Source organism: Apteryx rowi, unplaced genomic scaffold, assembly GCF_003343035.1.
Source record: "Apteryx rowi isolate R43461 unplaced genomic scaffold, aptRow1 scaffold_388, whole genome shotgun sequence".
Lineage (NCBI taxonomy): Eukaryota > Metazoa > Chordata > Aves > Apterygiformes > Apterygidae > Apteryx > Apteryx rowi.
This window is the reverse complement of record NW_020450396.1, coordinates 730,643-802,731: the sequence shown is the minus strand read 5'-3', so window position 1 is coordinate 802,731 and position 72,089 is coordinate 730,643. Positions and strand designations below refer to the sequence as shown.

Below are 72,089 nucleotides of genomic sequence, written 5' to 3'. Positions count from 1 at the left end.
TCAGCATTTATGGACACTAGAATGTGAGCAGAAATGTTGAGGTGACCTAATTTTTATAACGTAACCATCCAGAAAGATAAGTAGAAAAGTGGGAGGAAAAGAATCTACACAGTTGTTTTCACATAGATATAACCCCTTGCAGAGAGAGGAACAAGATTAAATACCTGTTAGACTATGGAACTGGTTGCAAGAGTATTAGGGATATGAAGGTTTATTGAGCTTTAGGGATAAGATATAATTAAAAGACTCTGCTTTAAAAGGATTAAAAAATAAAATAAACTGGCTGAAAAAGCAGGTTTAATAACCATCTATAAAGCCCAGCCATGGAGAGGTAAATAAAAAGTCATAATCTCCCTATAGGCTGTGGTAAACAAAAAGTCATGATCTCCCCACAGGCTACCCTCACAATATGACATTCGAGATCAGTACTGAAATACTGACACAGAATCTCATATGTCTTTACTGAAAAGACTAAACAAGGCAAACGATAATCCCAGAAATGGGAAATCTCATTTAACTTTAGTCATCTAAAAGTCAGGTGCTTGATTTTTTTCTTCCCAGGCTCTCTGCATAAAGGCCATTTCATCTCACCTATTTTAGGACCTGTGTCTTACAAGAATTATTGTTCAGATGAGTCTTATTTCTGCACTGACTATAAAGGAAGTCTAAAGTGACCAGCGCTGTCTAAGACCACATCTAATTTTTAGATGGTTGAATTAGGGTAAGTGAATCTAACTATGTAAGATCAATCAGAATTCACTGAAAGTAAAGCAATATCTAGAATGAATTTTCATCGTGGATGTAGCCACTGAAGGCTAAAATTACAGTATTTAGCAGTTTCCATTCAGACATGCAAGCATGCATAGTTATACCTTTGTAGGGATACGTATTACACTATGATAGAAAAACGTCTGCAGTGGTGCAGAAGCTGAACATCCTGGGCTAGAGTAGTAAATGGCCATAACACTTGAGCTTTGGAAAATATGTTTGTCTGTGTGTGTCTGTATGCTTATATAGGTAAATTTTCTCAGATGGGCACCCTTCTCTGTCATGTATTGTGCAATGTCACAGATTCAGGAAAGTATGTAAGCATGTTGCTGAGTCCTTGTCACCTCAGGATACTTCTCTTGACAGAGAAGCCGGGACACTGCAGGGGAAGAGGAGGGCACCCTGTGTGGGGTTCAGCATTGAAGCCCTGGGAAATTATGAGATTATCTTCACTGTTTGTATTACAGTACCATCTGGGAGTGCTAGGCTTGGAGCTCGAACCGTCTGTGGCAAGTACAGTGCAAACAGCCAGAAGGTACCTGCCCTGGATTTGTTATAATTTAAATTAAAATACAAAGGACAGCAGATGAATATAAACAGAAAAGAGGAAAACAAGGGAACAGTGAGATAATACAGCATCAGTAGCCAAACCACTGTCCAGTTTTCGGTCTCAGCAAAAGAGAGGCTTACCAAGCAATGTGAAGAAGAGAAACCTGGTAATTTGGTTGATATTTATAGGTAACTCTCTGCAACATGAGAGGGATTCTGAAATAAAGTGTGAAAGGATTTGATTATCCAAGCAATGAGATACACATTGATGAGTGGAGATCGTGGGCTTCTAGCAAGCCAGAATGAGATCTCTTGAGAGATGATAGATAACATGAATATAGGCTGTGATGGTCTTTGAAAGTAATAATAAATATCCCATGAAAACCATTCAACTGAAGAGAAACACAGTTAACACTTAACTACTTTAGCCAGCTAACCCAACCAAATATAAATCAGACTTGTACCAAATATTTCTTGCCACATGATTGTAATTAGTTCTTGTCTTTCAATCAGGAAAAGAAGTAATCCTGAGGTAATTCCAGAAGAGGTATTATCTTTTCATAATTGTTAATATGCAACCATAGCAGATTTTAAAAAAAACGAAACCTTTAAAACAATTCTGTTTGTTCATGACTAATACAATCACCAGATACCACTCTCTGAAACCCCTCTTTTGCAGAAATAGCTATAGAATTGAAAGATAATTTGCTGCACCCACTCCAATTAAAAAACAGGAGTGAGAACATTAAAATTATTCCATACTTCCTGAATATCTATTCTGGCCTTCGCTTTTTTTAGAGAGTCTGACAGGCTGAGAATCCATTTAATGACCCTGAATTCGAAGGATTCAGTTGCTCCGTCACTGCTAGATTGTGTGCCATTTAATCAGTTATATCCTGAAGAACATCCTGCAACACAAGTGACACAAGGTAATTTAAAGCTGTCAGATAAGGGGACCTGAGGCATTAAAAGTCTGGGGCTGAATTTTCAAAACATGCCTCTCCTATGTGCTTGGGCAATTTTGATACACACAGTTATGCACATACAAAAAAGAGAATGCACTACAGACCCTTTAGAAAACTATAACTTGAAGTACTGCTCCTGGAGGTGAGTTTCTCGTCATAGCTCAGTAAATAAAGCAGGAAATTAACATAAAATAGTAATATCAGATGGTTTATAAACAATTACCTGCTGTGTTGTCGACAGCTTTAGTACAGTCAAGATAGGCTTTTCTTCTTTAATCAAATCATAAACAAAAATGGTTTCCATTGTCTTTCTCCCTTGTATTTTCCTCTCTTTCTTTAACCTTCATTAATGGGCCCAGAAGAGAAATAGCCAGGGTACCAGATTAGACTTCTTTAAAATTTTAAGACAGAGTGAAATTGGTTTATATGTTTGTTCAAAATCCTCATTGGTTGTTAAAACTGAAAACAAACATAAATAAAGAAGCAGTGGCTTTAATAGCAATGTCCATTTTGCAGATTGTCATTCTCTTAATCTGATCTTCCCCAGCAATTTTAAGGGTACTATGTGCTGCTTAAAATCTGTAAAGTATGATGAAATGTTTTTTAATTAACAGGAGTTTGATTAATAAAACTGAAATGTCAAGTTCTTTAAGACTAATGCGTGACTTACCTTTCACTGGCATTATCAACAGCAGTTCAAATAGTGAAAGTGCTGGAATTTGCTTTAGCTACTATTTGTCCTTATTTTAAATTGAAAAGTAAATTAAATTAATATTGTGCTGGGTAGTGTAGTTATCTTTCTCAGCTGAGCAAGGAAGGAAGGTGGAATAAGGAATTTAACACAGGTAATGAAAACATGCTTAGCTCTGGTGTGAATATAGTGTGTAACTTCCCCTAGTTTTGCCCTCTCTGAATTTCTGGGAAGAAGCAGTAGGGGTCTGTATGCTTGCTGTTGGGCAGGGAGCAGAATGAAATGCACCATTTCAAGACCTGCTTGGGGTATGTTCACACAACAGCAAAACAGCAGGCAATTGAATTAGGCATCTTAAGGAGTTACTGCCTGTCAACAGAGATGCAGCAATGGACATCTTCCAGCCTACCCACACAGTCACGTAAAAATGAGTTAAGTTTCAGCACAGTACGAGTACTTAAATTTCCTCAAAGTCACGAGAAAGGGGGGAAGAACTGTATCTCTGAAAGTGGCGAGATGCACTCGCAATTTACGCCCGTGATCTCAGTCTTGAGGATTCTCGCCGTTGTGGTTTACAAGTATCAAATGACGCAGCGCTATTTAACAACAGATGGTGGGGAAACTGCTATGTATAAATGTTATATTCTAGACTGGATTAAATGGCAGCATCTCAAGAAAAGGACACTGCACTTAGCAGCATGTTCAGTCTCTGCCTCCTTAGGAGCTTCACAGAGACTGTGGAGTCCTGGAGAGCCACAGAGGGACCCTCCTCAGCGCCCCGTCATCACTGGGTCCCTCTTCAGCGCCCCAATGTCACTGGGCTTCCACAGCAATGGGGGGCCCGGGGCTATGCTGTGATGAGACTTTCTTCTGTGGCTACTGTGGAGATAAAAAGAGGACACTCGTGATGGCTTGCAACATCAACTGATTATTTACTTGTTCTTTTACCTCATAGTTAAAAGTCTGGCATTAAATTTCCAGAAATAAAAGAAAATTATGTAATATGGGCTAAATAAGGGAAGAATACACGAGACTAAAATCTCATGTGTTTTACTTCACAAAAAATATTGACCTACACAGGCAGAGAATGCTGGCATAACCAATTCGACAATACAGTCATATAGCTCATTGTCTTCAGCTGCCATTCATTATCAGCTAATGATCTGGCACCGCTGTCTTCACACACAGTTGTGAGTGTTCATCTAGTTATGGATAAACACACTGGCAAAACTATGCAATTATGCAGATTCTTTGTCATATGTGTTATAAAAAATTTCTGGGTGGGGTATTGTTAGGACTGCATAAAGAATGGTTTCTATGGCAGCATTTTCTCCCTGCTGGTAGATACTCGGACAAGATTTGACTTCGAAGTAATCTCAGGTATGAGAATTACTGGAGCTATTTCATTCTCCGTATTGGATACGGCAGAGGCAGCTGAACAGGGAAGTATTCAACAGGTGAAAGCAAAGGAATCTGAACAGCCAATGTGGCTTTAATCTGTCATTTCTGTATTGTCACTAGGTCTGCAACTTCAGCCATTTCAGGCCACAGCTCTGCATCTTGTTCTTTTGCTTGGCTGAAAAGCAGGCCTTTCACTACTGCTGTTTTAACATACATTGTACTGACAGTGTTGCAGCATTACACAATGCTGTCCTGTGTTTTAGCATATGGGAACTTCCAGTATGCCCTTTTAATTATATCACTGTGTGCAAGGTGTACCTAGGTGCCTCTGAAGCAGACTGTGGAGTGGCATTTATCTACGAGCAGCTTCCCTAGTATTGGCTGAAGCCTGAGATTTCTTAAATCTCCACGAGCTTCTGACAAACTAATTATATTGCATATGTGTCTAAAAGCAGTGGAGCATTACAGTAAGACTTGGCACTTTCTTAGACCCTGGAGAAGATCACTGAAGTTGGGCTCACTTTCTGCAGCTCACAAGCTGTAGGAAACATGGATGAGTTAGAAGCACAATAGGAGCACACAGAGTGTGCGTGTGGCCAGCCTTAGGCACTGTGTGTGTGTGTGTGCCCAGCCTTACACTGTGTGTGTGTGTGTGCCCACCCTCAGAGACACATTCACAGCTGCTTCTGGTAGTACGCCAGCAAGATTTGCATGGAGCACAGGTGTTTAGGTTGCCTTTCTGCTTTGGAAATGATTTTCTTCATGCTCTTGTGCTTGGTCATTCTTCTAGTTCAGACTTATGCCTCGTGTCAGTTTGGTGAGTACTGTGGAACAGACAGGATAAAATATGATTTGCCATTGTATTTCTCTGAAGGCAAATGTTGCAGTCCAGAAAAAAAAGACATAGGAAATGCTGGAAGTGTTGCAACTTTGTTAGCTCAAAACCAGATAATCTTGACTGTCAGGAGACAAGTACTTCAATGCCTTCTTATGTGCTCTGATTTAACTATTTTCAGTATTTTCTAAAGTCATAGAGGAATAAATAATAGCAATCACTACACACAATAATGAATTGTACAGTAAAGCCAGCAGAGAAATGGGTGGGTGTACAACATGGATAGTTCTATTTTGAACAATATAACAGCACAGAGAAGCATTCAGTTTATTGATACCATCTCTTCATTAGTTCTGATCTCATTCATCTTCTTTCTCAGCTTCATAGGCAGTGAAACAGCTAAAGACACACTGTGGGAAGTGTTCTTAGCTACTCTGAGACCGAATCTCATGCAACAGAAAAGCTGTTGTCAGTCATATAATATATTTTATGAAGTAGGAGCATTTTTAATCTCAGTCTTTGGATCATGCTGATTTTTGTGTAATTGTGCAATAGGAAATACTGTCCTAAAAATCTGATAAGAGCATTTCACCAGCAACACCAGCAGGTCTTTCCCAAGTCTTTCCCTCCCTCTAACCGCCTCTCAGTGGAGTCACTCCAGAGATACAAGGGAGATAGGGAAAACACTATGTGCAGCACAGCTGAATTCACATTTTGTTTTTCACACACATTTTTACTGTTAAAATCTACATTACAGTTTGTGATTTGTGCACGAGAGTGGAGCAAGTTCTTCACAGAACTCTCCCAAAGAGCACACCAATTTTGCAGTGTGCATATGAAAATGTGCTTGCACTTACACAAAGTTAGTTGAGTTAGACCCCAGAGAGCAGGGAAGTATTAAGAAAGTGTAAAATTTAGGATATTACGGTAAAAAAAAGTGCTCTAGAGAAAACTCCGAAGAAGAACTGCACCGGTCACAATGTAGTATTACTGTCTTGGCATTGTCCTGAGGGATAAAAAGCATCTCATGGAAGAGATGGAAAAAGCTCTGCTTGAAAGTGCCAGGACCACAAAGGATTAAATTAAAAAGCATGGAAACATTCAAAAGTTTAATGAAATGACTGAGTCAGTAACAGTCCATTTCTTTGGTCCTTCTGGCACGTTTCATTCAGTTCCTTTTTAAAATTAGATTATTTGTATTCTTTCCAGATTCAGTAATTCTCTAGCTATTTTATTATTGAATTACATTATGTTTCCTAACTGCCCCTTTTTTCTCTAGAATGTGGCATTTACCCGTCTTTTTTTTTCCCCAATAGATCTTTTTACATTGAAATTTTGTTCTTGGTATTCATTTGTGGTGTTTTGCTTAATTTTTCTAACATTCAATGACTGTGTATATGTAGTATTTCTAGAGCTACTAGAAATGAGTCTTAGACTCAGTAAATTAGCACAGATAATGAATAATTGTAAAAGGTAAGATAGAACTGTATTTGCCATAGACCACAGAATGGTCCTTTCAGACTAAAGGTTTGTCAGGACATAATGCCTTTTTGGGAACGGATTTTGCAAATGCTGAAGCCAATGTCACCTCACAAGATACAGACCTGAATTCATAACATATGCCTATATTGAAGTGGCAGGGTGAAGGCATCTTCAGCTTCTCTGACTTTTTGGCTACATGGAGCAGAATACTTGCTTTTGGTAGAGGTCCTAGAAAAGAGAGGTTACTTGTATTCAAATCACAGTTTATAAGGTTAGGAGGCACTAGAGAAAACATGTCTAGTATTGATCTCTACAGTACTGGAGGGAACACTATTATCTTAAGGTAATACATTTTCAAAAGTAGAGTACTCTTTTTGTATTGTCTGTTGGTCTGTACCCAAAAAGAAAAACTCTTTTGGAATTCCTTTGAACAAAAGTATGTGAAGACTGAATGAAAACAGACTAACCCCCCCCCCTTTTTTTTAATTATGAAAAGAAATTTGATGACTCCCTTTTCAGCAGTCTCACAGCCAAGCTGACTAGGGCTTGAATGGCCTGTCAAGACTTCTTCTTAAGCAGTAATGCATATGAAATTGATTTTTATCCAGGCTATCCTAGTAACTGAAAATTGCCTACCTAAAGCACAATCACCATTTTTGTTTCTGCAATGCTTGCAATTATTCCTAGAGAAGAATTGCAGGTACAATATGTGTGTACAGCACACATTGAACTCAGTCAACCCAAACGGTCCAACAGTCCTTTATGAAATATCAACAAAACCTGTAATTTGTTAAAAGTCCATTCTCTTCTCTTAACTGAAATATCCTGTGGCTAGAAGGTAGCCACACAAACAAATTTACCCTTACAAACCAAAAAATTCTGAGAGTCTCCTTCTAACACTTTACTGTGACAGCACATTAGAAACCCCTACTCCCTCTGTATTAACAGGATTATTCTACTTTATGGTGGAACAATAACTTGCAGAAGCAGGTTTGCACATTATTTAAACACATTTGGGGTCACTCTGATCACTCTCCTTTTATCTAATATAAAAGGGAATTTCATGTGGTGGACCAGCTGTGGAATAAGCACCGTCCCTCACTCATTGCTCAGTTGACAGTTCATCATCCCTGAGGAGCAGGGTTGTCAAGGGACATCCCAGCTGTGAAGATACATTTGGTCTCTGTGGATGCTGGAAATCTGAAGTAATAAATGACTTGAAAATTAGGATTAATTTTTTTTTCTCTGTTCAATGGATAGTCAGGGAAGTTAATGTGACGGTGCGAGTTTTTACCAACATGCTTTACTCCCTCCTAACCCAGAACAGGTTTTGAATTATTAAACCTTGGGAGTCAAAAATGTAAATGTCTCTAAACATCTAATGTCCTAATCTGACAAGGCTGACCCCTTACCCTTGTCAGCTGAAAAGATCAGCAGAAAAGATTTGAAAGCGTTTTAGTTTTTCCCTGAGCTGTAAGTACCTGATCACCATTCTAAGGTGGGATTCAACTCCAGACTGAGACATCTAAGTCTAGGTGTCTACACATGAGCTATGGACAGGATTCAGCTGCCTTAGCTCCATCATCTAGTGACATTTGCAATGCCCGACGATATTCCACCGTTCCCTAGATGCCTCTTCTAGAAAGGTGTGAGACACATGGGGGTGTAGGATCCAAGGCAGACCGATGCTTGGATGGAGCCGATGCTTGGAGTCCGCAGCACCATGGGGCACATTGGATAGTGCTGCACGCCTGCRGTCAGCTGGATCAAAGCCCAGGGCTCCCCTGACTGTGAGGGGGAAGCCAAGACAGACAGCGCACATTTAGACACCCATACTTAGGTGCTTCACTCTTGAAATGAATACCTTTCTGAACGCCTGCACTGATGACTATGAGGGTTTGTGCTCAGTTTGACTATCTTGTTAAAGTTGTCTTCTGTTACCCAGCTGCACGTAATGTGTTGGCAATCCACGGGAGCGAGCATCTTTACACTGCCTTCTACCTCACTGCTCTTAGAAAAACTTTTTTTCAGAGTTGATAATGAGAATGCCCTCCAGGATATTGGAAAGTGGAGTGTGGAAATGCTCTGTGGGTGCTGAAGGTTAGCATCTGTTTTCCAGCTTTTCTTGCCCTCATATTGAATCTGTAGTTGGATCTTTTGTGCCTAAACTGAGCAATGGAACTGTGCAAACTCACTACTGTGCAGGTGACTCTGCCGCCTGATAATGTACTATAGCATGAGAAATTGCTGTATGGTGCYACTGGGAAAAATCTGAGGATATGATTCAAAGCTGCTGATGAAATTTTGTTGGTATAAATTTCTATTAGTAGATAGATATTGATATATTTATATCAATACTATGTCATATGACATACCCATGCCCAGTATGTTACATCATTATTTACATCAGAATTCACCACCATGCAAAATTATAGCTACTGAAAGTCCGTCCCTGAATGAGCGTAAAATTAGTGGTATCCTGGCAATTAATTGGCTACCACAGCATGGCCCCAGGTAAGAGAACATTGTAGGGCTGGATGGGAAACTATACAAAAAAAAACAAAAACCAAAACATTTTCTTACTTTTTACTACAGTTTAAGACCACAAACAATACAATATTAACCATATATAAAGAATACAGTATATAGTGTAAAGCAAACTAAGAGGACAGAAAGAATTATTTTGTTAATGACCACTTCAAAATCCACTTGGCAATACACCTTTCCTGACTGCCTCCTAGCTGGACTGCCAGCTTTGAAGTGCAGGCCAAGTCCCTGCCAATACCAAGGCAAAGTATGCTCCTCCATACAGACATCCTCTGCTGGGGAGATTAGGCCCCAGAGGAAAATTTTCCTAACAGTTCTAAAAATACTGTATCTCTTTTTGTTCTTCTCTACCAGAACAGATTACTAATACCTGCCCCATGTAAAGATTCCAATGGCATTGCTGTTGGGAACTCAGCTGCCCTGAGACTTAAAAACCAACCAATAAAAACAATAAAAAAGCACATAGGAACAGAAAAGAGGGTATTATTCCAGCACACTTCAGATACCTAAGCATGCAACTGTCACGCAGTTACAGGGAGATGGACAAGATGACCTAGACTATATGTCTTTTCTTCTCTATCAAAATTTTTATGGTTCTATAATTAGATCAAAGTCATGCTTTCTTCAGCCTGCAAGTGGTGCCAAGTGTTATCAGTAAGGAAAAGCAGGACAATTAAACCAGTCAGGCAGGTGATGTCACTGTCAGTGATATTATTTTCTGAGTGCAGATAACGGCTGTTCAACTAATCCAGTTCATGGACTGCTTTGCTATAGCGTAATGATATTTGCACCTCTGGAAGACAGCCACACTCTATTGAAATGATGCTTGATAATGTTTCTGTACCAGTTCTGCTTCAATTGACTTGACTGCAGTGTTATCAAAATGTTCAGTGTGTAGAACCTAAGCTATATTTGGTGTCTCCTTGACAGAAAAAAAAAATCAGTCCCTAAACATAGTCACCTTAACACATTAGTTCCAGATGACACTTGTTCTTGAATGCAAGAAGGAGCTGTTCCGCTTTGGGGACTTGCTGCTTTCTTTTCCTTGCTGTTTTAAAGCTACAGGTTACTAATGGACTGTCCTTTGCTTCTGCACAGATTGACCCCTGTGTTTGATCCCATCTTCTTGGTGACAGGTCGGATGCAATCAGAGAGTGGGCTGTGCCGTGGAATTTGTATTAACATAATTCAGAAGGCTACAGTTTCCGTTTCTAACATAAAACCCCCAAACAAGAAGCCTATAGGGAAACCTGACAACACTGCTGTCTCCTGAAGAAGAGCTATATAATGCAGTATGCTGACAAATGGACAACTGATGTGTAGCAAAAGCCTTACTGCTTTAGTGGGGGCCAAATTTGGTATAGTACCTGATAAGGAAAGTTGCAGACAGCAGGGGATCCTACTCTGCTCTGATAACATGTACTCACAGTCTGTCTACATTACCAAGTAATTCAGCACAATAGGATTGGATCCGTAAATTGAAGCAGTTGGCATTGAGGCACCTACATCGACACTGTTGTTCTGAGATTTTTGTTTTGGACAAGATTTAGGCTGCTCATCTGGACTGAATGTCCCCACCACACATCTAGTTCAAAGGTGTCTACAGAATAAGTCATTAGTTCAGACCCTTATGTTTCCATCAGTGGTTGGGGTGCCTTTGGTGTGTACCTGGGGCAGATCTGCTTTAGTTTCCCTTCTGAGAAAGCTGGTTGTATGCACCAAAGCTGCTCTGTGAACCAAAGCAACATGCAGTGAGTGGCTGGATTTGCTTGAAAAACTCTACTGCTCTGATCCAAAATACTAATGCAGGCACAGCCACACTCTTTGAGGAACCCTTGCTTGATGCCTGATTTTTATTTCTAGTATTAATAAAGGCAAAATTAAAAAAACCTCATCACCTCAAATTCACTTGTTTTAAGTTTCTTATTTCTGCACTAGACTTCATTTCCTTTGCCTTAAGGTTCTCCAGCATCTTGTACCAGGTGCCCTGCCTGCATCTGATTGGCTACAGACACAATTGTACCAAAGCAAGGATTATACTGTACTTAAATGAAAAGTTTCAGCATCTAACAAGAGAATATCAGAAGCTTTTAGGGTCCTAGTGTCTAACCAGCTCCAAGAGCCCAGGATAACTCAAGAGACTAGAATACGTAAGACAGTTCAATGAAAGCAAGTTAAAAGCAAACACTGGGGTCCACTGTTCTGCATGATGATAATAACTGAGAATTCCCATCTGGTTATTTTGCTAGAGCTTGCAAACAAAGGGAAAAATAAGCTGAAGAATCCACTTCAGACTGTGGCACAATCAGATGACATGCAGCCGTTTCCCCTTCCTCTAGTAACTTGAAAACCTTCCCCATAATCTGCATGCCAAGACTCACTGTAAATGGAATTCGTCCTACTGCAGAGAACTAGTCAAGCTCCTAATTTTTGCCCAAAAGAGTGCAGAGAATCATAAGTAGGTCCTCTATGCAGGGGTGAATTTCACCCCAAATTAGATGCCAGTGTCTCATTATTATATTTCAGGGAAATACAATTAATTATCAAATGCAGGATCTGAGGAAAAATCAGGTGGCTTCAGAAAATGTCTCGATGAAGAGTTAACTTAAAAAAAAGAAAGATTTTGTGTTTGATATATGATAAATTTGTGGGCAGGAGCACAGTCTCTGAATAAAGTAATATATGAAATGAACTGGGTTTGTTCCTGTTTTTGAATATCTTGTTTGCTTTGTCACTTTAGTTTTCCATTATTTTATTGTATCCTGCCCCCTTTTTTGTTTATTGGAAATATAAGCATGACATTAATTTCATTATCCTATTCTGCATGCAAGCATGTATTACATTTGCAAATGAAGAAATGGAAAGGAGAAGCAAATTCAGTAAGAGAGAGAGTTTATTATGCATGCATAACCAAGCAAGTGCTTGTTTTAGAACAGTACGTCTTGAACAGTTGTGATAAGGATTGCCAGGATTTAAGTATGGGTTTTATGAATAGAATTTTTTAAAAACTAACTACTATGGAAATTACTTCAGTTCATTGAACTCTGCATGTTTTATCCTGAGTAGGACCACAAATTGTGATATTCATTGTTAGACTGAGTTAGAATCTGAAACAAAGAAACAAGGGATGAATGTAGGTATTATTAAAATATATAACTTGTCATAAACTCTCATTATTATAAGTAGCCTCCTCTTTTATGATATCTTAAATAAAAATGAAGAGAACTGTGAAAAGATGTTTTTCAGTGCTAGCAGTAAAAGAAAAAATCTTTAGAAGAAGAATTTTGTACATTCGTACTAATCTAAAATACTTGTTCCCATAAAATCTGCACTTTGCTGTAAATTCCAAGATATTAATACCATGCATGTAGTGATGGAACTGTAGGTTTCCCTGAAGTGATTCACGAAAATGCAACTCATTAGCAGAGCCAAGCTGATAGCAGAGTTAGTTGTAACACTATTTTTCCTTATAGCATGATATTATGCTGCAACATTATTTAGATTTAGTGATGCCAGCCTCTGTTTCTTGTGATGTAAGTCATACCTATGTATCTGAGCTCTGTTTGTAGTTCATAATGCATATGGCCTATGCTAAGTAACACAGCTTCAGATAAATAATACTAATGTAGAAATTAACCAACTATGGCATTAAAATTTTCAATACAGAAACTCAGATGTATAGTGAGATATTTGACTTGAAATATCGGCAGCTATTTCATAGTTATGCTATATATACCTACATAAACTAAACAGGCAGACAGATGCATCTATATCCCTACACAGTATATGCTTTCTCCTGGGCAATTAGTAGAAAATTTCTTTCCTTTATCTTCCATGGTTGTATTTTCTCCTTCCTCTTCTTCTGTGTTTTTCATATTAGCTTCTTTATTTTCCAGCTGTCTTTATCTTCTTTGTCATATTTTTCTGTTTTTTTTAATACCTTCCCTCAGTAAAATTATTGAAGATGGAGCCATGTGGTTCACTGGGGTAAGGCTGGATCATAGGGCGCTGTTTCTGCTAGAACCACAAACTTGCAGGCAAATCTTACTCTTGTTATCTCACTGCTTGGTGTCACTTTTTGCATACTGCTAAAAGTGTACAGTGCTACTGACCCCCTCTGCCCTTCTGCCAGTGATTAGAAAAGGAAAGTGGATAAATGCAGTGTCGCGTTCCTGGCTAGATCAGAACATTCACCTTGTATGGGGAAGACATGAAAAAGGTGCCAATGATTTTGTGAGAAAGTGCTTAACTATTTAAGTTCAGGAAGACTTCCAAATCCCTGAATGAGTAGGTGTAAAGCTCAAGTTTTTTTTCTTGGTATTTCCTAATAGTGTTCCATTCAATGTGTTGGATTTATGCTGAGTTCCTAACAGGGAGCTGAGATGCCTGATTCAGCTCTACAGATCTCCGCATGTGGTAGGATGCAGACAAGTTAGGTGGTGCAAAGCTGAGTATGGTGAGAGCAAAGTCCAAGCCATGCATTCAGTGCAGGAGTCAGTCAGGCTTCAGAGGGATGGTTTTTGGATTATTAAATATAAGCTTATACATTCATATGACAAACATTTAGAGATGAGGACAGAGATGGCCATATAAATCAAATATGGCCATAGTTGCTTTTTTTTTCCCCTCCATAAAATACATACTGTAATTCTGGCAAAACTTGTCACAATCAGTTTCCTAGAACAGAATAGGTTATTTTGAATATACAAAATATCTTGCACTGAATTCATAATCAGCATTTACTGCACATAGTTTGTTGAATATGGCTGACTGTCCAGCGTTTAGGAGCTGTATTCCTCTCAAATGGGGAAAAATAAAATTTGCAGGACTGCAATTGCTACTAAAATGAAGTTTTACACTCACCTCCTCATCCTCTTCATGATGGAAATTGTTTTTAAATTGCTTTAGATGTGCATTCCAGAATGGCTGAGTCTTAGTTCTAATGAATTGAGTCAGAGTTTCTGCTTTAGTAATTTTATACAGCATATTACCTGTATTATGGTAGGAGCAGTATATATCTAAATATGGGCAATCAGAACTGACAAAAACATTATTCCCTGGACACCTCTATGGTGCACTTGTATTATTCACTGCATGTGTGTGTGGATGTTTGTGAAGAATACTTGCACTACTGAGAGCACACATCCCATCAAACAACGATTGATATTAGTGTGAGCCAACTCAGAAGAATTCAGCTTCACACTAACACATCAGATCTCATAACGGCCAATTTTCTGTTGGGTTTTCCTGACAGTATATTGACAGTATAAGGGAATGCTGCCCATAGATGAAAGTTAAGTGCAGTAGTCCAAAACCAGGATAAGTTGCTTTAGAACAAAATGTAAGCAGTGAAGTGCCAATGGTGTGTGTACAAAATAGTGAGATTTAGAGACTGAGGGAGTGGAAAGTTTGCACAGAAGGGAAGTAATTAACAGGGGAATGCCTTATAAAACAGCTTCCCTAAATACATTAAGATACTTACTATGCAAAGCTTTTTTTTCTGATCATCTTCATTAACTCTTTGTTACACTTTTCATTCATGTTGTAAATACCAACTGAGTCTAAGTTATACTATAAAAATTATATTCATATTGATTACATACAACTGACATAAACCTGATGTTATACAAACCACTGAATTTGGTCCCAGTCCCCTCTCTACACTGTAGCCACTCAGTGAAGTCTCAATGTACCAGAGGATGGGTAAACTGCTGATAATAATTACTGTGAGTTTGATTCTGCTTTCATTTACAGGTACGTGACCAAAAATTATTCCACTGAAACCAGTAGCATGTCAGAGAGATTGTAAGCATTTTTTTTTTGTTTGTTGCATTTTATTCAAGAACAGGTTGTTAACTGTGTAGTTCTTAAATACTGGAAGGAAATATCATCCTCTCATCGTTAACTCATTGAGTCATCTATTTTAATTAGATCAAGTTAGAGAGTTCATACACATATTCATATTCATTAAGGAAATGCACTGTCAAATCTGTTATCTAATAAGACTGTACACAGATTTAAACATAGGTGCTTACTGAAGATTTTATGTGCTGGGAAATTATCTAAAATTAAAGATATGAAGTATTCCTGTTGACTTCTGTAGCATTAAAGGCATTAAACATTCACTGCAGAATCACAGTTTAAAAATAAAGAGTCCACACTGAATGAGTTTCAATCAGGAGCTCAGATGTATAGTGGGATATTCAGTTGGCATTTAAGAACATTTGCCCTTTAAGAAAAGCGACTCAATAAGTCAGGAAATTTAATGATTGCACTCTTTGGAGTTGAGACCTCCACATTTATATTTATGACAGGTGATGGTGAGGCCAGAAATGTTGTCTCAGGTTGAGAGCATCTAGCTTAAATTATTTTTCTGAAATTGAGAACCTCTAATGTTGTACCATGTTCAATAAGTTCATGGAATTAATTGACACCCCAGGAGGCCTCACGAAACAGCATCAAACTGTAATCAGCCACTTGAATTGTTGTTTTACGAAGCCTCAGGTCTCTACAGCAGCCCTAGAAGTGCTCATTACTGCCAGGGTAATGTATTCCCAAACAAGTACTTGTGATAGAATTAGCTCTGTGTTATATAGTTCATTCATCTGAGGGCAGATGAGGATAGATCATCTTTTGTTTGTTCAACAGAGTATTTGTTTAAGATCTTTTGTGCCTCAGACACTGACATATTTTTTAAATTATATGTTGTATTCTACAAGGCTATTCTTAATACCAACAATTGTGTATGGTGAATTAAAGAACACAATGGAAGACTGCTATCAGTTTGGTACCGTATTAGTCTGTTACTCAAAAATATTCCAGCAGAATAAATCTAGCTCCTGATTGTAAAAAGGGTTTTCTTTTCCTTTTCCACATCATTTTTTTTTACATCTGCCTCTTCAAGAATATACCCATCCTCCCTTTAAAAAATTTAAAAAATCTGAGGAAATCCCCCTGGATCTAAATTTTACCACAGTTTTTGTTTGCTGTGTTTTTCTACTTATTATGCTTGTTATAGCTGAATTATATATTCCCATTAAAATCAGTGACAAAACTTGCATTGACTCCAGTCATGGCAGATTGAGGAAGGCCCTGGCTATCTGCCAGCCCTGGGCTGGAGATGGAGATGTCTGCATCATCTCTGGTTTGCTGTAACCAAGGGAGCTCACAGAGAGGCCCTCATGAGCTCCTCTGCTCACAGAGGGTTCAGTGGAGTGCTTCAGGCAAACCCATTTACATAGCGCTTCTTGCAATATCCATATGTGCTTTTGCAATATGTCATTATTCTGGGGAAAAGAACTGCAAGAGGAGCTGGTCAGTGGCACCGAGGTGTCACAGTAGATACTGAATGGAGGTGCTGCCTCCGCATGCTCTGGCAGGCCAGGGGGTTGCTGCAGTGGAATATTCTGAGTAGAATTTCTCTCCTTGTTGTTAGTAGGCAAAATAAGCAATTGAACACACTGTGAACTCACAGCTAATTAATTAGCAGCACTAATGATTACACTGCCCTGCAAACACAGAAAGTGGTAGACAGGACCAGGGATCTGTCTCTGCCATGGGTGGTAACTTGAAAGAAAAGAGAACAGAAAAAATTAGGAAGGATGAGGGCAAAGTCACAAAGTCATGCAGGGTCAGATGCAAGTCAGGCAAGATACTGTGATTTGAAAGGATTCTGCTGTGTGCCCCTGGAGTTCACATACACCACGTATGGAAACCGTGAAGACAACCCTTTGGCTTATAAGTGACATTTACCTGCAGCAGTGCTCAGCGTCGCAGCTGAGATGCTGCTGCTTATGTGTCTCCACTCCTCCTTTCAGTAGTACCTTCACTCCTCCCTGCTGAGGAAACTTCCTGATTCTGAGAATAAAAACTAGCACTTTATCCCTAAATGTCTCCCCTAGAAGAAGGTTGGAACTGAGAATATGATGTAAGAATGTATAAAATACACCAAGTTTTTAGATCTTCTTGATGTACCGTTAATCAGTTTTAAGTCTGGAGGTGCAAGATAAAGACTGAATTAATGTCTTTGGTCAGTAATTGTAATTTGCAGTCAGCAAGCAAGTATTCATGTTAATTGTTTCAGATCTGTCAGTAACTACTGTCTTTTGCCTGTGAATATACTCCTGAGTCTTGCATTCATTCACAGAAATAATTTTGGAAAGTAGGTGTTTTCCCTTTGGGCGCAGAGGGTACTACCAGGCAATTATTCCTGTGTGATGGCTCTTGAGCATGGGATGTGGGAGAGTTTGATTTTGGAAATTGCCATAATGGTGCCATTAATCTGCAATTTCAGTGCCCAGTTGTATTTAGAAATTAAGTCACATTTAATTGCCTGATGTGCTGCAGGATGGGTTTCAAGGCACAGACATTTTGCTCAAAAAAAGCTAGAAAAAAGTCTTCCTTCCTTCTCTCCTTCTGTGACCGCAAGGTGGGCAAGAGAGGGTTGGATACCTGTGGAGAGGGACACTCAAGGTTCATAAGGGGTTAAACATGATAGATTTAATAAAGGACTTACTTACACTCCAAGCTGCGCAGAGAGCCCCGGGAACCATGAGGAGGGGTCACCGATGGGAGGCTGCTGGAGGCACGGGTCGGACGCCTGGGTCAGATGCCCAGGCGGGACTCAACTGGTTGTTCCTAAGGCCCCTTAAATTACCTAGAACTGTTTCCTTATCTCAGCTGTACTAACCTGGAGTAGCTACTGCCCAGGAAGCAGCTAGAGGTTGTTGACCAAGCGGAGTATGCCTGCCTGGCCCTGGTGGGATTTGGTCCGTGTGTAGTTTCACACACTGGGGCTGCTGCCACGTACTCTGCCAGTCCTGACTCCTTGCCAGGTCTGCTGCAGGTGTTCTCACTACACCTTCCTTCCTTCCTTCCACTCATGCAGTTTTTTTAATCAGAATGACAACAATGTTATACCTTCATCTGGCAGATGAATGAAGATAATTTTGTTTCTCTGGCTCGGATCAGTGGAATTGTGACACATATAAAACTGCAGAACTGATAAACAAGTACACAGTATTTTGCAACCCCCATCCATGCATTTGGGGGGGGGGCAGGGGAGGAAGGGTAAATGTGTGTGTAAACCTTCATTTTCCCATTTGGATTTTATAGAGTAATTTAAAATTTTCTTTTTCACATGGATAACCTCAAATGCCAAGGAAGCCAAAGATTTCCTATATTGATGTTGCAGGCTTCTGTTGAAAAAGTGCAAAAATATCCTGTTTTTTGGCTAAAAGTTTTACATCAAATGCCATACAATGCAGTGATGAGGCAGAATTTTATGGGGAAGTTGTAAGAGAAGATGTACTATATAGATATAATTCAATTAATATATAATTAATGCTTACACTATGGGACATTTTCTGAAGTAGATTGCAAATACACATAAAATAAGAAAATGAACTTGACCAATCTGGATTTACTAGAAGTTTGTTACTATTTTATCATAAATTTACCAGTTATTCTCTGTTGCTATGAGGAATAGAATCCCACTGATATTAGATATCATACTGTATCAATTATGATATTGAATTAGTCTACATGAATTGGCTTTAATATAATGGTATCTGCAAAGAAGGAGTCAAACAATATTAAAATGGAGAGAATGAAAAAGTTTAATGTTATTACCATTAAAGACCATAAAAAGCTATTCGATATGATTAGCCTACATTTTATGAAAAATGAACTTAATAAAGAAGAAGGTTCTAACAGCCAAGGATGAGCTGTGTGATAACTATTCCGGAGCCCATAACAAATGCTGTATTTTCCTACACAGTTACAGCATGATCAATGTTTTGAGCTATAAGTATGAAAGACACTGCATATAAGCTAAATTCCATTGTGTKCAATAGAAGAAGGTGTTGGGTCAAAATGTACAAGGATCTTAAATTATGTCAAGTAGGTTTCATCTGAAAAGAGGTGTCAGACAAAGAAATACAACATCACACAATCTATTAAATGCAGTGCTGGAATATGCAAACATGCATTGTACTCCAAAAATTGCAACTGGTAAAGTGAGAATGGTAAGAGATAAATGGAGGACTAACTCTCCAGATTAATTGATAATACCTCACTCATCAGAAAAGAGGCAAAAGAAATGATCGCTGGAGAGGAGGAGAGAGRAAGTAGTATGGAATAGTGAACAAATTGAAGGAATTGACTTTAAATTGAAGGCAGACAGTAATCTCACAATCAGATTCCCTGAAGGACTTCCATTTGTGCAGAGAAGCAGGAAAAAGTGAATGATTTTTTTTCAAATTATTTATTTTCTGTGTAACAGGAACATTTCTTCTGCCCAACTTAGAAGACACATTTCTATTCTATCTACATTTTAAATTAGTCATAACAAAATAAAATCTCACTGGAGCCTTAGTAGGGACTCCAGATTTACACCAGTCAGCAAAGTCACATATCTGCAGAGTAGCTAGAAACTTTCTGAAATCCTCTGGCATTTTCTAGCTTTTGAATGCTTACCCATGACTCTGTTTGTTAGTCTTCACTTTTAACTGCCTAATATATAATCCTAACAGTAATAAAAACACATTCCTTTCCACTGTTATCCCAGAAATCATTTCATCCTCTAAAATTGTATCCTAACTCTGACAGCTCTGACATCYTTTGTGTTCTTGGGTGCGTTCTTGGGTCTCATCCTTTGATCTCTTTGGGACTGTTGCTCTAGTTACAGAATGACAACAGAAATCGCTTTTTTCACAGGACAATTAGTATCTGGAAATCATTATTTAATTATTTCATTCATAGAAAATACTTTGAAAATAGTATGTCAAATGCCAACCAGCACTAATGTACGTCATAGATTAATATTGTGGCTCAGACATAAAAATCAGGCAGCATCACATGCTATTAAGCAGACTGTATGTAAGCAGACTGTAACTGTATTTTCCTAAGTCTTCAAATCAAATTTAGTCTTCCATTACCACAGTCAACCTTATCATATATTATCATGCTCCACCTTAAAGTAAGAAAAGTTTGTAGATATCCCTATTTCCATGTCAAGATTGTTCTTGAGTCTATTACGCTGATGGTGAGAAACCTTCTTTTGGTATCTAGCCTAAATGTAGTGCAGGCTTTATGTCCTATTTGTGCTTCATGCTTGAGTGTTTTTCCGTGTCTCTTTTGGAAATTCCTGGCTTGATATATTCAAATGTAATTTTTGTCTTTTTTACAGCTACATCTCACTAGTTGGATAAGACATAGGAACAGGTTCTTCATCATCTTCTGCATCAAGTTGATGAGCTTATAGAAGAAATCATTTAAATTAGTTCATACACGCTTAGCCTGACAATTTGTACCATTTTGTATCATCTTCCTTCTATCACTCTAATTCTAAAGTCATTGACTTTTTCCTCTGCTCTTCAGATCCTCCTCCATATTGACAGTGCTTCCCAACTTTATATTATTTGCACCCTGTCACTTCTGGTACCAAATCAGGGGAAATGATAAATGAGATTCATTCCATGAGTGGCCTTGGAAGAACTCCATTAGTTAGCAATTCTTCCCCGTCTTATACTTCTACTCCAACATTATAGATTGCTGTTCCTGCTCTAACTCTTTGACCACGGTATGATTCTTACACTAATCGCATTTTTAAAATGTTAATTAATTATATTATTCAACAATTATTATTTAATGACCAACTGTATCACTATTTAATAACTTCCTGTTGACATATGACAGTCCTTACTGACGTCCAATCACATCAGATACAGTGGATTAATCTTGCTGACAAAATCAGTTCTCAAAATCCAGTATGTAGTTAGTCCAGTATGTTTTGTCTTTGGTAGACTGATCCAGATCCCTGTTTATTCTATTTTCCACTAAACTCCACCTCTTCATTATCTTTTTCTTTCTAAATTTGTTGTAAAGCCATGCATATAATAGATGCCAGGCTAACAAGATCTGTAATTGTCCGGATTATTTTTCATCTTCTTAATTCAGATCTGTTACTGAGAATAACTCAGTTTTGTTTCTAATTCAGTTTGGAAATTTTTATTTCACTATATATCATTATATCTAGATTATCTTTAAACATAACCTCATCCTTATTGAATGCTGTTTCACCTCCTCTTTTCTCTCTTTATAAAAGGTGTATATTTTCTACTTTATTTTAATTTCCTTTCCGGAATTGGTTGAATTCTGGAAATTTTTACTTTATCCCTTCATTTTCTGAAAACAATGGATTAGCTTTCTTTCCTTTTTTTGTTATTTCCATTCTATATAGGCTTTCTCCTTAGTTTTAACATCCTCTTTGAGCTGGCTATTTATTATAGCACTTTTTTTCTGCATTGTATGTCCTTCCAGGCAGTTTTGTTCACTTACAATATAAAGAAATTATGTTTTGCTGATTGCTTCCTTTAAGCTCTTTAAACATATCCCTTATCAATAATATGATCTAAACTTCCAAATTTATGTTATTATATATTTCTTTTAAACTTAAACTGAATATATCAGATTTATTAGGTATGAGGGAAAAGAGCAGCAGCAGCAAATGTGTTTGGTGTGAGTCCTGATACAGTGGCATCTCCTGAGAACACCTACTGGATTGGACATGGCAGAAGAGAGAGGGGAGAGGGTGCTTTATTTGTGAACCACATTGAGGGCAGCAGGAGAGGAGTCTAAGTACTTGTATCACTCATCAGAAATGAAGATGCCTAGGAAACTTTACCCGAGGATGCTTGGCTGGCTAGGCTGTGTAGGTACATCCACAGTTAGGTGACAACTGAGCAGGGTTCTTAATGATTTAAAATTTGTATGTACATTTTGTATAGGTACTTAATTCCCTTTGCAGGTCAACCCTTGATCACATCCTCAGAAGAGTCTGATACATGTTACCCGCTTAAGTTCCACTGACTTCTGAAAATAAGGGGAAAAATATGGACTTACTCTGGGGTGTTTGAAAAATGTACTCCATATTCACAATGAGGATTTCTAGTACTCTTATATTTCACTTATAAAGTTGGAAAAAGTGTTTAGAAAGACTCAAATAAGCACAAGCCCCTTATAAAATTACCAGAAGAAGTCACGTGTCTTAGATTATATAGGATTTGATGAAGATCTGAATACAGTAGCCCTGCTGGTGTTTTCCTTCAAATTCATATTTTCTATAAAGCTGATTCTGCTTTAGCATTGCCTATTCTAATACCAAATAAGTTAGGAATAGGCTTACGACTCCTTAAAGTAACAGCTCTCTGATAGATCTGACCCATTAGTTCCAGCAGGTTTGTACTCCAAAAGGCATGTAGGACCTACTAAAAGCATTTCACTTCTCAGGGCTCAGCATTCTAGTAGCAAATGGAAGTGGATATAATTGGAAGTACTGCAGGAACAGCCTGAGTGTGAAAAATATTAAGATCTATTTGTTTGGAGAAGTTGGGAGCTGCCTTCTATAAGTCAGCAGAGAATGACAGTATTGCTGTTTCTGAAAAAGAATAAAAAGATGCCTTTACAGATAAATGCGGATAATTCTGTAACTCCTCGCAGAAACTGTCGTAGAATTTTCATTGTGGATGGCAGAGTATGTGTGGGGCAAATGAAAATGGTCCGTATCGTTGACTTCTCCTGAAATCAGTTCCAGGATAGGATAGAGATGTGCAGAACGCCCTAGGGATACCCACCAAGGTGAGAATGTGTATTTAGAATGAACCAAGAGGCTGCCAACACGAAGGCACATGTGATATTGTGGTGTACTATCCACGCTTCACACCTGCTAAAAGTAGATATCGAATGCAGCTGACCAAAGTCACCTGCTTTTCATTCTGCCCCCACTGCTAAACTTCCCTAGCAAATTCTTTAGTTGACAGAACAGTCTTCTCCAGAGAATAGAAAAGGGAGCATTTGGGCACTAGGTCACTGACTGAACCATCCTGATGTTCACTTGCATATCCTAATATGGGCCATTTGCATTGTTCTCAAGTTTCATATTGCACACAAGTACTTTGACTACTTCCTGCATTCTGTCACTTGCCTGCTGAGTTTGAGAGATCTTTCTTGATATATTGTGCTATTGCTGCAGAAGGAAAGACAGAAGGGGCATAAAAGTCATCTGCAGTTATCCCAAGAAGTGTTGAACAAGCAAGCTTTAGTCTGGGCACCTGGATTGAAACAGAAGTCCTACAGTTGCTGTCTGCACCCTTCCATGTGCAGGTCCTGACCACCCAGAGATCTGCTGTACCAGCCCAGACATTTCTACAAATTTCCCCCCAAAAGCCCTSCTATTTACAAGAGTGTTCACCTGCAAACTCCAATAAAAATATGGATTACAAACTGCAATCCAATTTGCCTAATTTAAGTACATAACTCACAATTTCTTAAACCTCTTATCCTTACTGTTCTGCTCAAGGGTCTCCCAAGTATGTCTATATCTTTCTCAAAATGTGGGGACCAAAACTGCCTCAGACATGGGCTATATCTACACTTCTAATTGTATCTGCCCCAGCAAGCAGTTCTAGTCTCTCAGGCCCAGGATGTAGAATAGCTGTCAACCACGTTGCATCCCAGGGCAAACTGGCTATCTCCGTGCTGAGCCAAAGTCTCCTCAGGTTGTGGGATATACTCCTCTAGTCCTTAGAAGTAACTGATATGTTTGTTTTTATTTCAGTCTGTCTCAAATAATGTGAGGGCTGTGTTACAACCTGCCTGTGTACTCTATTTATGGCATGATGCGGCATGGCTTTTTATGGCATGTGAACATTGCATGCCTTGGGGAAGGCTATGAGATAGGGATGACTGAGCGCATGCTTGGTAGCTGTTGGGGGACTATCTAGGGCAGGGAGAGCCTGGTGAAATCTCATCCTTGCTGCCTATAGAGAGGTGGTTTCTGAACTGAATATTATCCCAGAACTGTGCTCAGCCTCATCTCCAAGGGAAGTAGCAAGTTTACTCGAAAATAAAAGCCAGGGAATGAGCTATCATACACAGAGTGGGGATGATGGAGGACGAGGTTCCAGGAGCCAAGTGATTTGATGGTGTAGATGTACCCAATAGTATTTTACAGCTGACATTTTACCGATACTGAATCAAGTGGAATCATTACCCTCAGCACCTTACATATAACACTACTATTAACATGTCAGACTGTGATTTGCCTTGACTTTCATTGTTGACTTTCATTTAATTTCTTTTACACTCTAACCTTCTGGACCTTTTCCCATGCCTTACTATTTATTCAGCTATACACAATATAGTATTTGTGAGTGTGATTTCCCCTTCCAAATCATAGCACTTGACACACATCCTTACAGAATTTTTATCTTGCTGATTTCAGACCATATCTTGAAATTATTACAGTCATTTTGAATCCCAATCCTGCCTTCTAAAGTGTTTGTACCTCCTGTACCTTTAATTAATGCAATTCATAGATTTCATACGTAATCATAGTTTATTGCATTTTCTAAGTCACTAATGAAAATATACCTAAAAATTCTCAGATGTAAAATACAATTCTGTAGCTTATTTATGTATATAGATATATTATATATACTTGTCCTACTTCTTCTTTATCCACTAGTCTGAGAAAAAAGAGGCACTTCAGTCATTGCAATAGCATTTAACGCTGGCACTCATATCTAGTCTGGTTCACAGGCTTATATTTAAGATAGGAAACAGCTCTGCTTGTGTCCCCAAAGAGGGAACAGTCCCTCACTTACTGAGCTCTGCATTTATGTAAGAGTTAGCTGTTCTGTTACTAATTTTGCATTACAATTTAGAAATAGGTGATGGAAAATGGGCTAATGATGTTATATTTTTTTCTCTATGTTCTATTACAAGCACTATGCATTTGTTCCACTATATTTGTAGTAATGCATGTGTTTATACAAAACTGCTTCTAAAAGTTTGACTATATCAAGTGACCTACTTTTCACCTTGATCCATTTGAACAGAGCAGATATATTTACTATCAATTCCTGAGGCAAGCAGTGTAGTATTGTTTTGTCTAGCTCAGCATGCTTTAATGGCTATGCAGTCTATTAAATATCTCTTACAGACTCTGGATTTAATAAATGATTTCTAATTGACTAGGTGTCACTGGCAACATTCTAGAAAACTCAGTTACATGGGATTTTTCATTGATTTTGCCTGTATTAGAAAATGAAATGTCAGATACCATTAATTGCATTCTCACAACAAGAAGCAAACTGCAAAAGTAACTGCTAAGTGAAAGTACTTCCAGTCTAATGCGCATAGAAGTATTCATTTTAAATGAATCCAATATATAAACATTTATTACTGTTATGTGCCTCTGCGGGCCAAAGCGATGTGAATGCAATTATGATCTATAATATGGAACCATTTTGCAGGTTTCTAGGAAAAAAATGAATCCAGTATATTCCACACTTATTTATCCTCATACAAAATATCATATGTGTCCAGCAATGCAGAAGGTGGTTAGCCCGCGGGTTTTAGCTCTTACCCACAATGACTGTCCCGTCACTGACATCGTCTTGCACTTGCTGTTACCTATTCATATCTCAAGCACAGCTCTGCTAATTTACATTGGCTTATAACTATACTCATTATTTATGCAGGCTACAAGGGGCATATGACCAGAATAAAGTCTATGAGAATGTGACAGACATATTCATAATCCTTAGTGGCTCCCAGTTCAAAATACTTGTTTTACCTCAGCAAGGTAAGAGAGGCCTGTAAAGCAGTCAGGCTTTTATGATCACCTATGTTTTCTACAGATGTAATTCTATATATTTTCTTTCACATGATCTCATTCATTGTACAAAAATTGACCACTGGTGCCTATAGTCCAAGGGAGATGATATTAGCAGTCTGGATGTGAAAATTCATTTGACTATGCACAATTTACTGTAGAGCTAGAAGTTCTAATGTCTTTGTAGAGAAAGAAAAGTCCATGACCTTTCTAAAGTATGTGATGTAGCATTCAATTTCCCTGCATCTGATCGATAAGCGAGCAGGAAATTATATCTTTTGCCATGGTAGACAAGCATAATTAAGCAATAAGGCAATGGAGGTAGTTGTGATTATCTTAGGATGCACCTGGGAGCTGCCTTGTTGCTATTTTAAAACATCTTTATGCTAAGGGAACTGTATTAATTTCTGCTGAGAAAGATAAAGTTGGCAGTTTGGAATGCTCATGAACAGCAGTTTCAGTTGTGCTTCACAGAGAATAATGCAGTGTGTTCACCCCAAACAATTAGGCTTCTCCTTCAACAGAAGCAAAGATGGAGCAGGCTGTAAACATTTAATTGACAGTTCAGAACCAAAAAAAAACCAATTATGCTTTTGCTGATTGCCAATAAGTGCAAAACTTATATTTTTACCAGTTTAGAATAAAAATATGTTGCCCCCAACACTTGACTTCCAGGGAAGGCATCTCTGCATAATGAATGCTATTGCATCCACATTCTAATTTATGCATTTTAATTATACCAAAGGCCCAGTGAATAATTAATGCTAGTAAAACAATGGGTCTGATGCATAAGCTGAAAAGTATCACTTTTTAATGGGCTTTGTAGATTTAAATAACTAATGAAAGCCATTTAACTATTTAATTGTGAGACTATTTCCCCCTAATACAACCAAGCATTAGCTACCACTATTGAGCAGCCTCTCAAGTGGAGAAATGAGTTAGTTCAGGCTACCTGTTTTTAGAAATGGCCAATCTGAGTGCACCATAGTCTACTAACCTACCTGAGCCACATGCATGCAGGGAGGGGATGTATTTGGATGTTTGCCCTGTGAGAGGGACTGATGTGTCATTGACATGACCTGTAAGATGGAAAATCAAAATTTCAGACACTCCTGTCTTCAGGTTGGTCAATTCATGCAATTTCCATGGGGAGATTTAGAAGTGAATATTAAGAAAGATAATAACACCTCTGGAGAGAGTTTCATCTCATCCTGAAATAGGTTTCTGAAATAGATGAAATAAATCACTGTTTGGTAGTGGCTATCATTTTGCTATTGCCTATGGAGGAAGCTTAGGATACTACCTTAAACCACACACCTAACTTCTAGACAGCTTAGTTTAGGTGAAGTTAATCTCACTAGAAATGCCATCCTCTAAATTACTGTGTGGGAAAAATCTAATGACATCTACTTGACAGCATCAAAGCCAGGGCAGATGTGAAGGACTTAGGCCAAAGAGTTGTCCGTTCTCATGCATCACACTAGCAGCCAACACCCCCCTGCATGGCCAAGTCTCAAACTCGAAACTTGTGACATTTGTTAAGAAAGTCCTTGGACTTCCCCTTTGGAAAAGCCCAAAGTGTGCCTTCCTGATGATCTTCCCTATAGCCGCTGCCTGGTCCCTGGATGACAGCTGGGCAGCGCAACCCAGGCAGCAGCGGGGTGTCCCAGCCACACGGTGTCTTGTCACACCATGGCTGAGCAAGCCTAGGCATGGCATGGGTATGCTCTGAGTGTGCAACACACCGGCTGATAAAACCCGGTGGATAAAACCCTGGTGGACACCAGACAGCACTAACTGCGTAGCATGGGAAGTCTGGTAGAAAAAATATCCCTTTCTTTAAGCAAGTAAAATGATATAGCTCATGATGAATTACTGCAATCCCTGGCAATAGATGACATGCACTCCAGTAATATCAACTTGTCAAAGTGAATATAAAATGAATTACTTTTATCAACTTTTTGATTCATGTTTTCCATGACAGAAGTTTGCTTTTTAAAACATTTAAGAAAGTTTAATAATAATAAATAATAATATAAAGAAGGGATTTTAAAAGAAATAAAATTGTTAAAGGCTGCTGACAATTTTGAATATGAGGCCCCTCATTTAGGTGCAGTGGAGTTAGTAAATTTTGGTTCCTACGCTTTAGGCTTTCTCTGTGTACCTAATATATATAGAAAATAGAGTATTGGACTCTCCCATACAACTGCCTGAGGCCTTAAGGAGAGATGGAGGAGAAATACTGAGAAACCAGTTATGTTCTCCCTTCTTCAGCTGTGTTTTCCTGAGACTGGACATTTTCTCCATCCACTAGAGCACCGCAAGAGCTGTTCTAGTGTACAGGGGGGGTTACAGTCTGTGCAGGGCAGTGAGGCAGTTAAATCCCACAGGAGCGTGGTGCCAGTCGGCCGACATGTCCCCTTGTGCCGGCCCCAGGGAAGGGACAGGACGGCCCTCAAATGCTCGTGCTAGGGTTGCCATGCCCCACGGGAAATCCCTGCCAGCTGCATCCAGCTGTTGTCCAGCCCTGCTGAATATTTCATATGGCACAGAAGCAGACCACAAAAGAAATCTGTCTTAATATCTATGTAACTACAGTTTCTTTCTTCCAAGCAATGATAACTGAAAGAGCCGACACAGCAGAGTGTAAACTGAAAGTGCTGGAGCGACTGATAGACTAACCCTGCATGCACCTACCTGGTGATTTATCTATTCTTAACTATTCACCTCTCCCAGCGAGGGAGCTACTCGATGTAGTGTTGGTATTCCTCTGGGCCTCATTCCTCTCTGCTTTGTTTTGCACGGTACCTCAAACAAGTAGTAAGAATAATTATTCAAGAAATAATAGAAATATTTTATTAAATCTAACTTAAGACCAAAACCTCCTCAGAGTGTATTTTGATATTAGGATGGAGTCCAGTGAATTAGTTGTGCTTGTGCTGTTCAATATAGTATTTTTAATGTGGATGACAAAATAGCTAACAAAGCACGAGCTCAGGATCCATATCAAAGCATGTCCCTTTGCTTGTGCCTTTGCAGGACTATGCTGAGAAGGAGAAAGCAGCAGCAAAGGCTCTGGAGGATGTGAAGGCTAACTTCTACTGTGAACTCTGCGACAAGCAGTACCACAAGCACCAGGAATTTGACAACCACATCAATTCTTATGACCATGCTCACAAGCAGGTAAACCTGAAAAATGTCCATGAGTGTTCCAATAGTTTGTCTTCCTTTTCTTCTGATTGTGGAAGGTTTCTAAATTCATTCAAGTAGCAGACAAGTTGATATCTGATACTTTCAACTTTAACATACTATTTTTTCATTGAAATCAAGTGTGAATTATTCCTTGTTTTCCTCTTCAGCACAATTTATTTTAAGCCCCCTTTGACTGAAAGATCAGTGTCTATAGTTTTAGATAAGGGCTCAATACTGATAGTTGCACTGAATTTGACATATTTAAATGTGAAGTTACCTATAAATGAGAGGGAGGAGGAAGGATGACTTCCTCAAATAACCAGGTCCCTCTTTTAGATTCAGAAGGCAAATGATCATGCTGTTTCAAGCTCGTCAGGCTCTTTCAAGGGTAGAAAAGCAGTTTATTTTTTTTTAAAGCATATGTTTCTGAATTTGAAATCCATGTCTTATAATGTTTCTCAGTGGAATACATTTTACCTTGCATGCAGAATGTAATACAAAATAACAGCTGCTGCTACTGTACAACATGACATTGCATTCTTGGGAAAAGATAATAGTTGCTAATTATTTATCATCATTTTTGTACCAGTTTAATCAGTGCTATATATGGTAAACATATCCTACCCACATATGCCTCCTATCCTGCTATGTCTGCTTCCTACATCTTATTTTTCCTCTGATTTTAACAAAATCCATGTTTCACCTGGTATCATGGAAGAAAAATTCAATTAATTCATGTAAACATGTCAGAAAATGATTTGCAAAGTCCAGGAATGATCATTTCTGCACCTCTGATATAACAGAGTCTTACACGTAAGAAGTTAGAACATATAAGACAATTCCAAAGCTGTATGTATTTGCTTTTTTTTCTACTAACATTTAGAGCTGTTGCACAGTTCACATTCTCATGCATTTGTGGGCCTGCACAGAAACCCTCCATGGGAATTTCATTGCTTATCCCCAGCCTCACRGAGATGGGCTTGTACCAACTTTGGCTAAGCATGAACAGGGCAAAAACTGCAAGGTCCTTTACAAGTTCATGGCCATTTGTTCTGTTTTGCAGCATATAACATACTCTTGATAATGGATATCCTATGCTGTTCTTGTTTTGTATGATACTGTTCTCTTATACCTCTGCTGTATTGAGCCTGTGTACACACACTCACATTTACACACGAGTCTACTAAAATTTTTTCTCTTGAGCTTGCCACCAGCTGAAAAACATTCAAGCTGCTCATGTATTAATGTCTTCTAGGTGATCAGACTTCTGGGTATGCAGTGGTCAGGGTCTACTTTGAAAATATATGAATCATTTAGAAACTGCAGGTATTTATTTCCCAGGACTAGAAATACTAAATGTGGAGTACAAAGAGCAGCGCTAAAGGCAAAACGCACGCTCACTGAAAGCAATCTTACTGTTTTTTATAGCATTATAAAGGATGTAAATCAGGCTGGATTTTTCTCTGTGCATCTCTCACAGCACTGCATTAATGAATTGGCCAGGGTCTGCCCAGCAGTCATGCTGAGCCATGCTGCTGTATTCAACCCACCCAGAGTCAGCTATACATGGATGTAAATCGGACCTGTTTTTCCCATCGCTCCCAAACCAGAGCTAAATTCCTCTAATGTATTTATGTATTAAACCAACAGCAATTCCTTGCATCACCACTCTTAATTAATCTATAAAAATGGTTGTAATAATACAAACCAAATACATTTCCAGTTGCCAAACATGTGACTCTAATCCATGTAAATCCCCGTTTGCTGCACAAAGAATTTTTTTCACCCTTCAGCCTTTTGCCTACTTGTAAGAGATGCATCTGAACTCAAGTGGATCCACTCCTGCCTTTTCCTCTTCCCCCCACCCCCCATCGTGGAGACCAGCTTATGCAAAATAAAACAGCCTTTTTGATGCACCATCTATGTTTGGGTTGTTGGGTAGGGGAGGGTTTGGCAGCTTTTCATCACAAAAGGGAATGTTTAAGTAACAAAACCCCCTTTAGTTTTCAGGTAAATTCAGTACTCTAAAAGCTGCGATACTGATGGTACTGCAAACTCACAGTCTGCATGGAAATGCAGGACACATACAGAATATCAACTGGCAGTAGGAGCTCACCCCATCCTGGCCTTTCAGATGTAGTTCAGAAGCTCAGTTAGATGGGAATTAGCTAGCTATCCTCCAGGTGTGAGAGGGCAATTCAGTCTTTTCTCCCCACTCRCTTCTTGACTACTCAGCCAAATCTGGCAACAGCATTAGTTTGCCTCGAGGAATAGTGTGGATGCAACCTTTTCTCTGACTTTTGTGACAGGTCACAGAAGGACCTTTATTCTTCTTACTTTTATTGAAGTAATCTTAAAAGAAAACAACTTAATTTACTGTTCCCTGTGTTTTTGGTTAGTGAAGTTTCAAAATGTTTATTCTGGGAAGTATAGTAGCCACAAGAAAATCTTTCTCCTAAAGTATGATTTTTCTTTCCCACCAGAAATTTGAGGGTACCTCAGTTAATCCTTTAGTCATCTGTATGGACATGCCCTGACCAAGATTCTTCTAATACAGGATATACTGAAATGAGGGACTCTTTATATCTCAGTAACAATATATTGTAGTTCTTCCCATCTAATTTCTTATCTAAATGCTACTACTTAGAAATTTCTATCAAAGTAACAATGCTAAGTAGAGAAGATGGGTAAGTAAAAGCAGAAAGAATAGTGCAGTGAGTACTTTGTCACAGGCCTTTTGTTTCTCTTCCACAGGAAACTGATTTTATTCAATGAATTATGATTCCAATCTCCCACTACTATGGTTTTCTAAAATTAATTTTGTGATCCATTTTCTTATCTATGATTTCAACCAGTTGTGAAAGTGGGAAGTGCTGAACCTTGGACCTAACAGGCGGCATGAGAATCACTGCCTTCCTTGTCCCTAGAGGACTGCAAAATGTTGTGATCACAATCTGGCCTTGTTTGCATAACTAGTCTTTCTACTGGATTACATTGTTCTCAAGCAGTATACTCTTTTTCTCTAAATAGATGTATATATGTACTCAAATGTATATACACATTGCATATATACTACACATGTATAGATACTACATGTATATACATACAAGTATACACACATATGTATATGGAAAAACTTTGACAGAAAATTTTCTGAACCACAGGTCCTTTAAGATCATCTGTGCCTATATTTTTATTCTCTTCTAACACTAAAATGCCCCTGGAGGGGGATCTAATACTTTTATGTGCCATTAAGTAATTTTGACTCAGTATTAAGCAGCTCTTATTCCTTTGGCTGTCTTGACAGCGTTAGTCTTAATTAATGTTGCCAACATATTCCCCGCTGCACTACTCTATAATCATTTTTGTGATATTACCTCTTCTTGGGGATAGATAGTGCAAGTCTGGATAAAGTGAACCTGCAAACTCTGAGTAGAAGTCTTCCCTCCCACCCAGCTTTACATGGGCTGCCTGTGTTAAGTCTACAATAATTAGCTAATACTACAACAAGGTTGGGGCTGAGATAGCAGGTGACTTCACTGAGAACATGCTCATTCACTGTGCCTGGATCTTTTATCATCACGTAGCCAGCTGCATGCATGTCTCCCTGGCCCAGCACATACCAGCTAACTCGCTTGAAATCAGCTGCTTTTTTCTTCTGTTTTTTTCTTCTTTTGCTGTGAAATCTGTGACTTTATAAAGACCTGGGCAACAGTCATGGACAGTTGCACATTTGATAAACCCACTGTATCTCTCATGGAGTGTCAAGGTGAATGATGCTTGCTATCACTTGTTCTCAGTGCTCTTTGCGAAAAAAGAAAAAAAAGTTGACTGCATTTTAACTGATTACCTTGGCTCTATAGAAAATCTCTGAACACTAGAGAGGACAAGAGTCCTGGTGTGATTTTGTTGAAAAAATGATTAGCATGTAGATAATCAATATAGGCTGCTGCCTGAAAATGTAATACATGTGAATGTATACTACATTACATGCTAAGCTGAAAATAATATGGGAGTATAGAGCTTTTAACAGGATTGTTAAGTCACTTGCATTAATAAAAGGAAACCAAATCTGGGCAGAGATGTCTATTTGGTTAATGTTATTAAATGGAATCTTTTAATACCTCCAGGTAATTCATATCACTCATCCATTCACTTATTGTGGAAGTACCTGGAGCTTTCCATTTTTGTAGAAATAATCCTTAGCAATCAGCAAGGCTCTTAGATGTCAGCAAAGGAGAAAATCACAAATCTGTTCCATATACTGCAATATAATAATAATGATAATAATAATAATGGAAATAAGCAGCTAAGAAAAACAGGACTGTATTGCCATCTTGGGGTTTCTGATGACAAAACAGGTATTTTGGTTTTGTTGTCAAAATTTAGAGATACAGTTAAATACATCATATTCGTGCATATGAAAAAATATCTGAATTTCAGTGTTCTTGAAACACGCGGTACTTTAAATTAGGTGAGCAGAACATTCAGCCTACCATTGTTTACATATAGATACCTGTATCGTAGTATTTATACCCACGCGTGCTAGCACTTGGGCACATTTTCTGCATGAAAGTCTGACCTGGTGTGTACAGCTGTGGGCACATGCCATAAAGCCTCTGAGGTGCTTGTGGATTTAAACTCTAATTCAGGCAGAGGTTTAGCTACTGTTAAACATCAAAGCTAGCATATATGCTTACATTTTAGCTAGTGTTGCATCTACCACCTAGAAAATGCACAGGTAAGTAAACACAGAGATAGCTCCAGAAATGAGTGTACCACTGAGATTTTGTTCGTTCATCTGTTGGGTGTTTTTTTCTAGTAGCTGCATGTTTATTGTTTATTTTGGCTCTTGGGTACAGCTTTCCAATTAACCAAATAATTTTAATTTGGAGGAAAGGAACCTGGTTTGGCAGTATCCAAGAGATTTCACTTTGGGATCTGGGAGCTAAGGCAAATGCAGCAGCATCGAGAAACTTTCTTCCAGACAAAGTATCATTTATTTAGCTATAAAAGCATAAATGAAGAGTGCTACCCCAGCATGAAGCTCTGTGACTAGGCATGCTTATGCAGTCTTTGTTTTCCCCTCAAGGCATAGGTGGACCCACTGTTCTTCTTGTACTCCCACATGGACGAGGTTAAAGTCTGTCACTGCAGACCCTGCTTCTGTTTCCCTGCTTCAGGACACTGGCCATTAAGAATTGCAGCTTTTGTAAGGCCCTGGAGTATTCACTGCCTGTGTCCTCCACAGGAAACAGCCGGAACAGCAGAAGAGCTCAGCGTTTCTTGCTCTCAGTGAGAGGCGCTGTCTGCAGCCATTGGCATTTCCTTCCTGTAACCTTGGAAGAATTATCTTAGATTGATGCTTGTTAAGAGATACACACACATTTTTTAGAACATTTTCACATTCTTCACATCTCTTGTAAGAAAGATGGAACCATAATTCTATTAAAGATATGATATAGTAGTAGAGCAATGTAAAGTATGGTATGATGTTAATACCTTTAAGAGCTTCTCAGATTTCCCCACAAATTATTCTTTAATTTCAGTGAAATACCTTTTTATTTTTAGCATTAGACAAATCTATTTCCAGTTAATGTTTTAACTATCACTGTTAGAGAATTCTTTAGAATGACCATGAGTGGATGCATACCCTTGTCAGACACTTCTGCTTCATCATCACATTTATTTTATCTTCAGTATTATTGTTTTTTGATACTGAAGGGTTCCTTTAACTTTTATTTTCTTCATTATTCTACCGTACACATACTGATTCAATTTTTTTCTGCTCTTTCCTTTTAAGTACATCTTTTTCTTCCCTTAGAAACAGTACGCTCTTTACATTTCTGGCATCAATCTTGTTTTCTTTCATGTGAAAACCTAAGCTGGAAGCAAAGAATTCATTTCTATAATCTGTCCTATCATTTCTGTATCTTGTTGCCTTAAAGTTACAATGTTCTTTTGCTTGCTCTGAAACCAACAATTTTCTTGTCATTACTTATGCCTTAATACAGTCTGTAATTTCTGTTACAGCTTTACATTTTCTTAATTTCTTATACATGCATTTTGCAGTTCCCTATGTTGCTGGTGTGTCTAGTGCTTGGTCACTTTCTTTGGCTCTTCTCAGATTTGTGTGTTCTTGCTCATCCTTGCAAAAAATGACTTTTGCTCCTACTGAAACTGTCCCTAAAGAACAGGCTGGTACAAGCCTTCAGGTTTTTGATAGTTTCCATTTTCTCATGCTGCCTTTTCCATAATTGCTTTAACAAGTTCCTCTCGTTCTTTCAGAATTCGTTCTTGTGAATTAACTCCCTTTTGTACTTAAATGAGTTTTGATTACAGACTAGATTGTCCTGTAGTTTGGATTGTTAGATGCAGAACTTGCAGGGATGCCTATAATTAAAATTTCCACCACTCTGCGTTTTAAGATGCAGGTTTTGGTTGCTCTCAGAGTTTGGGCTGAACTTTTCTTTCCAGGCTGTCAGCTTTAGTAAATTACAGAAAAAATATAATATATTTGGAAAGTCAAACATAAAGAAGCGACAAGGCACCAGGATTAATACTGTTTGGTCAATCTAATTTGATACTTTTATGCATTTAATTTTTGATACGCTTTTTAATCACAGGGTTGCATGTTGTTTTCCCTAAGAAAAATTCCCTGACTTAGTATAGAAGACCATACTCAAGAAAGGATTCAGTCTTTTGCGGGGGGTGAAGATGTTGCCTGCAAAAGAACTGATGACGTGGAAAGAAGGAGAAATAGAAGGATAGGAAGAAGCAGGTTTTGGAAGCAATTATGGGAATGGGTGTAGTGGACAGAGAGAAAGAAATGTCAAGAACAAAAAGCCATAGAAGTATCACTGTGAAATTAGAAGACAAAATGAAAGTTATGTATGAGAAAAGGAAAAAAACAAGAAGATACAGGAGGAAGGGCCTGGAGAAATAGTCTATAAGTAGGAGGGAATACCAGCAGAGTAAAGCTCAGGAGGAGACAGAAAGGAGACAGAAACAGCTTCTAATGTCAGTCACAGACATGGAAGCACTTACAGCTGAGGAACTGGGTGAATCAACCAGATATGATATATGAAAATTAGAGGGTGTTTTGAAAGCTAATTCTGTTAACAAAAACACCTCAGACATTATAGTGGCACAAAAACGTTGTTTTGTATATTGAAAATCATAAAAAGGGACTTACGTGATATCCAAAATCTTTGGGATCTGAAAAAAAAAGAATAAAATGTCTAATACTGTGGCTTATGTGCAATTCCATCTGTTACTGCTGATAGATGGTATAAGATCATAGTAGTCCATTTTCTTGGCTCGAACACTTCTTTCACTTAGAAATAGGGAAATCCTGCCTTTCTTAAAGCATCCTTGCACCACATCTGCTGTGGTTCAAAGTACCTGCAATCCAGTATCTTTGAAATGCTGAAGTAGCGATGCACTGAAACAATCGGGTTGTGTCACATCACAGAAACTGATGTAACTAAAGGCAACATAAAGCAATACAGCATTTAAGCAAAGGAGCAGCACACAGCATATAGTATGATAATTCTATGGTGTCACTGTGTTAAACAAGCATTTATTCTGCCAATTCAAAGTGATCTTAAAATGAATATCCAGTTTGTAATATCATGCAATATTTTCTTAAATGTTATGAGAGGAGGCTTGTATTTATAACTATGTTAGAGATGTTTCAACTGCACATTACGGCAAGTGCATGTACCACAGTAGTTCCAGAGTAGCAGGAGCAACATTATCAAATACCACTGAGCACTGTCTGGTGATTGGGCATGACTTGAGGCAGCCGATGCTAGAGAAATGTCACCATAAACAATTCTTTATTTTAAATTTTACAAATCTGTGCAGGTCAGTGGTCCTTGTTAAGAACTCCTGCACCTGCTGCCCTGCAAATGCTTTGCTGTTTTCTCATTACTCAGTGATAACACAAATAAATTAGCAGTATTCATTCTTGTAAAATAGCATGTTGCTTAGAATAATGAACTTCCTTTATAATCATTAGTACTTAAAAAAATCTCTTGCAAATAATGCAGAGCTTCTTTTAAATGTAATGTCTAGATAAGCTAAATTGTTAAATGCTAGATGCTATGGAATTACATTTGGTACTCTTTAGAATGAATGCTAATTAACATGTAAATTAGCAATTTAACCCTCTTTAAATTGGAAAAAAACCCACGGGACACTTAATTTCATAGTTGTTAATAATGGTCCAATGACTGCAAGGTATTTCTTAATTTCTTATTTCATTATATAAGGAATTACGGAAGTGTATTATCAAATTTTGGCATTTAAGACATAGCAATAACCAGAATGTCTGTTAGAGGAAGTTCTCTACATTAATGCTTGTGTTATTGTCCTTTCCATTCTTCTGAGAGGGTACACATTTTAATTACCAAAGTTCTATAACTTATTTTTCAAGTAGGAGGAATGGTTGATGCAATGTAATGAGTTCAATGTAATGAATTGCTTGTTGAAACAAGCAAGGACTCTGAAGGGTTAGATTTGTAAAAAAACAATGATGCCAAACTCCAGACTAAATAATCACTAACAGGAAATTCTGCTCAAGAATATCAGTTTGGGATTTGAGTTTTGCGTAATAATTCCCCACCTGGAACACAAAGAATCGTATTCTTACTTAATTAGATTTTGACAGAAGGTGCAGTAAATCTGGTTGAAACTCAACATTTCTGATTGAAGGAATATTCCAGTGTTTCAAACTTTGCTTCCATTTCAAACGTGTACAAGGCAAAAATTCTCAAAAACAAGTCAATTCTATTCTGACTTACTTTACATGGTAATTACAATATAATATAAATTCAAATAAATTTGAAACAAAAAGACTTTCTGAAACATTCCATTCCAATAAAATGAAACAATATTTTGACCCTATCAAACCTCTTTTTCATACTGCGTAAAAAAGAAGTGATTGAAATCAACATGTTCCTCTTTGGTTCTCCATTATGAAATGCTAATAAATGCAGCATATAGGATATTACTTAAATAAATGGGATAAACATGAATAACCTAAATATTTATATTTTGATTATCATTCTTGTTTTCAGTTAACCTCTATGACAGTCATAATGAAGTTTTATCTGTTTTATTTAATGGGCAAGATGAATTATATTGGGCTTTGCTGCTCTTTTTTTCCCAAAGTCTGTATTTAGAAGTCTCTCTTCCATTTTTTAAATGTCAACAATAGGGACAAAAGCAACAGAGCTAAGCAGGATGTCTTCTACCTACTTCTATGTTAAATGTTACCGCTCATGTAAAAATGGCTAATCACCATGCACTAAGAAGAACTGTGCAAGGCTGAAGACAAACGTACAAGTGTGTTCCCTGTACCAAGATTCAGAAGACTGGCAACCGTTAGGTAGTGTTCCTTATGGGCTACGTAGTTTGCACATTTTTTAGTGAAACCACTGGATTTGGAATAATTGATGTCATCTTAAGGTTATACTCTACAAGTCTTGTTTCAAACAGTTAGGTGATAGGGACAAAAGCTTCGAGATGCCGTGATCCTSTCTGATTACTGTCCATTCACAAATACTTTCATTCTTATCTGTGGAGTGACTTGTAGAATGAGGTGCTATTCCACAAGATCAAGGAACCTCTTGTGCAGTTTATAACACATCCATGCATATCTTACCTGGACCAATTTTCTGTCTCAGTCAGCTTTTGGAAGTACCGTGCAATTGACTTCGCTAGCAAAATTCTATACCCTTAAATGCTAACAGAAAAATTAATTTTCTGTCAGCTTCTCCAAAACTTTTAAACAGTGCTGCTCTCTTACTCATATCTTTCCCTTATCTGGAGAGAGAATAATTCTTCTAATCCCACTGGCATCCACAAAGGTATATCTGGCCCTACAACATCTGTTTGGAATCTGCATCTATTATATTTTTGTTCATTTTTGACCATCTGTACCTTCCATGCAGTAATTAACATGCAAGAATGTAGCTGCATAATTGATTCCTGTGGAGCTTTAAAGTCATGCTCATCAACTATGTTTGTGTTTGAGGAAATGTACAATGTACCTTTAATGTCTTTAAGGGGTATTTATAGCAGAAACAAATATTTAAAAGCAAAACAGAAACATAGCTGTGCATCACCAAGATAGCAATGAATATGGTGGGATTAGTCATTTATTACCCATACTTAGTTAAAAGCATTAATTAACATCTTTTAGCGTGTCTCCGAGGGAAAAAATAAAGAAGGTAACCCAGACTAATTTTCATTTCACTGCTTTAGCAATTTCATAATAATTAGAATCCACCAGGAACCATTAAAAAAGATGAGGGCTCTTTAAGCACCTTCTCAGGCTAATTTGCAAGGGAGTATCTAGAGAAATGTAAATGACGTTCATGTCATACTAAACAAATATATTATCACAGGTGATGGAACAGTAAAAACTGAATGTCTCCTCAACAAAAACTGACAACCAAACACTTTTTCTACCAGGAAATGCTATTTTTAAAGCAGACCATTTTGTGGGAATGTGATGAGTTCAGCAGCATTTTTCAGGGGAAAGTTTCACATGATTTAGTTTCAACCAGGTTGAAATGGTTCATAAAGATTGAAATACTTTGTTTCAGCAGAGTTACTTTTAAAAATATTTTAAAATATTAATTGTAATATATGCACATATTACATTTGCTATTCTTCAGATAGAAAAAGCAGGATGAAAATTATAACTCTAAGGCATTATGACTCTTCGCTATTTAGATGAATTGACACCAAGTGGAAACACTTGAAATTTTCATTTCATGGTAAGTTTCAAATATTTATTTTTCCCAGGAATAATAAAAAATAAATAAATCCCAAATGTCAAGATTTCCTACAGAGTAAAAAATCTGGTTTCTTGAACAGGAGTGTAACGTATAGAGCAACTGATGAAAAACCCTGGAACTCCATCGGAGACTTTCTGCTTGTAATTACAGTTTGTCTACTTATTTTCATATGTTAGCGTGTTGGAGGAGTCTTCGCTCTGCTTCCATTTAAACAGACACTTTCAAATAGCGATGTTTAAAAATGCTCTGTATTCATGCTCTCCATTAAGGATCTGTGGCATTCTGCAAGATAATAAATCTTAACCAGCAAAAACAGTATAACGTATTGCTTGTACTGTGAACCTGCCTCGAATCTCCAGTCTTAGATAAGGATCTGATTGTGTTAGGTACTATAAGAATATCAACTCATGATTATAGAAAAATTATTGGATAAAGTAATAACATGTTTAGGGGTAAAATAATATAATTTATTAAATTACACAGTTAACAATATTTGTCTGTAAAAACTACTGACTAAAAGGTATACCATAATTTTTACACTTTACAGGGGAGCCAGACTATTCAAATTAATCTCCTCTTGTTCTTTACTTTAAAGAAAAATTCAGTGTTCTCAAGAGCTCCTAATGACCATCTTTTCTGAGCTCTGCAGTTACTTTCATATCATTTGAGCCTGGGTTGCACCAGGAATTCAATTCATCCAGGTAATTACGGCTCTCAATAGCCCAGGACAGATTCTGATTCCCTTTAGCATTTTGAAATTTAGCATAGCATAATCCCTGATGTGCAACACAATATCCCTATGCTTGGTTAATAAACAAAATGAAGATTCTGGCCTGGAATTTGAAAATAATCATAAATTGGACCCGCATACATGCAATACAGCAAGTTAAAGCCAAATAAATCTAATGGTGGGGCATACAAGAGAAGTATACAATAATTGCTAAAAAAATTTCTGTTATTTCTAAAGAGAGTTCATTAAACTGTACAAAGTCTTTTTAAAAAGCTGAACTAATAATATCTGCAAAAACAATGGCATATTTTTTCACAAAATAAATGGTGAGATATGATTCAGTTGCCCTACTCCTCCTTGTCTCCAGAAAAACTTACGGTATCATTTTGTCTCATCTAGTCTGAAGAATATAAAGTCACTAGCACCATGTTGTAACTGTGATGGTGCCTATTTTAAAAGGATTGTTGTTCTAGTTGAGTACATAAACTCACAATCTTTTTTACAGGAAATAATTCAAATTCAGGGCTGTAGAAAAGCATAAATTACAAGAATAGGAAGTCACCGTGTAAATAAAAGATCAACTTCAAATTTTACAGAAATAAAAATTTTCTGGGAGCCAATAATTGAATAATGCTTAAAAGGGTGTTTATATCAAGTGACAGGCAAAGAATTTGAGTAGTGACACAAAATATTTTAGAAGCAGTGAGTGACAAATCAGCTTTATAATATTAAAAAGTTTTCATGTCTACATGAAAAACTAGATGTGTGTTTACAGTATTATTTGATGTAAGAGTGAATACAAAGACAGAAAGCCTGGAGGATGGGTGAGAGGAGACATGGTGGGGGGGGACATTAAATATATTACTTTCCATAGCTCCACAGCAAACCAGGGGATGAGAGAAGCGTTTTGGAATTGTTCTCATAAAAGTATATCAAGCTCATTTCCAGCCTCTTTCCAGGGAGCTRTTCCTAGGACAGTAAGAAATTAACTTTAAATTATGGAATCACACTTGAAGGGTGTCAAGCTACAGCTCAGTGATAAGTTACCCACCAGTGAGCTGAACACTTATCTTCACTGTGGGCATGCTTTTAGCCCCCTCTCTTAGTAAAGCCTCAGACACTCAGGGATGCAAGAAAACCAGTAACATGTTCAAGGAGACCAAATACAAATAACAAATTGCAAATAAATGATATTTTAAGCAAGTGGCAATAAAAAGGGTGCTACCTAATATTGTTGCCTTATAAACTGGAAAATTAAGGCATCATTCACTCTGCAGAGTTTGGTCATCTTTTTCCATGACACACTGAATTTGTGTAGAAAGCACCTTATTGGTTTTGTTATTTCAGAGGGAAATGCCGCTGAACTGGGAAGTGAGATGGATACATCAAGTGGCTGGAAGAAAGAACACTAAAATCAAAGGAGACAGGACATAATAATTATGCGAGAGAAATTTGGAAAAGTATTAAATAAAAGAATAAATAACATAAATCAAAATAACAATTTTTTAATCATTATAATTTACTGAGATGTGTTCTCAGAAGATTGTCTCAGATGATCAACAGGCTAAACGAGGATATTGCAGGAGTGAATTACCCTGGGAAAAATGGGACATCTGTTCATCTTCTGCTGTAAATGAAGCAAGGACTGGAACATAAACTGCTACCCCAATCCCATGCATGTGGAGATTAAAATTAACTCTGTGGGCCTCCCTTCTGTCTAGCATAGCATAAAAATACTTCAGACTAGTGTGTCTGGGCTCATCCACATTATGGAGCTCTAAAAAGCTGATTTTTAACTTATACTTTATTAGCATGGTGGTGATCAACACAGGCATATAGGGAATTTAGAGGAAAAAAGTGATTGTGATCTGATTGCATTTAATAAATGCAAATGGCACTAAAAAAAACCCCTGCAACCTACACTTCTTTAAAGATGCCAGATTCATAAATGTGAATGAGCCAAATGGACTGGGAAGAAGAATTCAAATGGAAAAATGTGAGAGATACTTAGGAAATTTTAAAGAGCCTTTGGTAGATGGTTTTAGAACCAAAATTCCATATCTGAGAAAGACCAAATGGGTTATAAACAGCTAATCTCATTTAAAAGGAAAGTCTGTTCTTTGGAGTTTAAATTTATAATAAAGGAAAGAAAGGAAAAATGGATGGTAATGATCATAAATCAGAAGCTAAAAAATTGGAAAAAAATGGTGGAGGAAGTAAAAAGGGCAAAAGGAAAATTTGTAGTCATCAGAGGTAAGGGCAAGAAGAAGGTTTCTGAAAGTATATTGAGGACATAAAGAATCTTCTGATTCAAATAGAAATGAATTTCTTGTCAGGAGTGATGTAAAAAAGATTTTTCACTGCCTATTTCTGTTCTATATTTGGGGCAAAGCTGGATGATGTAGTCACATTTATGATGTTGATGGTGATTGCGAAGTACCACCCTACCCATAACTAAGAAGAATGTTAAACTGCATAATCTAAAGCTAAATACTTTTAATCAGCAGGTCCAGATAACCAACATCTATTAGGAAAGTGATGTCCATAAACTCTCCTAATCATTAAGGTTGATTTTTAATAAGCCTCAGAGCACTAGAGATTGCATGGAGCTAGACGCTAGATAATGTTGTGCTAGTATTTAAAGACAATAAACAAGAAAATCTGTCATCCTGACATCAATGCCAGAAAAACACTGGAATGACTGGTACAGGACTCCATAAAGTATTAAAGTATGTTAATACAGTTAATGTAGTTTACGTAAAACAGATCTTGTCAAAAGTAACTTGATCATATCAGTTCCTCTGTTCTGAGAGAGCAAATCAGGACATCTGCCTTGTGTTATTGAGAAGTTTGGATCAGGTGATTGCGATAGTCTCTTGTGGCCTTTTTTATTGGCAAGAACTTCAGGGAGATGTCATTTATTAACCATTAATCATTCCCTAGAGCAGCCATTTTGTAGCCAAATTCCTGGTTACCTTTAACTCCCCTACTCCATCAGAAACCTGTCTATTTCAAGCTAATAAAAGAGAAACAATATTTTGCTCTTGACTGAAAAAAAAAATTTTTAACAGACTTTTTACTGGTAGCTACCACATCCTATTAGAAAAAGCAGTATTTTAGTTCCTTGAGACATTTGTTGAGACTTCTGCTTATAGTTGTTTTGAATATCCTTTGTGTATGTACTATTTTTCAGTATTTTTCCTGACCAATTCTTTTACATGTGAAGTGCAGTGAAAGGCACCTGTCACCAAGATTATATTTATCTCAAGTACACATTAAAATTACTCTTTTTATTGATATGTTTATTTTTCAGTACAGCACTTCAAAGTCACTGTGTAGTGACCTGCTGATTCAACTTCTTTTTATGTAGACCTATGGATGTAGCACAATGCTTTATAATAGGTTATTCTTTCATGCTTTATCATAGTTACCACATCATTACCACAGTTGTCAAGAATGGACTGACTATAAAGGTAAACTGAATTTAGGCTTAACTCAGACGTGTGGTATCTTTCCTCTTGTTTGAATGGGTTTATAAAGAGTGAGATGTGCTAAATAAATGTATATCTGTATGTGCTGATTCAGGTTCCTCCCTGCTCTTCTCAGCAAGTCATTCCATCGCTCTTTGCCTTCGTTTATCTGTAAAATGACGTCATGGCAAAGACACTTGTTTAATCAGAAGCATGAGACCTATCTGTAGAAAGTGGTAGCGTAAGATATATGTACTATCATTTCTATTATCATTTTTTGTTATTCTGAAAGTCTGATGACCATGTAGAAGGAGGTTTAAGGTGATGCTTTAGATTCACCCTTAGGATTCTTGAATAATGCTGACTCTTACTTTTTTCCTTAAAATGTAGCTCATTTTGTATTTCACCTGCTACAATTAGAGCAAAGAAAAACAAAGTCTGAATATTGATGGTGAGACAGGCTTCAAAAGATGTGGAGAAGGTCTTAAGCATATTTTAAATTAGATTGAAAGAAGTACTGAAAGTTTTGCAAGGAGAAAGTCCTGCAGTGGATCTGTAATGTTACTTTCTTCTCCTCAATCTGCTTACACGAGAAGGAAAAAGAAATATAATGTATAAGATGTTGGTTTTCATAATATGCATATTGCATGCAGTACAGCTAAGAGTCAGAGCCAGTGACCCCAATGAGTCAGGTAATATATAATCATGAAGTGAAGAGATAGTCCCTGCCCCAAGCTTCTCATCATTCAGATACATTGCTTTTACTAAGTAAATTACTGTGTTCCAAAATGGCACTAAATATATTGAATCAAATTGTACAGTATACCAGCCTGCTTGTTGGAGCAGATGACCATAAATTTGTTGGAACCGATACAAATGTGGGTGGTCAAGTGAAGCATATGTTGAATCCACAGACAGCTCAGGCCACAAAATGGGTGATTTGTTGCCACAAAATGTTTGTTCTATCCTCTCTCCCTATAGAAATGGTCCCCATGAAATCCATCTGCTTTAACTTTACTTGGGGGCTTCAGCCTTCATGAGCTGTACAAACATACCCTGAAAGTCATTAGTCCAAACTCATACCTTGGGGAGTGGATGAAATCAGTTTAATTAGCAAGAACATTTGCAGATCTGTTTGAACAGTAAGAATATCTTCCTAACTACAAAGGTAGTGAAACACTGGAGATGGCCAGCTGGAGAGAGTGCAGTGCCTCCTGACTGCACGTTTTTGAGAACAAGTTAAGCAGACACCTGTTGGGAAAAATTCAGATAAACTACTTTAATAGTATCAGTCCTAGTCATATCTCTACACCTCAGGACTAGGAGCACAAATACAGCACACTAGGGAGACTTAGACCTGGTCTAAGTCTTGACCTAGCCCACATATGTATTAGTTTATTCATCAAATAGTCAAGCTTGATTAAAAACACAATTACAAATTTCTTTGCAATAAAGAAATTGATTTCATATTAAGTTCTTCAATCCTTTAATGCCTGAAATTTCTTCTAATTAGTAGGCTTTGTGAGTAAAAAAGCAAAACAAACCAATTCAGTAGCTATGATTCAGAGTTTTATGGCTTGACTCCCATGAGGAGTATAGTAACTTCTTGGTTGACTGTAAGCATATGGATCTTTGTCTCTGAAAGAAGCATGGAGTTTTTATTTTAATCAGATTTCACAGATATGTATTCAAGGCATTTTTTAAAATTCACTAAAAAAGCTGCATGATTCCCATCCACTGTCCCTTCTCAAATTTCTCTACTGGGTACTTTCATGTCTGTAGTGGCAGTCACTACTGCAATATCAACAAACGCACCAGAAATGTTGCTCTTTTGAGACATCTGCACCCTTCTGTTTGATAAAGTAGTTCTTCAGGTATCTTTGAGATATATATCCATGTTGAATAGAGATTTCCATCAACCTCAGGACACAGTTTTATCTTTTTTCTTGTTCACAAGGTCATTCTCATTCACCTCTTTAAGGTGATAGGAGATTTTTGAAGGCCACCACAGAGAGATAGATAAACTTACACAGAAAAGACACATGCAAGCAGTAGTAAATCTTGCTGCCTTCTGGCCTCAAGACCTATTGCACTAGACTAGACCATCTTTCTATAAAGACGAAGCAGGAATTTCTATGAAGACACAGGCAAACAAGCCCTTCAAACAGCCATCTGTAACTTATCCTTCCAGTTGGTTCAGTCATCAACATCTCATCCACTAACAAGGATTCTCTAGGCCATGTCTGAGGATTGTCTTTTTTCCCCCTCCTGATGTCATCCAGCTCCCTAATCCAGTCACGCAAACATATTTTCTCTCTATCTTCCCATTCACTCCTGCTAGCAATATCCAATCTAATAAGTTGACTATAATACAATCTACTCCAAAAAATGATCACTGCCATATACTTCAAAGTGATCTGTAGCTATTTATGAGTAAAACAAATGAAAACTTATCAGCTAATTTTTAAGTTTCATTTCTCATGCTTAATTCCTGTATATAATAGCCTTTCCAATTTATTTTTAGAATTTCAGTTGCCAAGGTAAAAGCAGATTCCTTCATTGCTGTTTCTCTGCTTCCACCTAGACAGCTAATACTGTAATCTTCAGACTGAAGCCTAATTATGTTCTCTAATAACTTTATTATCCTCATTTGATTGTTTGCAGTGTGAAGTCATATTACAAATAATGTAATTGGTTCCAATGTCTTCTTAGAGTTAGGGTTAGAGGAAGGTGAATAATTATTGAAAATCATGTTCCCTTTTTTTTCAGTATTTAACCCTTCTATCGGGAATTTGTTTAGAACTGAATTAAGAAGCTTTCCAGAAGAGGAAAAATCAGTCATTAAAGCCAATCAGACACTCAAACACTCACAAGGGTTTATGCATTTAAATTCAGACAAGGTTCTCTGCATATGGCAAGCCACATATACCTAATGCTGACTGAAGTAAGCATAGGCATTTATCACATTTTTATCTGGGGCTGCAGTGCATTATAAGTGCTGAATATTTCTGAGGATACACTGAGTGTGAATGAGATTCTGAAAAAAAGTCTGAATGTTAGTGGAAAAAGTCACTTAACTGATACTGACCTGCTCTTTTCTGACTTGTTGGGTGGAATTTTAACAAATTCCTTTCAAAGCTGCCTTCTATTTACATCAATGTAGTCACACCACTGTGAATAAGAACAGGATTTGCTTCTCAGTATATCATTTACAGCAACATTTATTTGCACCAGCATCTGAAGTACAGCTATATGCAGAACCTGAGGTAGATCTGTTTAAGGAGCCAGACACGTCCCCTGGCAGAATGCTCAATAAGAGAAGTAGCCCTCTCCCTCCAATCTGCATTGCCACCGGCCCTCAAATTGAGAGTGAGTGAGAAAGCAATGTAGAAAAATGTTTCCTGAAGCCAGAGACCCGTTGGAGAATGATGGATGGGAATTCAGGCAGGGAATTGGCCACGGCAAGAAATTAGAAGTGTGGGAGGAACACATATCTCTGTGCTCATTGATTCAGGACTCTGCTCATGTGTCTTTAAATTTTACTCAGTACTCTCAGCACACCCTCTTACTTTTTTAGGTATATCCCCTATCAAATGAATCATTCTGAAATGCAGATTCTGAAAACTCATCTCTGTATCCTTGTCAGTTGTTTAGGAAATACTCAGATGTCTTCCTCCACTTTCTTCATTACATATGCCAAAAATACACTAATACAATGTGCTCTTTTACGGAATCTATAGACATGAATATTCTCTGTAGTACTTACGATGGACGATGGACCAATAGCACCCATTTCCTCTAATCTAGTTTAAATGTGTACAAAAAGTGGTCTATATCTAGATAGTCATTCTTAATATCTTCTATACCCAATAGAAAAAATGAGGTACTCTTATGTCTTAACTTTATGGAACCAGTTTTCGACATCTACTTTAAGAAGAGGTGATTAGGTCCCTAAAAGTGCTTATTTCTCTTCAATGGTTGTGAAGAAAGTCTAAGCAACTATTATAGATATCTATATCTATATCTATATATAGATAGACATCTAGCATCTAAATATATATATATATATATATATATATTAGATATCTATCTATATAGATATCTACATTTGGTCAGATGAATATCAGTCCAGAGAAATTATCACCTGCATAGGGAAGAGTAGAAATCAGGATCATAACTCCAGAAAGACTCTGAAAAGTCACTCTGGTACTGCAAATGCAGCTACCAGTAAGTATTCTGAAGGTGCCCATAGGTTAGTGAAAAGCAAGTACTGGCCACAACAAAGCATCATACACACTCTCTCTCTCTCTCTCACTCTCTCTCTCTCTCTCTCTCTCTCTCTTTCTCTCTCTCACACACACACACACACAAACATTAAGAATGAGCAGAAATTATTAAAGGACAGGTAACTGACCATTGGTGCTTCATATCTAGTGAAGGTAGGCTTGCTAAACAGCCATGGTAGCAGTGTAGAGTGGCCGCAGGCAGACTTGGGTGAGCTAAAGACCACCTGATTAGACTCTCAGGTCTTCGCAGAGCTGAGAATCATTTGAATCATTTGCTATATAAAAGATTTACTATGATAGAAGACCCGGTTTCATTGCTATAATTTGGGATCCATCCAAAGCTCTAGCTCAAAGTGATACTGCTGTTTGGCAGAATTTTTGCCTTTTTACTTGGACTTTACTTCCTCTAAATCAGACTCTATTCTCAGTTACACCTTTGCAATTCCATTGACTCATTTGGATCTCCTGATGATTCATACTAGAGTTCAGGAGGAAAAGAACAGATTCAGTGGTTTTTGAGTGGGTCTTAGCTAGAGGAGCCAACATGACTTAAATCTGGTTATATAAGTCTATCTTTCCATAATAGTGAATATTACTTTGTCATCTTTTAACATTCCCTGGGGGTGTTTATAAAAAAAGGATGGGTTACTTTTGGATATGGCAGAGTCTGCACACACACATACACAAAAAAAGCCAGACAAAGAATAGAACATGACTCTAAAAATGAAATATAATTCCATGGCAATGATATTTGTAGCAGGTGAAGGACAAAACACAAGATTTCTATTAAATAAATCATAATTTATTACATGCACATATATTTGGATGCTCAGTTAAGCACCTAATTACATGAAAAGTGCAATTGCCCATGTAAAAGCGATGTTAATTTTCGAGCACACCTGCTGGGTTTAGGTTTCTCATTTAGGTACCTGCTCAGTTTCATGCTGTTGTGCGCCACCTGTCGAAAATATTTGTGTGCCTGTCAGGAGGCTGGCAGAGGTTACTGGTGAGGAAAACTGCAGGTTTGCAGGTTCAGTGTGCAGCCCTGTTGTCTAACCAGCGTAGCTGACAAATTTCTTTAAGAGTCATAACTGGAGCTCTGGCAGCGCAGTTTTTTTGTTTTGATGAGGGGATGTGCTGGGAGAGACCCTTTCCCTGCTCAGACAGTAGATGCTTCTGGTTTCTTGGATTTCATCTCCTGTTGATGAGTTCTCAGCTGTGTCTCTCTCTATTTTTGTATTCTTTTCTCTACTTCCTTGACACATGCTGTATGCCATTAGAGAGCAAAAAATACCGCTAGGAGTTCTATTCTTAGTGTTGGTCCATTTGCTTTGTTGATTATCATCCTAACTGTCAAAGAAGTGAAATGGCATTGCTTTACAGTACCTGCACTCCATAGTACCAGCTTTCACATTGCTCTTTGTTTCCTTGACAGGTAGAAAATGTTTCTGTTTTTCCTCATGAATGCTTTATGTGTGATACTGAACAGTTCATGGTGACAGCTAAAACATAGCAAGCGGCACTAAAGGACATTTCTCAGATGTGTTTCTTTGCCCTTTCTTCAAGTGGAACACGTTAATAAGACTACCTATGTTTTTCCAAGGAGGATAGGATCTTTACAGTTTAAATATCTTTACACTCTTGTAAATATTACTTAGATGACAGAAAATGTAGGTTTGTTCTGGGGAGATTCTCTGATTCATTTTACAGCTTCAGCTACATTATTRAAAAAGAATTCTATTTCTTGGACCCCCAGAAATGTTGTCTTACATTTTCACCCATTTTATTGTAAATTGCAGGGAATGAGAAATGGTGGAAGGAATGGAGGTCACATCACTGTGTAACAGCCTGGCAAGTGGACAGTGGGGGAGGAGGTGCAGGGGGACAGGGGAAAGCCAAGGCTGGTGTAACGGTTGTTCTTCTCCAAGGAACTAAAAGTCAAAGAGCTTTAAAGAGGACTTTGAGGATATTCTATTTCAGGGTCTAGTTGAGTGAAGTATGGGATGTCAGAGCTGATAGAAGTGTTCCAGAGAAACATGCAGATTTGACAGACTTTAAAAATTCCTGAGGAATGTAGTTAAACTCTCAACAGGCCCCAGGCAGCAGGGTTCTGGTCTTCTCTGTCCCTTAGGCAGCCCCATCCAAGTGAGTTTGTCCATGTTGAGAAGTCAGGACAATCATGATCACCTCAATCTCCCTGAGCAGGTAAGGCAGCTCTCAGTAGCTCCAGATCCATGCCTAGGGGCAGCTGTCTTGGGGTTCATAAGGCTGAGAACATCTACTCTGAGTCTCCCAGCATTTATTTTTTTTCATGAATGTTTTGTGGATTTTTTAAGATCCTGGTTTTTATAAAACATGTATGAAGGACAGCAGAAGTGACCATGATGGGAGAAACCCACTGTCAGTTTTCCAGTGCTCTTCAAAGAGCATAGCCATGGACCCTGTGTGGTCTGTTTCCCCCAGCCCTCTTCCATGCCGCTCTGTGGTGTTATGGCATCACCAGTAGCTGGATAACTTCATATTTCTCTAATTTTAGCTGGAGAAAATAGAAGCTACTATCTCTGCTGAACAGCAGTTTCTCCCTGTTCACTTTGTCTTCATCTACTGCCATCAGCTAGATCTTTCTCCAGAAAGCAGTCCTCTCTCAGGCATTCAGTTTCTCTCTTACACCTATAAACTGAGGACTCTCTGCCTTCAGCCCTGTTTCTCAAACATAGATTTATGTTGCCCTGTGCAGAGGTCTGTGCAGACACAGATAGACTGCTCCGCATACCTGAGTAGCTTGTCTTGTCTACCCTGGAAATATGAGCCCCATTGGCAGTGTCTTCAGAAGCATCGAAGGTGCACAAGAGGTCCAAGCAACCCAAAGCAATACTTTGCTGCTATATTGCTGGGTCAGCCTGCAATTTATCCAACCAAAGTGTGTTGTGCTTTGGGCCATGCTGGGGGGAAACAGCAGTGTGAGATGATGGCAGTGCTTGGGATGTTGTTCTTCAGGTGCTTGTGGGCAGGGAGGCAGACATAGCTGCTTGTAGCTGAGCAGCAGTTTAAAAAAGACTGTGATACAAGTGCCTTTCTTCAAGTCTAAAACTTGCAAAAAGCAGCTGTCTGGGCTCCATGGAAAATTTAGCACTTCTAAGCATTGATACTACAATTCTAGTGTGCATGGAGGTGCCTAAAGCCACCTGAAGACTGAGAGACCAGTAGGTGCTGGACCTCTCAGTCCTGGTTTCCAATCTGTGCAGTTTGGGGAACTGGCTAAACACACCATAGCTGGCTTATAAACCTACCTTCCTATGAGAAGCAGAGCACTGGGGATGTGAGGAGGGGGGAAGGCGTTTCTGCCATGGAGGTGGGGGTGGCTGGAGCATGGAAACTTGGACCTGAACTTGGAGCTGCAAAGTGCTCCTGGGTCATAAGGTCTGATTTTAGGACCCTCTGCACACAGCAAACTCAAGGCCAAGACAGCACCACGACTTTTCAGAGGAAGTTTTTGATACTTTTTGTTTTGCATCTTCTTCTTTATACTTTCCTTTATACTATCAGGAGTGCAAAACCACATAATAAAGAACGTAATAACTGCAAAGAAGTTTGCTTTCTCCAGCAGGAATTATCTGACCTACCGGCATATGAGGTGATCCAGAAAATTTTTGAACATAACCATAAAAGAATTTTCTGATGAAATCTTTCAGACACTAGTTTTCTCCCTTGAATAATAACTGCAGTCTTAAAAACCTGCAAAACCAACACGGAGACATGCATACATCCAAGTATACATGCACAAATATAGAGATTTATAAAATGTATTACACATACACAAGCTCAGTTTTATTCCAGTATATTCCTATGTATTAAATTCCAACTGACTGAGTTCAATCAGAAACTTCCCAACGAATTAAATGGAGTCTAGTTTCATGTATGCATTTGTAGGCAAAAGAAGACACATGTATATAGAAAGGGCAAATATATTTCAGTATCAAAATCTGCATCTAAAAAGCTATCATAATTATGTGGATTTATATCAGCTAAGGTATGTGGGTATATCTCAGTAGCACAGGGCCCAATCATGTTGTTTTTTTAGGCAAAAATAGCATTTTCAATATCTTCTTAAGATGATAGTATTTTAAGCATATTTTTACTCTCCATTTACATACTAACTTCACCAAAAGCATATAAATTGAGTAAGAAGGAATGCATCTGCTATGTGTTTATTTAATCCTCTCTCTTTTTGCTCTTTTTGCACAGAGGTTGAAAGATTTAAAACAAAGGGAATTTGCTCGAAATGTGGCTTCAAAGTCATGGAAAGATGAGAAGAAACAGGAAAAAGCACTCAAGCGGCTCCACCAGCTCGCAGAACTACGGAAGCAGTCAGAATGGCAAGTATTTTTAATTTATGTTATGTTTAGCACCTTTTTCCTAAATCCCAGAAGTAACCTTCAAATTTTTACTCCTACACTCTATAATGTACAGAGATTGTGTATACTGTAACCTGTTTTCAGTTATCCCCAAATCCAAATGTTCCTGTTCTGCAAACCATAAAATTGAAAGTCCCTGAATTAATTACTTGGCATTTGAAGGTTTGTGTTTTTCTTTCCTGTAGCCAGTTAATCTAATCTGTTCTGAACGGAGTGGTTTGAAGATGATTTTACATCACCATTTTTTCTTATTAAAACTGACCTGAATAATTAGTATAACTGTCTTATCATTTTTATAGTGAGTGAAAGGGAGAGGAAAAACACCTTTTAGCACCTCTGTACTTAGTTTGTGAATCACTCTCATTACTTCTACTACACTGAGATTATTCTCACAGTTTCTCTGTAGAGTAATGGAACTATCATTATGTGAATGAAAAACAAGTAATTACCTCAGTTAAGTTTACCCAATACTGTTAGCTCAACTGATGAATATCAAGATACAGTACAAGGTTTGCACTAATAAAGCTTTCCACTTTAGAAATATCCTTTGTTTAATGACACTGAATGCTTCAGTAGAATAGATTGCCACCAGACCAATTGTTTATGTTAATCTATGACCTTAATGGATTAAGGAGATAACTAAACAGGCATCCTTTTAAATTCATATCAAGCTTACAGTACCCTGGAAATAATAAGATTCAGGGTTTATTATACACTAATTTTGGCCTATGTAATTGCTTTTGAGTAATCTGCAGAAATATAACAGCTTAGTGCTAATGTATCACTTTTGTGATTAAAACTCCATTTTCATACAAATCCACTGAAAGAAATGTTACTGCCTGTGAGGAGAAGCACAGTGTTTGTGCCCGTGTACTTGAAGATGTGGTCTCAGACAGACTGATAAGGTCAGTGATAACAGGAAGGCTAGAGTCAGACTGGAAGGGAGTCAGTGGGTCTGCTTTCAGAAAGAGCTAGGAGTCTGCAATCCTTTACAGGGAGCCTGGAAAGAGAGCGCTTACTATTCCTATTCGTAATGATTGATGGGTTCAGAGGCAGCTGAAATCCCTGCACTTGGCTTAGGGATTCCTGATAATTCAGACAAGAGAGGAAGTCAGCTTTTCTAAGCAAAAGTCTACACACAACTGTTTTCATCCCTGCATAATGTGTCTCAGGTTCCAAGAGAGTTCCTTAAAACAAGCTAATACATTTTGACAACAAAATTACTGTTAATCTGATTCACACAAAAACTGAAAAAAGTAGCTTTATTTTGCTATTCCAAGGGTACTTTGAAAAGGATCTCTTCATATTCCACTTTCTGCAAGAGATAATTCCTTCCTGATGTACAAATTGGGGTGAATTTGTATCTCCTGGTGCTAAATTTGTGGCAAATGCAAATATATTCTCAGAAATGCAGACGTATTCTCATACTCTGAGTTGACCCTACTCCAGGGAGTCTTTATATCATTTCCACTGCTGGAGATCAACGCGTTTTTATAGCATTTATAAAACATGCTAGCCTATCTGTACATAGCTGCTATGCAGATCTGGCAGCTATAATTTACTTATACTTGATTAAAATATTTTCTAATATTTTCTATTTTCTATTTTTTTTCTAATATGCACTGCATGAATAGCAAATATAGATAATTTGGCTCATGAAATGCATATTTAAAATATTAGTTGGAATAACATTTGTATGGTGGCTATATATGTCTTATCTCTAATGGAAAATGATGGTAGTCATTCCAGTCTCAATTAATCATCTATTGCAAGAAATAGATGATTTACCATCTGTTTGTTAAGGCCTTCTTAGAATAGGTTTAATTCCAAAAAATTACTACAAAAGTAAACCACAAGTTCAAAATCTGAGAGTTTTGGGGAAGATGAAAAATGTAATTAATGAAAGTAAAATACAGGGAGAGAAAATGTGACAAAGAAAGTCAAATGGTGGTTGATAATGGGAGTACTGAAGTTGCCATTAACACTGAGGGAAATTCACCTTGTGTCCATTCCCCTTGCCAATATATGGTGATAGTCTTGGCATATCTCTTTGAATCTTTCACAGAATCATTTTATTGTAGAAGGATACAAAAGTAAAACAAGAATATACTCCTTAAAAATTATAGCCACCCCCCCCCCAAATAAAAAAGGTAAGCAGAATGGTGCATTTGCCTTTTCTCTTATTGAGTCTGATTCTGAAGATCCTCCAGATGGAAGTCTTATTTTGTACAAGGCACCATTTCCCGTTAAAGCATTGAACTCGTAAAAAACAGAATAATCACAGACTAGATTGTCACTGATATGAATTTGGAGGGAAAAACAATATTGTTTATTGGGCATGTACATGGGCATAACTGGAAAAAAAAAGTGCTCCTGTGCTGACTAGAAATTGCATCATTTGCTATACATAAAAACGATCTTTTCCTTACAGAAGCCCCCAGTGCAGGGCTAAACCACACATTTAGAAACCCTTTAGAAACTTTAGGTTTCCCTTGTAGCAGGAAGACTGACACTCTTCTTTACCTGACAGATACTGTCAAACTTGAGTCCTCTCTTTACTCAGTTACTTAATTAATACAGCAGGTTTTTATTTATTTTCTTATAGCGTCACAGGAAGTGGACCAATGCTTAAAGCCCCCAGATTAGTTGTGGAAAAGCAGCAATCACCAGAAGAAATTTTCCTATACAAGGGTGGGAAATTCACGACTGGTTCTCAAACCACAGCCAAGGGTGAAGGACAAAGTTTCCCCAGAAGCATAGYAGAGAAACAAAAGCTTATCATTAGCAGGCACCGGTCACCCACTAAGAGACTCCATGTGCTTGGAAATCAAGTCTCACCAGTATTCCCAGATAGCATCAGTGCTTCTCAAAGGACAGGAGTGTCTTTCTCATTCTCTAAAAAAGTCCCTTTGAAACTCGAGTCCTCAGCCTCAGTCTTCAGTGAGAACTTTGAAGAAGGAAATGATCGTAGCGAATCCCCCAACCATAAAACAAAGCAAGCTCCTGAGGGCTGTCATCCTGGCACACTTTTGGAGGAGGATGTAAAAGCAAGCCTGGATAAAGGGCCACCTATTCCACAAGACCAAATAGATTTGGATAACAGCACATCAAGTTATGTAGCTGCCAAACCTAAAATGCTAAAGGAAAATGATAAAAGCAGTGATAGAGAATTAGAAGAAACAGTCAGTACTCATCTTCCATTTTCCAAAGTCAAAACTCATCTTTCAAATTTGGATTTTTTTGGTTCACTTAGAGAAACAGAGCAAGACAGTAAATTGAATGAGTCTGAGCAATTGCTGGAAACGCTCATTTCACCTTCATGCCACACTAGCAATTTTTTTACACAGCAGAACACCTATAAGCACAGCAATGCCCACCTGCCTGACCAGTTACCTGAGCTCCCACCACATCAAGCACCTGAGCAGGGAGGTGTCAGTGACATTAATGATGGTCCTGGGGAGGTCAAAAGAGAGCAATCTTTGGAGAGTTCAGATCTTTTCAGAGTTCAGAATGGGAATATGGAAACGCTTCCAAGGGAGACTGTGGTTAAAGAGGTTAAGCCCCAAGCATTGCCTTTTCTTCATGTAGTGAGCAAAGATGGCAGCACTGCTCTGCAGTGGCCCACAGAACTACTTTTGTTTACAAAAACTGAGCCCTGCATTTCATATGGCTGTAATCCATTATATTTTGACTTCAGACTCTCTTTAAACCACAGAGATGGTAAACAGCATGAAACAAACAAAGCTAGCTGTAAAGAGTACTCTATAAATAAGATTGCAGATGAAAATGAAGCCTCAGGTTTAATAAAACACAAGCAAATGTCAAATGAACAAGATAATCAGTTGTTGAAACCAAAGAAGATGAAAGATTCCCTAAACCCAAGAAAGGCCAAGCAAAAAGCTGAGTCAGACGTAGGGAAAGAAATGAATGAAAATGGTCAAAAATACGTTTCAGATTATTTGAATGAAAATATACCCAAAGTGCCTGCTTACCTTGATGTCTCAAAAAAGGATTATATGAGAGAAAAAAGTCTTCATACAACAACACTGAGAAGATCTTTAAAGCATCATTTTCATAGCTGTGAAAGAAACAAACACAGCATTAGAAATGAAAGCATTTCCTTTGCTGCTTTTATGTCTAGGATTAAAAAGTCTAAAACTGCAAAATGTCATTTGATTTATTCTGAAGAAAAACATGAAAACCAAAATGACTGCAGATCCATTCAAGACTTGGCCAGCTGCAGTGGTGACATAAGTGACAGTGGAAAAGATTCTGGTGGAAGTTTCCTCAGGTTTAAATCCTGTTTGAACAGCAGATACTCAGAAAATGAAGGATGTGGAAGTTATATGAGATGCTGGAGATTCTCCTCTCCTCAGAAGTCCTCCTCTGACAGACATTCTAGCTATTCTGACACTTCGATTAGTAATACAGGTAGCTACATAAGCAGTTCCTCTAGTCCCACATCAAGCAATCACAGTAGAAATCATTTGTTTTTTTGTTGCAAAAGAAAAAGCAAGACAGCTGAAAGGCACAAATGTAAGCACAGAAAGCACAACTGCATTTTCACTTCTGATGATGCAGATGAGGATTACCTTTCCCACACTAGAAGTCAAAAAACTGGAAACTGTTCACAGAAGGGCACAATTAAATATCAATGGTGTTCAAGACATAAAGTTTTACACCATAGAGACAGATCTAAACACAGCAGACGTAGACACCGGCATTTTGGCAAAGTGCATAGCAGAAGTAGAAGCTACCATATCTCCAAAAGTTCTTCCACCAGAGATTCACGAAGCAGCGAAAGATCATCTAGTTGCAGAATATCAAGAGGTAGCAGTTCAGGATCCTTCTCAAAAGACAACTGTGAGAATAAACAAAAGGAAGATGCAGAAGGAGATTCTAATACTGAACCAGAAAAAGCTGAAACTACACATTATGACTCTCTGAATGTAAATTGTCAGTCAAAAAACTTTGATACCTGCTCTTCTGAAATCTTAGCAAAAGACATAGAGGGAAAAAGAAAGTCACTGTCAGCCAAGCTGCTTTTAGAAAGAGTGCGGTGCAAGAAAACCCAGGAACAAATGCACAGTTCAAAGAGATTTTCAAACAGTTGTGGGATAGAATTAAAGGATCACTCACAAAGTCACTTTGCACTTCAGTTTTCATCATCAGTAGATGACATAGCAATGTTGCCTTTGCCAGAGAAACTCCTAAGCATAGGTAAAAATGATATAGGGCATAATGAAATCAGTTCAGTGGAAAACTGTGTGAATAAAAACAGCTTTGAAGCTTCAGAAATAACTAATGTTGGTCTTTCAACAGGCACTGATTATGATCATTGTCTTTTTAAAGACATCATTCAAATAGGAACAGGCTATCAGAGCCCAAGCATGAAAAGGAACACAGCAATAAAGGAACAATCCAATTTCTTAATCAGTGAAGTACAACCCTTTATACAAAGCTGTGACCCAGTACCAAATGATTTCCCTGGTGCTTTTCCCTCTAATAGATATTCTGTTGTTGCTAATTCAACAGAGACCAAAGAAGAACTACATGATGTAAACATGGACTTGAACCGGGCAGACGGCAGTTCAGACTCTCTTTGTGACAATGCTATGCAGAAGTACAATGAAACAATAAACAACCTAGAAGTGTACAATAAAGCGACCTCCCCACCTTTAACACAGCAGCCTATAACATTTTCACCAGAGGAAATAGATAAATACAGGTTGCTCCAGCTGCAAGCTCAGCAGCATATGCAGAAACAACTTCTGGCAAAACACCTTAAAGTTTTGCCTGCCCCAGGACCAGCTGCCTTCCCTGCAACACCAGCAGTTCCCACTGTCCCTGTTCAGCAGCACGCTACTGTCACCACCATTCACCATACGCTGCTGCAACGCTTTGCTATCTCAGCATCAGTACACCCCCACGGCAGCCATCTCTCCCTCGCACACCTCCATCCCCTCTCTCATGCACATTTCTCCCCCATATCACTTTCCCCTTTAGCGCCAGCCTTCATTCCCACCCACCCTGCTCTGCTGACAGGACACCCATTACATGTGGTCTCCACCACCCCCATTCACCCTTCCCCGCTGAACTTCCCAGCATTGCCACGTGCTGCATATATCCCAGCCTTATTTGCACCACACCTGACTGCAGCCACATCTGCTATACATCCAAATCCCTTAATTCATCCTTTATTCCAAGGGCAAGATCCCTATCACCATTCTTGCTCTAGCCAGACCCAACAGTTACCCACAATAAAAGAAGTTTTTGGTATTTCTAGCTATTTAAACTAGCCCACATGATTATATTATGGCTCTAAAAAGAACTTTTAAAAAAAAATTATTATTCAGTATTCAATCACATATCTGAGGGGAATTCTACCGTTTTGTTGAGAGCACGTCAGCAAATACTTTAAAGTCCAGATTCTRGCTGCCAGCATATGAATGTTGATTTGGTTCTCATATTGTGAGTAAAAGCAATTTAAAAGCTTTTCTTGTTATTTTCACAAGAAGTACAGGGTCCAGCTAATGTCAGTCTGCAGAAGGTTTAGAAGGAACAGTGTGAAATGAAATCCGTGGCTGTCATCAGGAGCAGGACCACAGCACCCAAGCACAATAGGACCAAGAATGTCAGAAGTGACAAGTCATTTAAAGTAGTGTAATTTAAAGTAGTGCAAGCTTGACACACCTCAAAGGCTTGTTTTTCTGAGTATGTGCAACATAATACGTGGTCTGTTTAAGGTATTTCAGATCGAACAAAAAAGAAGGACCACGCGTCCCCGGTTCAATCTCCTGGTCAAAATACATTGGAGAGCCTGATTACTGATGGGTAATGAGTTACACTGGAAGAAGAAGGTGACAACAACATCTCAGATACTGTAGTGATCTTATAGCTGCTATATGTTGCTTAAACAGTGTAAAGGGACTGTTGTCTGGCCACAAGCACATAACAAAAAAATTCTCTAAGTGTAAGGAGGCTTTTTGCTGCCACAAGCAGACTGCTACTTTTCTCTCCCACACAGGCATAAAAGATGGTAGGGTGAGGAAGGAGATGAAGCACGTTTATTGTCATTGCATGTGTGGGGCTGTGGCATCGGGGTATGTCAGGGCTGGGATTCAGATGCCAGAATTGCAACAAGGCTGTGCTGGATTTGAACCTTAGAGGGCCCTGGCCAGCACTGCAATACTTCTTTCTTGCCAAAAAGATGTATGTGGGAGAATCTTGCCCAAAGAATGTGTAAATATGTTTAGCCCCCTTCACAAACAATATTCATGGAAAATTCTGGCTGGACTGAGCTCATCTCCTCAGGCTCCTAGCGAGGGAAGGGTTAAAGTTTAGTATTTCCAATATCCATGTGGTTATTTTGAAGAAATGCAGCTCTGTAGGGGGCTTCAATTAGGGAAACTTCCATTTAATGATAGGGCCACAAACTTGGCTGTAAAATTCTGCTGAAACTCAAAAATATGGAAGTACTCCAAGCAGAATGTGGCCTACGGGTCAATTTTCATAGACAACCTCAGGACAATTCTCAGCATTTCCAGGTATATTGAATCTAAACAAACATGCCAAGTTTCTAACATGATTTCCCAAACTTCCAAGATTCAAAGTAGCTGTTTGTTTGGGTTAGAAACATATTTGAAATAATTTCAATTAGTTTGCAGGAGTTTAGTGCACAGTTAATAATTCAGAATTGATAAAAAAAATTAAAAATTTTTGGAAGAATTTTATTTCATGACATTGGGCTAGCTAAAGAAACTGAGAAATCTAATACTGATTAGGGTAAAGCTGAATATCTAAAATACTACTTAGGACGAATTTTCTAACTTAGCTTGACTTTTAGTCAAGCTAGATTGATACAATGCTGAAGTATTTCAATTTCTAAAAGCAGCTGCTTCAGCATGAACTGATTTTAGGCCAAAATTTTCAAGAGTGTTTACTAATGTGACTGCTTATTTTGCAGTTGATTTGCAAAGTTAAAGTTTCTTTGGTAACTTAACATTTTAGCCATCAAATAAAAATGTGTGGGAAAAATTTTTGGAACTGAGCAGAAACAAACCCTTAGGAATGAACAAAAGGTTGGTGAAGCCAACACCTTCAAATTTACTTTGGTTTCATTCGCAGCTGATTCATTTATTCCTTAAAAAACTGGAGTCTTGTCATTTTGGAGTTACTTATGCCTGCTGTTTAATTCTCCTTCTTTCAATTACAGGGAAAATTTTATTAAAGTTATTGCTTCAGAATTAAGGAAGTCGGAAAGTTTTGGGAGGAAAGATGTTAAGACTAAAGAGTCTCATATTTTAAAAATTCTCTCTTTCATTTTTGGCTGAAATGTTTCCCAAATTAGATCTAAATTTATATATAATTTCTGTCCTATGGAAGCTTTATTTTCTATGAATCTATCACATTTCACCGAATGCTACTTATCACCTCTGAAAATTGGTACTTGCTTGTTCAGAGTGAGTGCCCTGACTCAGTGGATCACTTGAAAAAAATTAGTTATAATTCTATAGATAAAAGGTCTGAACTGAGCATTTTACAGGAACAGGTCAAATTGTGCTCTGGAAGAGGCTGACAGAGCTGCACAGCCACCATCCCCCTTTCAGGATTGTTACAAGCATAAAAGACGCATGCCCTGCTCGAAAATTTTTTAAAGGGGCCAATTTTGTTCCCATTCAAAATAAACCAAGTGTTCTCATTGTCTTTAATGGTTCTCTTGAAACTTAAGTAGGTAACATTAAGAGAAAAAGTGGAAGGGAAGAAATGACAGGCTATTCTTATACTCAAATGTGTACACACACATTTTGCATCCCTGCTTCTTACAGGCATCAAAAATATTGCAAAAATTCCTATGGCAAAAAAATCTATGGCAAGAAACCCAACCAACTGAAACCTAATGGCATCCTATTAAGTAGATCATTTTTGGAAATGTATTCCATTAGTTATATACCTTTTCTTTAATGTATGCATAAGAAAATGGGATTCCAGAAAGGAACCAGGAAATCCATGCATAATTTTTTATACCAACAGAGATGATCTGGGAAGGCAAATTTAATTTAATTACATGGAACAATGAAAATTAGGATCTTGACAGGTACTGATGGAAAAAGAGAGATTAAAAAGGGATAGAAACAGCACAATAGCCAAACAGCCGTCATAGATTGGACAAAGAGAATGTCCAATATAGTTCTTAGTACACAGAAGGGATTTTCTTGGAGAAATGTGTTAAAATTATCAGCACAGCTGAGATGATGTATTTGCTCTACTTGCTGCTGTAATTATTTTTCATCAGTAATTTATTCTAAATATGTAACATTATTGTTATTAAAAGCATACTTGAGCCTGATGTATGGAGCCATGCTACAATTTTGATTTTATTTAAGCTAATTTTTAAAAGAGTTACACTTTCCTGGTGGCAGAGATATATACACTCTAAGCTAATAATCTGTTTTAGCTTGATTGTATATTCTTGATGCATAATCCAAGGAAATAGATCACCCACACTGTAAAATTCCAATACAAAAGTTTCTTGAGTTCCACAATGATGAAACTTCAACTTTTTTTGGTAACTGAGGCACTTCTGGAAAACATTTAACGTGTATTTGTTGTGCAGATTTGCATAAAAATGCAATTTGACCAGATTGATTTTAAAAGTGTTAAGTTTATATTTAAAACTGAATAATACTCTGCCTAGTATAATATGTAAACTAGTAATTTTGTTTTGTATCCTCTGTATAAAGTGTTTTATATTATACAGTAGCTAAGTGAATTGCACTATTGTACATGCAATGCGGCTTTTTTTTTTAGGTTATTCAAGGAATTCCTGGGAATGTAGTTTATTGCAATAATATTTTTTTTCAATAAAAAGGCTTACTGGTATAAAAATTGTCAGTCATGTATTTTTAATGTAAAGCATACCAAAAGGCAGTAACATAATAAAATGCAGAATGATGCAAACATATTCTGTATTTTAATCTGAGAAATGAAATGCATTTAATTCATCCCTGTGGCTATAATCCTAAAATTTCTTAGAATGTTTCCTAAAGATTTTAGTATGTGTTACAAAAGTGGGTTGTTTAAATGGAACTGAAAATAAATATTCCTTAAAAAATGACTCCATCTATGTGTTTTTTGCAAGCACTTTTGGTGGATCAACATCCTCCTGGATATTTTTAAGCACTAATCAGTTTATTTAGAATTACACTCATAACTCACTTGTCAGGTTCCCCAAATAATATCTTTGAGCTATGATTCCTAATGCTTGAGTAGAAGGTCCTTGACAAACATGTTAACACTATGGTCTAAGAAGTTGCTATTTATTTATTCTCCTTTTAACCATTCTGTAAAGCTTACCTTTTTCATGATACTTATCAGCTGTTTAGTCCTTATTTTCCTTTTTACCTTGTCTTTTTCCAGTTTGCTTTTTGTATCTTTTTTTCCTCAATCTTTTATTTATATTGTAAGCTCTTTGATGGAAGACTTCAGGTTTTGTTATTTAGTTACTTGGCTTTGAAGTTCTCAGGCACTGTTGCTATACAAATAATAGCTGTAAGACTAATTAATGCCATCAATAAGTAGTTTCAGAAGTTTCATGTCTTTAGGTGAGTTTAAAGAATGAGATAATGGAAAAACATGAGTCAGCATGGGTACATGTGATGGATAAAGTTGTCTTTCAAGGTCGTGTGACAGAAATCGTATTCTATGAGGTCTGTCTACACAGCTGGAAATAATTTCACCAATCTATGGGACCAAATTAATGTACGATGCAGTGTCATCTCAGGAATCAGTCATTCAAGAAAATCTTGAAATCACAGCAAATCAACAGAAACATAATCAATACTTGCACATAAAATGTATCTAATTCCATTCAATTCTGATTATTCATCAAGTTGATTCATGAAAAAAAGAAAATTCAGAATTATTTGGACAAACTTTATTAAAAAAATGTGGAGTGCCTGAAGGAAAGCCCCTGTGAATTAGTATCTACAGTATTAGCTGTTAGTTACAGTAGGCTTCCAGTCGAGATCAACTCTCATCTGTCTGTTGCTGAACAAACTCAGAATCACACATACATACTGCTTTTGGCTAGGATGTGACACGTGAAGAAATGAAACTTTCCACAACTTCCTGTTCCTGGTAAAGTTAGCTACTTTTTCCAAATGGCAATGCGCATACTCATTCAAATAAGCAGTTGTCATTCACGTCAGCAAGATCTTCAGCAAATAAAACCCATTCTGTCCTGAAGAACTTGCACACATAATCTGGGCAGATAAACATTATCCTTTGTCAAGCTTGAATCCCAGGCCTATTTAATAACTTGAGCCTAACCTGAAGTAAAATATTTTTCATTGTCTATACCACAATTCATCTGTTCAAGCCTAATCTACATTTTGAACTGTTACCTCCTTGAGAATGAAACAGCAATGGTTTGTCAGACTTGAAGTGTCTTTTATGACCAGATGGATAGACTATACGGAGAAAGCAAACATTTTATTTAACTTAAAAATTGAAAGCTTAATAAAGCTGATATTTTGAGACAGTAAAAGAAAAGTAAAACATATTTGTAGCTACTTATATCTCAGTTCAGCTTCAAGACACTCTTTTGCTCCCCTAACTAAAAGAACTCACAGTTAAATTTCCAGCCTTAGCAAGACCTGGGTATTGCCTGCACTAAACGGGATCATAATCTGGGGACAGGGTTGTTCTTATAGATCCCATTTCCCCACAGGTTTCTGCTCCGACCAGAAACCTCCCTGCTCTCTGAAGGCTCCCTGTGAGTCAGAGTCCACGAGCGCTATGAGAGGAGTCCTTAGCTCTTCTTCCATCACATTTCTGAGGACCACAGCTAAAATGCTGATGCCCCATGGGCACCGGCTAGGCAGCGTTATCATCTGGCCAGCCAGAATACGAAATGCACATGACTGCAAAATGTAATAGCTTCTCAGGCTATAAGCAACCCACACAGGATGCAGATACAAGGTTGATTTAAAGATGTTCCATCCCCCTCCTCACAAGTTTCAAATTCTGCATGACAATGTTTTTTCCTTTTCCTTCTTTTTTTTAAAAAAAACAAGTCCCTACAGTGCTCCTGTTTACTCTTGAGTCCCACAATCAATTGTATCAGCAGAGCTGGGAGGGTGTGTGCGAGACTGAGCTGTAAGAGGGGGAGAGAAAGAACGTCAAAGGAAAGGAGACTAGAAACTTATTAAGCCAATTTTCTTTAGAGGAGATGTTTGCATACCTATATTCCCATGCAATGTCAGCAGATGTCTCCTGCAGTCTGGTGGGAAGTCGTTCACTTCAGCACATATACGAAAATAAGCAACTGAAAATAAACTTTATACAGACACATAAAGAACCACTGTGAATGCAGCTCATTACCTCGCTCTTTCTAGAAACTAGACACAACGATAATAACGTGTGTGGGGATAACAGGGAATTTGCAAGTCAGTGAACTGTAGAGCTGGCTTGCTGAAATTGGGGAACCCTGTCATGACACACTTGAATGTTTCTTTGCCCCAGAGCTAAGGGAGATTAACTCAGGAACTTTTCAGGTCATGGAAATACTTTCATTGACTTCAGTGCCATCAGACTGGGCCTTAAGACAACGCTTGTGCACATAGCACTTTGCCAACACTTTTCATTAATCTTCAATAAACACATTTTTTTCTTTAACAGAAAACACAATACAGCCAATTGCAGAAATTACAGACAGAAATAAATCTGTGATTACAGTAATGGGTATTTCTTCTAAACATCTGCTGCTTAGCAGTGACCAATCTGTTTTGTGGATGTGCTTAAAAGCGATCTTGACTGAGATGTCAAACAGTAGATATACTACTATCTTAGAAGAAACTGAAGCCCAAAGTCATTTTTTATGACCTAGATATAAGCCCCTCAATATAAAGATAAAGATGAAAATGTTGATAGACTTCCATCAAGCAGTGTAAGCAGTTCTGCTCTATTTAAGTGCATATCTAAAACTGTACTACGCACAAAAATCAATATTTCATTCTCATGAACCAATAAACTTTTTAGACCAAATAAATTTGTCATTTGCAAATCAATAAATTAAATGTATTTATCAATTTTATACATAAAACAGCTCTGTGTACTCCAAGTAGTGTATGTGTGCAAATCAGCAACATTAAGAAATAAATCACTGTGAACGGAATGAACCAATTAGTCTCAGACAGCTATAAACCTACTATTTCTATATAAAGCAATATGTTCTATACAGAAATGGTTGAATCATAATTTGCTTTCTTCTTTTTGCAAATAATTTATGACCTAACTATTTTCTGCAAGCCCCAGTGAGAAATCCTACAGAATAGAGTAGAAATAGTTGTGTGTGTGTGTGTGTGTGTGTGTGTGTGTGTGTGCGTATGCACATTTGTGTTCTTAAGCATATAGAACTGAATTTAATGGAGACTTATACCCCTTACATGAAATCTACACGTGAATCAAAAAAGGGAAGACGTATGGTAGGATGCCCTTCTGTATCCCATTTTCTGTATTGTTACCATAGTGATAGAATTTTTTTGCTATCATTCTTACTAAATCATATAAAATTTCTTTAATCAATTGTTACATATCTACCCTGATGAAATACTGCAGAGTTCCCAAAACAGACAGGTATTTTCCCCTCTCCCTCATGCTTAGCAGGTGTAAGTTTCTGCTTATCTGCCAGCTGTCTACATCGTCATGAAGTGGAAAGTCCTACCTTCATCAGAGAAGGTGAAAATATTAGAAATGTTTCTGCCTCACCCACCCCAGGATTCCTCTGAAAGGATTCCAGTCTTCCTGAGAGTGCTCAAGCTAATGCACTTGCTTGTTTGATTGCACTGGGCATCCTACTTAGCTCAGGTCTGCAGAGCTCAAAGAGAAGGCGAAGAACCACAGTCCATACCAATCTAGAATTTCTAAAGAGTGGGATCATCCTTTCTACAACTCTCTAAAAAAACATGCTCACATATGCTAAAATAAATAATAAGGAACCAAGTCCTCTCTGTTTCTCTGGACAACTCTAATGATGGCTAAAGCTCGTCTGATAGAGCAACGTTAAATCAACACAAGACTGTTTGAGAAGATACACTGCTTTGAAATGCCATATTTATAGTCCTGTTTCATTTTCAAATGAGTTTGCTTTCTGTGGAGAGAGAGAGCAGCTATGGGCTTGAAGGTGGAGATGCAGCTTAAAATGCTGATCATGTTCATTTAGGTCCCACATAAAGATGGTTGGATCTAGGGGTAGCTATCAAAATTTGAAGAACTTAAACATTTTAAAAGAAAACTTAATGCTCAATGTTGCTTAAGTTGCTAGCTCTTATCTGCAACAAGGTTCCTACTCAGCCACAAGGCATGGATTTTTCCAGTCTTATCCACAGCAAGCAACCAAGACTTGAAGTACACAGGAGAGATCTCAGGACTATTTTATATCTCTCTCATTTCCTGAGACATTTAAGAAACTGGCTGTGAAAAAAAATGACAATTACATGCGATGATCCTTGGTCTATTTTTTAGTTTACTAGTAATTTATTAAAATATCTCTGTGACTTAAAATCCTTAATGCTTTTATGAATATCATTTGTAATTACAGTACTGATATCTACTGCTAACATATTATACGTTTAATCCCTAGCAATGAGCTTCCCCCCACCGTGAGTCTTCCTCTTGGTTCCTTTCTATGACTATATTATTTCAAATGTTGAATTCCCTGGTTTTATTTTTCTTAAATAATGTGTTAGATAAGTGGTTCTTATACAGTTTTACTGTAAATTATATAGGTCAGAGTGAAGCATAATAACAAATCTTATTATAGGATATGATCAGAGTTTGTGAGTTGAAAATAATTTTGTCTTTCATCTCAATGTTGCCAGCCCAGCCCTCCCTAGCTTTTCACAAGAGAGAGCCGCAAGTGCTGAGAGCAAGTCGGGGTGCCCAAATGGAAAAGCAGAAGGAAGCAAATGAGCGAAAGGGCTGCCTGTGAACAATAAAGATAGAAGAAAGGGCACGTGCAAAGTCTGAAGAGCAGTGTCAGATACCTGGAGAAAAGGGTATGTTAATTCCAGAGGGTGCTGAGAATGAGATGCAGAGAACATTGAGAAAAGGTTAGAATCATGATGGATAAAGCTAGAGGTCTGCAAGTTCAAATAAAATGTCAGATGAGCAGCTGTAATTATTGATACCAATAAAATTAAGATGGAAATTCTTGGTAGGATTCTTTGGTGGGCTGTAACTTTTGCAAAAATAATAGATTTTTTTTCCATATCTGGTTTCTGCAAGTCCTAAGACAAACAGAGACAGATAATAATGAAAAGTAGGGAATAATGTGAAAGGCTTTTAAAAAGTACAAAAAGACATGTTTAGCTACTGAGTGAACAGTAGGTCAATTGTTACCCTGCTAAATGTGGTCTTCTTATTCCTACACTGGGGGTATTTGAAACAGCAGGTTACAGGATAAGTTTGAGCAAATATAAGCAAACAGCATAAAATATTTGCATGTGCTGAAGTTAGTTTGCTTGGATTTAAGAACAGGTGAAATGAGTCACATTTCCATTTGAAGCCCAAGAAACCTGTGTGCTTGGCTAAATGGTAATCTAAATGATGAATTAAGTGGAAAAATGTTAATGCTAGGAAATTCCTCAATTAAGAACTCTGTTGAGAGTCAGAGCGGCCAAATTCTTCTGAAACACTGCAAAATTCAACCAGCCTACAGCTAAGGACTTCTAGAAAAATAGACAAGAAATGAAAAACTGCAAATGATATTTAGAAAAATGATGTTCATCACATATGATAATCTGTTTGATGCATCAGTGTCCCCAGAAACTTCAGTGGCTACTTTCAAAAGGGATCTTTATAGGATTCTTCCTGACAATGTAAATTAACCTGAGACAGCAGAATGTCTTTGCCAAAGCACCGAGATCAGAGTATAGTTATGAAGAATGAATTAGCAAATTTTCCACAGAAGAGCATTTGGGATAGCTGAGGCAGCAGTTTCATGGGAAAAGGACCAGTTCCCACACTTTGGTGGACCAGATGCCCATAGAAGGTACTGTAGGGAATATGTTACAAAGCATCCATAAGCAATCTCCTGGCTACAAGCATAGATACATTCCCAATATAACTACTAGGAAGACCACTATTGATATCCCCAGGCACACTGATACGCCTGGTAGTATAGCAACATTTCAAAGCACCCTGGACTGCTCATGACTCAGAAACAGTACATATATTCAGAAAAAAGAATTCCAAGCCAAACTACATTGAATTTAAATTTGAAAGTGTCTCTTCAATAAAAAAATCCACTAAAAATTCTCAGTTTGTCTCAGTACAACATATATATATTAATGTTAACCTAACTGTAAAATACATAAGTATTTTAATCATGCTATAAAATTCCTATTCCCTGTGCAACACAAAATCTTTTTACTCTCTGCATGATTGGACCATCTTGATGATGGCAATCCTGTAAAACAAATATTGAGAAATATATAGTGTTTTCCCCTGTTGCTAATTCAGTGAATACTTGTATTAAAAATGTTCTGGTCTTTTATTTCTAGGGTCACTCATCTGCAGTTGGAAGCAGAGAAAAGAGTCAGACTATTGCTAAGGGTATGTTTTCAAAGAGTAGCAGAGAGATTTAGTCACTTAATTCCCATTATAGGCAATACATTTGAAAAGCTTTATAACCTTTAGGGTAGAATACATGGGTTAATGTGTATCTTCATTTTTTTCTAAAGATTTCTCAGGTTTTCTCAGGAAAATGGCTTTAGAAACTTATAGTAGGTAAGAACATGGTCAGCATGATCAGACATTTTCAGACTTGGAAAGTCTCTGGCAGCTTGGAAACCTAAAAGCGTTGCACAGTGCAGAAAATGGAGTCTCTCCACAGCACCACAGTCCTAGCCGTCAGCTCCTATTAGAAAAGTTTTTTTAGCTTTTCCTTAGGATGTCTTTGGCCTTCACAAATYGAAGAATATACTCAACATGTAATGCTCCTGCTAAACAGTTTTCAGGGTTAAGAAGCATGTAAACTCTCATTACTTATTTATGGAGAAACTTAACACTGAGTCAAATGCTGACTTGACCTTATGTTCTCTGGTTATGTACTACTGACTTCCCACAGGCTTGGTCAGCTCTAGGCAGTGAGAATGATGGGCTTCAGGATGTGAGTTCATCGGGGAGACCAGTGCCACTGTGCAAAGGCTGAAACGGCACAATGGCCAACCAGCTGCCTCCAGTACTTGTGTCTGCTTTCCTCTGTCTTCACGCTGCAGTGCTTAGACCTTTTCAAACTATAAGTCAAGGTGCACTTTCTCCTATATGTGCAAGACACCTAAGAGCTCATGTGATACTTTACATTAACAGATCATCCAAAAAAATTTCTCTGCATTATGCAGATGACACAAGATCAACACATTGCATACAGTATGCAAGAATCATCCTACCTGAACTGGACTGTGTGAGATGTAGATGTCTACTCATCCCTGATTGCCTGTGTTCCCTATATACTGAACAGGGAACAAGATGTGGGTTAGAGTGGGTTCATCCCACCTTCCTCAGGATTTCTGGAGTTACCATTATTAGGTGCCTACCTCTCCCCACTGAGCTTAGGAGGTGTCTAGATGGCTAGAGAGGGCTAGCTGTCTAGGAGGGCTAGCTGTCTGCATTTTAGCATTCAAAGTATGTCAGCAGTATAAGATACTTATTGTTATGTTTCGGGCATCTGGATCTTTTTAAGACTCAAAACTGGAGATGTTACAGCTACTCTAGTTCATCCTGACTGAGGTACTGGTCTCTTCATTATACTGGTTAAGGAGCAGAAGAGGAGAGCAAGACAGAAATCATAATAAATCTGTATTTTCGGCTATTTATAAGAAGTAGCCTATTAAATACCTGCCCTGACTGAAGTCAAAAGAGGGCTGATATTTCAGTATGGGTGAGTTTAGATCTGTTGCTTTGCAGCAGTTGGCTAGAATTATTTGCCAAAATATATTGTGAATAATATATGATGAAAAGTATATTTTTAAGCAGCTCATAAGCAACTCACGAACAGAAAGAGGCTAAATTTAAATAAACTATTTGCTTCACATTATTTGCTCAGCTCGAATGATAATTCAATTAAGGTCTTACATATATCTGCATGCAGTACCAAAATTCATTCTGGTACTGCACACAGTACCAGATTCATTTCTTGCTTTCCATTTCTGCATTCCTATTCTTGCTCCCATGCAGATAGAAATACTTTCCTCATCTTCAGATCAGTTTCCTTTCAATGTTAATTTTCTGTGAGCTGGTATTAAACAGTCATTCTGATTAGTATTCTGTATGCCACATAAACATTCAGTACAGTATCTGTTTTTCATGAACTTTAGCAGCTGGAAAAGAATGAAAGATTCAGCAATGAAATATTTCAAAAGGTTTTGTCAAAGGAATGTGTAGGACTATCCTTGATGTGAGTCCAAAAAAATCTGTAGTAACAAGTATAGATAAAGCAATAAGCACAGAAAGAAAATGACAGGCCAGAAAAGATAGCCTTCAACGATTCTTTTTATGATGGGATGCAATTACTACAGAAAATTGTATTATTCAGATCATGGTCTTTACTCTCTGACAAACTCCCTAAAGCATCCACTACAAACCCTGAGCAAAGGACATGCCAGAGCTTTGCGGCTGACAGTGAGAGTCTTCAATAGTCCTAACATGATGATACCTCATGGTCTTTTATGAATCATCAATGCATAAGAAATCTGTGACCAAAATGACACTCTGCAGAGTACTTTCTCAGCTCCAGCTGGCCAACTTTGTACTCCTGTTGATATATTTCTGACCCTAGGGAATGAAGGGGCAAGGACCTGTACCTTGATGTCTCCTGCCCTTCACCAGGGAATGGCTAGTTCTGGAAAATGCAATGGCACAGGGGAGATAGGAGTCCTGGGAGTACATTTTCCCTGTGGAGGGAGACATCAGGGAAACTGCCAGGCTGCAGGCCAGCAGGATGAACACGCTAAGAGGGGCAGCTGCATGGCTCAGCTTGCATGAGGAAAACCTTTCAAGGCTGAGCCTGGCCCACCTGAGAAAAACACAGCATGGAGATGTCCAATTAGGCTACAAAACCAGATCAGCCTTCAAAAGAAAAGTGTCTCATTTTAACTCCTGTTAGTTAAAGTGAGCTGCTGTGCTCAAATGAGCATGAAGACACAAGTGAAAGGAAGGACAGCTCTCAGATCTGCTTGGACTCCACAGAAATTCCCTCTGGTAGAG

At 37.8% G+C, this 72,089-nt stretch overlaps 1 protein-coding gene across 1 annotated transcript; it reads left to right on the top strand.

The window, feature by feature from the left end:
• Positions 1-22,694: 22,694 nt before the first annotated feature.
• Positions 22,695-59,119, top strand: ZNF804B (zinc finger protein 804B). Its single transcript, XM_026074402.1, has 4 exons — positions 22,695-22,772; positions 28,956-29,099; positions 52,651-52,781; positions 55,426-59,119. Exons 1-4 carry the CDS (start codon positions 22,695-22,697, stop codon positions 59,117-59,119), a joined length of 4,047 nt encoding a protein of 1,348 aa, XP_025930187.1.
• Positions 59,120-72,089: the final 12,970 nt, after the last annotated feature.